The sequence below is a fragment of the Saccostrea echinata genome, unplaced genomic scaffold, assembly GCF_033153115.1.
Source record: "Saccostrea echinata isolate AGI-Se365-2 ecotype Australia unplaced genomic scaffold, CSIRO_AGI_Sech_v1 ptg000009l, whole genome shotgun sequence".
Lineage (NCBI taxonomy): Eukaryota > Metazoa > Mollusca > Bivalvia > Ostreida > Ostreidae > Saccostrea > Saccostrea echinata.
In genome coordinates, this window is record NW_026889758.1 from 27,266,069 (window position 1) to 27,327,016 (window position 60,948).

Below are 60,948 nucleotides of genomic sequence, written 5' to 3' on the forward strand. Positions count from 1 at the left end.
AGGAAAAGAGACAAACTCGATGTCTTTTACCTTCTGCTATTTGGCATTTACTCCTGGATACGTTTTAACAAATGTTGTGCATGAAGTGGATATCAAAGGGTTACAGAGTAGTTAAATTGTATATAGATGACGGTAGCTGCAATAATGTAGCCCTCTCCGATTTTTTTTTTTTTTGGGGGGGGGGGGGGGGGGAGGGCTACTACTCCTTAGGATCTCCGTAATGGTGCAAGTGCGGGAGTGATTCACTACCGCACAGATTTCGGCTCAAATTATCAGTAAGTGGGTATCTTATTAACAAATCTTACCTGAACTCATAAAATGTAGTTACGTAAGACGTGAATTGATCCAAAAATATACAGAACAATCCGTATATCGGTTATTTTTCGTGTATGTCAACATCACAACTTGAATTTATCCGCCATGTTTACTGACCTTGATCGATTTTATTTTGGGACAACCAATGAGAATTCGGGATCAAGGGGAGCGGATCTTACAGGATTTCCCTTATTTTATGCATAAATATTAATGTTTATGGAAAAAAAGTCACATGGAATGCTTTTATTTATCGAAGTTTAGTGATACCATACTACACAATCATTTATCAACACCGACATTCGCGTTATCAAGTGATTCTAAAATTCAAGCTCAAGTCTCAGTACATCACGCGAGAACTGTCATGGCTGCTGAGGTGAACGACTGGTATACACGCAGATTCATCTTACTTGGTTTTCGCGTATAAAGGGCTATGATGTTGATAGTGAATAAAAATTCCGTCTTATTGGAAGTAAGTTGAATGTAAAAACAATTTATTTTGCCTGCAGTCGTCCGTATCTAAAAAATAAATTTGCACCATTACGGAGATGCAGTGGAATTGTAGCCCTCTCCTGAAAATATCAGATTTAAAAAAAATCGGAGAGGGCTACATTATTGCAGCTAAGATGACGGCATCGGTGGCACGGAAACAGGCTAGAATATTAATTATACTTAGTGCAGAAATTCAAGCTCATGTAAATGCAATCAGTTTTCTAGTGGCTGACGAGAAATGCCAGTGAGAACCATTCAAGAAATAATACTGTTAGGGTTTGATAAACTTTGTATGGAATACAAATTTTCTTAATATCGTATCAGTTTCAAATTCAGAATAAAACACTTGAGGGAAGTATTTAAAAAAATTTGGAAGGCATCAAAGCCCAAAGCCGGTTTTAAATGGTTTAAAATTCGATTCATTACATCAATGGTTGGTCAGTTCATTTCAACACAGCCATGTTTGTAGACGATGTAAGGTTGATCTTGGAAAATGCTCTAAAAGCTTAATAGAGGTTTCCGTTAAGTACAGTTCGCAAGTATTTTTAAAAACTACGACCTTTCACTGATTTTTTTCGATTGATACCTAGACTGTGAACTGTTACACTCGAGAAAAATTAAAACGAGACAAAAAAAATGTGAGATAGCGAAATTTCTGTGTATTGATTCCTCCCTTGTGTATTTTATAGTGTAGGGGTGGTCAAATAGGAAGTAGACAGATTAATCGTGACGAGCCCATGTGAGCGAACTGAAAAGCCTCGCGAGATATTTGTGAAAGGGGGAGTTTCGATAAGGCTGTTTTTCGGCCCCTCAAGAAATGTAATGAAATTGTGATATGTTGTAGATAAAAGTGTTATCTTCTTAAAAATATGAAAAAAATTTATACTGCACATTTTCTGGTCACGTGATAATTAAAAATTTAAGTATACCCTCTTCCCAATTTCAATATTTTTCTTTACAGAAAATTAATGATATTTATTTTATTTGAATGCGTTTTAAGGTGCAAGATTTTTCTCGTGTTTTAATTGTATCTCTTCTTTCAAAGAGGATGAATGTAACATTTAAAACGTATATGAATAATAAAGACAGGAATTTTCAAAAAATGAATTAATCGACAGTTTATACTTAGACTTAATAATCAATATATAACATTTTCCCGTACGTAGAAAAGCAAGTGTAAAGATATATAGACAAGAGATAGATAATCTTAAACTGTCATTGAAAGGTGTTTGACACTGTTTGCAACACATTTTTGTCAACTGAAGTTATCGTGCTAAATATGATATTAAAAATGTACCGTAATATCATTAAATTGAATTTTTAAAAAAATTCTTGAAATTAGTAGATTTCGGAATTCGGTACGATTAAAAAATGCAGCTATTTATATTTTTAAAGTATATTTAAAAGAATCATACTGCAATGTACATTGTATTTAATAATACCAAGCGTATTACTACCAGTCAAAATATTTTATCAAGACAGTAATTATTAGTCCCATACCGGTGAAGCCGGAGGATTCTATAGGTTTCCTCATCGTGTGTCCGTCTGTTTGTCCGTCCGTCCCTCTGTCTATCTGTCAGTCTGTTCCACTTGGTTTTTCGCACTTTTCTCTAAACGCTTGCAGATATTGAGCTGGCTTTGGTATTTATAGTGTATCCTGATGAGAAACAGAGTTTGGAATTCGAGTTTGAAATTCTGCTTCATTGATTTTTGACGGAATATTACAAATTTAAAAAAAAAAGGGGGGGGGTTCGGCGTTTTGTTTTTTTTTTTTGGTTTTGTTTTTTCTAAAAAAAAAATCACATATATTGAGCTGATTTTTGTTTTGGTATATGTGCTAAACTTGAGTTATAGATCAAGTTCGCATTTTCTTCCGCTTCAATGATTTTTCAAATAGGGCATTTTCAATTTTTAATGGAAACCAGGTTATAATTGGTGTGCCGATAGTGGACTATTATTGCTAATGCTTACAGAATGTGTGAATAAATAGCCAAATGATAAAAAAAACTAAAATACATTGAGTGCATGTCTTCTATTCATTCTTAAACTTAAAAGTATTTACGCACATAAAGAGGTGCATTATGTTTTCAGCAAAAATGAGACAATTCAGGCAAGCGAGGACCTACATGTAATTCCTCGCGCTTCCCAACTTCCTTTTGATGCTTATGTTGTTTCACCAACTCTAGTCACTATTTGATTTGTTAGACCATAGCCGCAATTTAAAATACATTTGTAAATACCAAATGTATGTGTTAAATCATATCCTGCAGAAACGTACAAATCAACATCCAGTCTTAAAAGTAATCTACGTTCCCTACATGTAGACCACATGGAATTATATGTGAACCTTCTCTAACAGATTGAAGCGAGGAGAGTTTCTATTCAAAGGAATGGCTATAAACATATCCTTGATAAAGAAGGTTAATGAATGGACTAATCCTCAAACTTCTCTTTAGTTCAGTCAGTCATTCGGAAAATGTAAGATCTGGCATCTGTAGCATCATCGGTGCATATTTCTTCAAGATAGGGATTATAGTTACATGAAAATAAGACATGCTCCAGAATATATACCCTGAGTATTCATCAAGAAAATGTAAGTCAGATCTAGCGTCTGAAGCAAGTCTGACAGTGTGCATCCGAAGATGCATCAAAAAGCACGTCTTCTCAACAAGTGCTTATAGCTGCACTGCTCCATAAACATTAATCTGCATGCTTTAAAAACATTAACCTGAACATTCTTTAACTGAAAATGCAGCATCTGAAACCCGACAGATGACAAGAAAACACACTAGATCAGGCGACTCTGATGATATGAAGAAAATGATTAAAAACTTTTAATAACCTGGAACGCCTATAACGATGGTATTACAAAAGCTCCCCAACTTCGTGTAGGTGAGCTAAATATGTGACGTTATAGTTATACGCGGGCGACGAAATAATTATGGAAATAACGATAGGATACGATTATGTTTTCTTATGTTAATATTTTCGAGAGTTCTCTTTGGTTTAGAAAATATATGCTACTTTTGGCTTTGTATATTTACACGGCGTCAGATCAAGTAACCAGGAGCTTCTAATTTTAGATATGCAAATTTTAGACAATTTTCAATTTTTGGATATGAAGTGCACACTCGACACTCATCATATTTTAAGATATTAGTGTGCAGAGTATAAATTATCTAATTACTGAAGAAAACTAGGTGAGTGTCCCTCATGCACTTCATATTCTAACCATCGATTTATAAATGCCACCCTCTTATATTTTCCCATTACCCTAATGTTAAATCATTTGAGGGTACATCTAAGAATGTGCCAACTACGGTGTGAATTCATCTCATATAAACTCTTGGAATATAAATAACAAAAATTAACATATATATCTTGAATTCTAAACCAATTTTGAAAAAATAAAACGAAATTTATTTTTATGAAAATAAGTGGGCCGATAAGCGGCCTAATCGAAACTCCCCCTTTGTCTTGATAATGTCAAATTGTACATCTTGTAAGTTAAAAATTTGCTATTTTGTGAAATTTTAATACTGTGTGTATGTATTTGTGGCATTACGCCTTTATTAGACGAGGAGCAGGGGGTACGCACTACGTTCCTTGCATACGAACACTTGTTTGTAACTGTCTATAGTTTATTTTTATCATTATCCTAAAACTGGAACTCCCCGTCTTAAATATAGAATTTATTTTTAACTACACTTCATCTGTTCATACACAACGTTAACAACGTATACGCTTACTTTCTATATAAATTAGACGAAAAATAACTTTCTATTTGTTTTCTGGTTATTCTACTTTTCTTTTTGGCTCTTTCATAAAAAGAAGTAACATGTTTTTTCTGAGTTCATTGCTTGCTTAAGGAGGGATTCTTGTCTGGTTTCTGACTAGATGAAATATTTCAAGTATATTTGCTTGTATGTCTTATAAACTTAGCTGTAATGTATTTAAAAGATCATATTTTTCTTTACTCATCATAATTGTACAATTCTAAATAGAAATGGTAAACTGAGTTTGAAATCCATAAGGGACTATATTTTTGGCGCAACTGCGGCGTATGTAAATATCTCCTTTTCTGCCTTTCAAAATCACTTACAGAACATTACATGTGGTTATTTTTTTTAAACAATCAAAGACTTGAAGAAATTTTGATATGTAACTAAAATTATAAATAATGCCCAAAAGCTTTAAAACATAGCAAATAAAAATGATTTTCTAAACAAACTACAATCTTGTTAGCTTTTGAAAGCCTCCAACCTTAAAACAGATTTGAGCAAAAAATCAGTAAGAAGTGTTTTTTCTCTCTTACTAAACGGTCAAAGCTTTTTGTTTTTGTATCATTTTGTATATTTATATGACTACTTTACCATATGTAAAAATAAGAAATATTTAAATATATGAAGTATATAAAATTAACTAATATATCCTAAAAAATTAAGAAAAACATAGGAAATCCGGATTAGCCAATATCTATTTAAGTTAAATAATGTCAATTAATTTGGTAGAATCATCTGATAGACCCGATATGGTAACATCTTTTTGTGCAAAAAGAAAAAAAATTTATCTTTTAAAATAGAAGTAGGCATCACATGATTAGCAACAGTAATTTTTTACTCTAAATGTCAAGGAAAAAGATAATGACATTGACCTGACCTTGTTTCTAAAATAAAACGGTCAAATTTAATCTAATTGATACCATCACTTAGTGATATTGTCTTCTTGAAGCTATGAAAATTTCATTAATTTTTAAATACAAGAAATATGAGTAGAATAAGAGAAGAATCCCTCCTTAAGATTCGAATGGAAGACATCATTTAGGTTGACATAAGCAATGTAAGTATATCTACTTATGAAAATTCTTTTATTCTATCCCTGTTAATTTTTGTATTCAAGGAAAATTGCCGAACAATTTTATTTGTAATGATGTAAAATAAATTAAAATATTTTGTCATAAAAATGTTTTGATTGTTAATTGTAAATTTAATTTTTGAATAACGTTCAGCATACATTTACTAATATTTCTCGAATTTACTGTTAGATATTAGTATTATTTAAATGAACCTGAATTTACATTTAAAAGTTATAGATGAGAATGTAGCTCAAAACCCTTTAATTGCTAGAAACATATTCTTCTGGCATATTTTGATTAAAATTAATATTGTATTATCTATTTTTCTTATTAAACTGGATATAAGGTTTATTGGCATCCTATTTCTAGTAAATTTGTATTTTTTCAAACAGTAAGCAATTGTATGTTATAGTGACATTGTGCACATGACATTTAAGATAATAATAATACATATATATACAAGCGTATTTTGCATATAAAATGTGTGGAAATCTATGGCATTCAAAACACCATAACACGGACAGGGGGTCAAAGGATTAAATTATGCGTTTTATTTTGACGTCACAAACGTCGAACGCCGTGGAAGTGTAACGTCATAAGCGAAAATCAAAAATCACGCTGACATTGAACAGACGCTGTTGAATTGGCTCTTCCATCAACTTAATTACTTGAAGGATAATAAAGGGATTTTTAAATATAAATCACATTTGCAGTCAATGCAAGGAGTTTAAAAATGTAAAGATAAGCATTGAATGATTATTTTTGAAAGATATAGTCTCATAACTGCAACGGTGTGTGCAAACAAATTTTCATAACGTGCTAACGCGCGTTACTCAATTTGTTTGTACACACCGTTGCAGTTATGAGACTTTATTATACCTCTGTGAATTTTTTCTATATAAAAATATGACGAATAAACATGCTATTTTCTCCAAACAGCCCCTACCGTGGAATAGTTTTTGTGCTATTTGCCCATGGTGAAATAGTCATTAAACTATTCACCGGCAGCATTCTGTTTCCCTCGCTTTTTATCTCGGAACTCTTCTGGTTTTATCCAGATTGTGACGTAACACAAGTAAAGACTGCTTCGGTATAATAAAACACCTATTTACTGACTATTCGGACAATGGCAAGTTTATCGTCCCCCTCAACAGCAACTATTTCCCTCGGCTGCGCCTCGGGAAATAGTTGCTGTCTTGGGGAACGATAAACTTGCTATTGTCCTCATAGCCAGTAAATAGGTGTATAATATCTTTCAAAAATATAATGATTCATTGCTTATATATATATATATATATATATATATATATATATATATATATATATATATATATGATGGATCTAGCGGTGAAGACCAGTAAAGTTGCTTGCACTTTTTCTTTTAACAATGTTTAACATTAAAAAAATGAGTGGGTGTACATAAACCGGTATGACAAAGCAAAAGTTATACGCCAGTATGAATGTACTATTGTATTAGTATTTGTTTTTGTTATCACTTTTACTTACCGTATTCGATGATGGGCCACATCGATAGAAATATGATTTAGCGCGATAGCAGCAAATTACTTGAGTTGTTTGCATATTCATGCTCCAAGGATCGTAATCAATCTGATCAAAGTCTGGGCATGAAAATAATTACTCAGCAGTCGAACGTGTTCCTTAAGTAGTTAAAATATCATGTTAAAGGTTAAAAAAAAAATAACTTTTAAGACTTACAAGATCGACATTAAATTCTGAAAATGTGTATGTAAGTAGAACTGTGACAATTTTTGAAAAAGGGCATACTTATTCACCAGAGTTCTATTAACTAACTTAGCTTAGCGCTTTTCAGTACTGTAAGTACTTTGATTTTATATATATATATATATATATATATATATATATATATATATATATATGGTTGTGCCATTTAGGAGACCGCTCATATTTATATATTGGCATTAAGTAGCCTCGTAGAATAAGTAGACCAAAACCGGTCGTCTTAACATTTTGACCCTCTCTGAACAGAAAATTAATGACTTTTTAATATTAAATTGACAATAGTTAATTTTAGTTTAGTATATTTTTGTCCCTTAAATACCAAAAATATGCCAAAAATTTATGATTATAGAAATTTTTAAATTTAAATTTCAAGCAACGTATATATTGGTATTATTATATATCGTCATTATGTAGACCAGCTAAAACTTGCAAAATTAAGTAAGATCTGCTATATATGTCTTATTTCTCCTAGTATTTAGTTCTAGATATTGTTCTCCCACTAATTTTGGGTATGTACAATTTGCTAAATAGAATAAAACTTTTTACGAGAAAATGAGCTTTAGAGTTTCGTGTTCATCAACTTCAAGGTTTTCGTGCGCAATGCCTTCCGAAAATTTTCGGAAATCCTCGGTATCCTTTACGACCTTCGGAGAAATAGGAGTCAGACAAAATTTTGGTAAGTAATAACAAATTATGATTTTTTAAAAATACTTATTCATGATACATTGACTATATATTATGCACCCAATATCTTGCGGTTAACATCTGGTATTTATTCATTGATAAAGACTTGCGTATACGTATTAGCATGGAGGAAATTCGAAATGCAGTTTACCAACAGCGTGGTTTCAACAGATCGTTTGTTTGTTTTGAACATATTTTATTGACATAAGCAAATGGATCGGAAACAAGTTCTTACAACTTACTGGTTCCTAACAATTGATTACTTGAACAAAATAATTGTAATCTGTGCTTATTCATAAATATATACTTAATATTAGGCTGGTGGTATCGTTCTTGCGGAGATAAATTAAATATTCGATAATTTACCTGAAATACTAACTCTAATTTCCTATTATACGTGGGGTAGGTTGGGTTGGAAATGGGAGAAAGGTGTTTCTAGGTTCAAACTTTTTTCACAGCCTAATCCAACCAGCCTTTCCTGAACAATTTTAATAGTACTTAAAAGATTAATTGGGGGAGGGGAGGAGCCCCCCACCCCACCCCCTCCAACCACGATACCACATCTCTGATGTTTATGGCAGCGGATACATGCATGCATATATGTACGTACAAATTTATGTATCTGACAGCATCCCTCTTAGATTTCTTGTACATAAAACATAAAGTTGATTTGGACAAGCCCAATATAGCAACAATTTTGAAATATCTTTAAAAATAAAGAGGAATTAAGGGCTACAAACTGCTAAAAAATTCAAAGGGACCAGATTAATATTTTTAATCGGGTTAGAAGTGGGGTTTGGGTGCAGGATGTGTGGAAATATTTTGTGGTGTATATTCCATATATGTAAAAAGGCTGTAGGCTACACATAATTTTTTTTAAGGATAGAAATTTGGTTGAAAAGGGGGGGGGGGGGGGGGGGGGTTGATGATAAATGTTATCTATTAATTTCATTTTGTTGCAAATGCCACAAAAAAAAAAAAGAAGCATTTTTGACAATGCGCATTTTTGTACCCATACTTAGAGTCTAACTTTCTGTTTAATGACAAAAGTAATCCTATAACTGGAAATAAAAATTAAGCCAAAATTCAAGTGTTATATGAGGTCTGCATCAGCCTCCTTGCTTACCCATTATTTGCGCCTCAAGTTAAATCTGTGACATCACACTAGCCGACACATTACATGTAGTAGAAAGTAATAATATTATTATACGCCAATGATATTCTAATCAATCTATTACACTGTACCTTTTGGCATGAATGGAGGATTAATTAACAGGTTATATCAGAGATGAGCATATCAGTTAATAGTTATATGTATTACACTTTCCATGATTGAGTAACAAAAGATATACTGTATAATTCTTGCAATATTTTTTCTATAATAGTAGACTCAGTTAACATCACCACCGTTAAAGAGTTTCGATCTACAGCACTGCTGATTTAATTTCCCAGATTTTATTAGAGATCTACAAGTACCTTTACAGGTCACTTAATTAGTACATGTACATGTATCTCAAATTTAATTGGGCAAATGAGAATTTTGTCTTCAACAACTTAAATGACTCAAAAATGTATTGCATGTTCAACATGATCAAGGCAAATTATTTCCTTTATCATGAATTTATTCTAATTTTATGGGAGAATATATTTATAATTATGAAAGTACTAGTAAATCAGTCTACACATAAGTAAAAATTACCTCAACTATTTGAATTACTTTGCAGAGTTTATTGCATTGCCTTTATTACTTAACAAACTTTATTTCATGGCCGTAGGAACGGGGGCGGGGGGGGGGGGGGTTGGTGCCCCCAATAATTTTGCCGAAATATAGAATACTAAAGAAAACATAGCTACTATATGCTTGTGCCTCCTCAATAAAAACGCCTGATGACCTTTTTTTTTCTTTTTTTTTAAAGCTTGTCAAGGAATTTTTGGTTGTTAGTGCCCCCCAAAGAAAATGCATGGCTGTCCCCCCTCCCCCAAACTGAAATTGCTTCTTACCAGCTGATATAACAAGCAATATATTTTTTTTATTTTAATAAAATTGTTATGCAGAGTCTACATGTATTACTTGTATATCTACATATGTAGATTAGAAACTTTTGGTCGGGTTCAGTTTAATTTTGATCGGGTTAGTTAATACATTGTTGAGTCTTTTGATCAGCATGGACATGGTTTGATGGTATGATAATATTTTTACAGTTTCAATTTCTAAACTTTCCAGGAAAAAGGCAGGAAAACGTCAGACATTTCGGACTACTGCCTAGGGTGCATCTTCGCTAGCCAAGGGTTTCTGATACGCTACTCTCCTCATAAGTTTATAAGGAGAGTAGCGTATCAGAAACCCTTGGCTAGTGAAGATGCCTAGGGTGAGATTTATGACAGTCTGAGACATATAAAACCAAGTCTCTGAATAAATTTGATTTTGTTGACTTGTTTGCATTTATGCATTTATTTTTATTATAGTGTGTTCGGTACCACATAACATGCGAGAATACCTTCTCCAGTATGTTGGAGAGAAGATTAGCAAGAAAAAGGCGGGTGAGAAAATGAGAAGTTGACAGAAAAAGATGTTTTTCATTATCGAAAGGGACATGTACAACATCCATAATGGTAAGAAAAGAGAATTATTTATAGTCATATTTTTTTGTTTCTATGACGTTTCTTTCGATAACTTTTCACTCATATTGAAAAGCCAGCACTTGAGAACCAATACTCTGTACTCAGGACCCTTGAACAGTGAGTAATTTTGTTCATGCCAGCACCTACTACAACATGGGACCTCAGTTTCATTTGAACATCGGTCTCCACATCCTGCAGTGGGATTCGAACCCGTGATGTTAGGATCAACTCCTTTATCTGTGACTCTAAAGCAAACACTTAAACCACTGCTAGTCATATATGTATTCCTTATGATGTGAGCTAGCATTATGAAAATTACATGTGCTGTAGATCATAGGTTGCTACATAGTTCTTTGTATGTTGCGCTAAAAAATATGGTGTTCATCAATGATTCATTTTGGTGTGCGTCCTGCGTAAATTGTGTGCAAATTTTGCTCAGGACGCATTATTTTAATAAATGTGCATCCCAATGGACGCAATAAATTTATAGAAGAACGTGTATTATTTGGTATAATCCGATTCTAAACTTGACTGATTGCATCATATCCATGTGCAAAGCGATATGCATGAACAATTTTAACAGGTATATATAAGGTTGCCAACAACAGGTCAGATTTCACAATTGCAGCCAATTAACCAGCAATTATCAGAAAATATTTGAAAGTTAGATAGCATAGTTCGATTATCACTGATTATGTCTATACTGTGGAACATTTCTGAAGCGAATACTATACCTATGTAAAAGCTATATATGTAACCTGTATCATTTTTTTTTCCTTACAAGCTAAGAAGTTTAAAATTTAATCATTTTTATTTCTGACTGTTTTTTCATTTCTTCTTAAAATTTCTTTGCTTCATTCTGCTTCTGTGCATTTTATGACTGATACATTACAATGTGTGAGATCGTATGTACGATCTAAAAATAGAACCAAAGTGCACAGTTGACAATATATTATATTTATGACACAAAATCATGTAGTCTTACTTGGACAATTGATAGTAAAATTATAAAACTACTCACAGCAACAATAAAGCATTTGTTCTTTCATGCAATAACTTTTTATATTTCACCAGAATTTCCTCTGTAATATCTAATGTATGTTATAGTCCGACATTGTTATGGTCCGTCTTATCTGTCATCGAATATATGACCCTTGGATTTGGATGCACTGATTTTGTCATGGGACTCATTGTTGTCATTAAGGGGGGTCCTTTGGACCCATGATAACCATTTTCAAAATTAATCACTGGTTCATAGGTCTGGGATTAAAAGTTTTTGAGGGCATACTATCTTAATATCACCCACCCATTATCGTCTGATCAGCATGATCAGTACTATTAAGCAGGAAAACAAATATTTGAAGAGACATACTGTAAAAATAATTTTGTAAGATCTTGGAAAACATGTAATTTTGGAAGTAGATTGACATATAAGTATATAATTTTTTTTTTGTGGATAACAGTTGATTAGGGTAGGTGGTCACTGGTGTGATTTTGATCCATTATCTGATTATTTTTCATACTTAAGTTTTGTTCGAGTATATGTCAGTGTTTGTTATGCTACAACGTATTCTGGGTAATTTTCTCTATGGAATACCTTTTTACAAGATTTCTTCTTTTTTTAGAATTATTTACTGAATTTGTGAAATACATGTTTTCGACTTACAAGATACATGTGTTGGGTTATTGCTAGTTAGAACAATCTAACTGTGTCTCGGAACAATCCCTCGATCACCACAGTTTATATGTCCCATATACTAACAATGTAGCATATTGGAAAGGATCCGCTCAGAAATGAATTTGAAGAATACAAAAAAATTGCACTGAAAATAACTATCAAATTAATCAAAACAAACCTTTTTGAGATTTTATATGCCTTTTAACCTAAAAAATAATCCATATAAATAAGAAAATTCAACTCATTTTCTCAACCTTTTTCCTCACTTCAGATTTACACGCCATGTTGAATTTGGAACTCTCTGGATTGTTCATAGAAAATGCAGTCAATTCGAGTTATCGAATTTGCTTATTTTGCTACATTGCCAATACACGGAACGAATTCTATCGTTAAACCAGGTCCGTAGGACAATATCATTTTAATGATTAGAACGTTCTATAAAGGTTATTGAGATCACAGCAACAATATATAAACAAAATTAAAATTGAAATTATAATTCGCATCATCTCTTTTAAAAAAAAGAAAATTCATATTATTTTGTAAAACCAAAAAATATTGGTTTAAATATACTGACAATAAAAAAAAGAGACAATAATTCTCAAATTATGAATAACTTTAAAACATTGAGTGCACCTACAAGCACAGATCCTATGATTTGTAATATAATGCACACACAGGCATGTAAACTGAAGTAAATCAAACATATAGATTTTCACTGATTAGCTAATATACATGTAGAACTAGTTTGAAACTAAATACTCGTACAAATACAAAAGAAAAAAAATAATTATTTTCCAAGCAAATAAAATGAAGAAATTAAAAGTTTTTGATTTTATTTTGATTTAAAAATTATCAAAGAATATTTAAGTCGAACTTCATGAAAAAGAAAAGCTGAAATCAAAATATTTGTATCAATTTAAATGCCATGCTTGATAAATTTTGGAAATACTGACAGATACACCCTTGCATAACACATATACATGACTAAAATTGTAAATTTTTAGAGACTTTGGATATGCATGGTGTCAAACTTTGTCTCAATTTTATATAAAATGAAAAAATTATAACCGATTAAAAATATTGTGATCTGTATTGTAGCATAAACATTGTGATACCTAATATAGTATATTTATTTAGATATAGAATAGTAGACAAAAATGTATTATCCCAGCCCTTTATATTTGCAGTGCAGTATAAAACAGTTCAATTATATAATAATGAAGTCAAGAGAATATGAACATGATATATGTAAATTAATAGATTTTGTTTTCATTTTTGCAGGTGTGTCTGATGGAATTTGTCATTTCATTAATAAATAATGCTGATAAAGATGCAAACTTAGCAATTGTGCCTAAAAAGTGACAGCTTTGACAAGGAAATATATCCATATATAACAGTTACTGGTACTGTCTGAATGCAGTGAAAGGATCCAGATGAACAGATGAAGAGATTATTATATAATAAGTACAATGTACATCAATTACTTGGATGAAGAGAATCTGCAACATGGGGTAAGGTATATTTGCTGCTTTATTAGTTATAAACTGTAAATAAATTGTTAGCAGAAAATAGACACAAAAGCTTTAATTAAAGGAAATCAGGAGTAAATACTAACTTTTAAAGCATGCAGATACTCAGTGATAGACTGATAGTTTGATAGTATCATAAAAACCAAAAGAACTTCAGTGACTTTGAATTCCTGATAGCCCTAGCTGTTAATGAACTAGCTGCCCATTACAGCTTTTGGCTGCTTATGGAGTCATGACTTGATTGTTGGGGGAGGGGGGGGGGGGGAGGAAATGAATTCCCAGTGGAGATGGGTATGAAGGTTAAAAATAGGGCCACAAAGAACCGGGCTATGGTGAAACAGACTTGCCTCCTTACATTTTATTGTAATTATTTAACCCTTCACTCTTTATGAGTGAAATAATTCTCGAATGGGACATAAAACAACACTCAATCAATCAGTCACACTTCACTCGCTGTTCACAGCACTTGTTGCTCTGTACTGGGCACTACTGGCTCACTTAAGCAGGTTAAGTTCAGTTTGGTGTTTACTAGTCATTCCAATGATAAATAAGTCACAGGGATCGACATTAACGGTTGTCCGATTGCCCGGGACAAGTAAATTCTCAGTTCGGGCAAGTGAATCTTGCGACGTACTTGTCTGATTGGGCAAGTGATTTTTTTTTCATAGAAATGTACATATTAATTTAGTTTACATTAATTTATATAAAAAAAAATAAATTGAAGACTTGATTTCCGCCAGGTACCTGACTGACAATGTTTTTGCATTCGGAATTCCTTGTCAGCATTTTTGTATTATACCTTTCATTTGAAAATCGGGTTCATTATTCCGTTTTTCCCTGGTAAATATGCTGTTCGTCTATTCACTGTCTAACATCTTTCTTAACTTCTTAATTGGATATTAGATTATTTATTCACTCAAAGAATATAAGTACAGTGTAACACGACGTATCCTGATCAAGGTGTGTTACGTAGCAACTATCTTCCTTCAGCGTTGTTTCACAGTTATCTCAGAAAATCACAATTCACAAAAGAATCCTACCAAAAAAAATTTTTAAAAATATGAATTCTATTTATTAAACGGAGGGTTATTGCTACATGTATATGGCAGTGTGTGTTAACAGGTTAAATTTACAAGGACAGTGGTATACATTTATGTACAAAGGCAGCATTTAAATTTTTTCAGGTACCTCACCTTGCCAAATTGACGGTAGTGTATTTGGTCGCATTTTATCTTGTCATAACATTTACAGTAATAAAAAATTTCTTCTGAAGTTCTTTCTTTATTTTGGGCAACCAAGTTTTGAGTTCGGACAAGTCAAAGTTTGAGATCACTTGCCTGAAGGGCAAGAAAATCTGAAAGTTAATGTCTATCCCTGTAAGAACATTTTTTGTGAGCCGACTGCACAGCAGTGCAATACCTAGGGATCAATTTACCTGACATCTGTCTGTCTGTCCATCTGTCACACCTTATATCTCGAGAATTGTAAGAGGTTTAATTGTTTTTGATATTTGGTTAATATTTTGCTTGGCACTGTGACTTTTTTTAAATACCATGGTTGCCAATCTTGTGACCCTTGAACTTACCTTTGACCTACTTATAAAAAAGTTAGTGCTAATATTCAGCATATTTTTGATAATTTAAAAGAGGTAAGTCTATGCTATTTAGCATGTGCACAATTTGTCATAAATTATAATGAAAAATACCAGCATTACAGTTCACTTGACCTTGACCTTTGTTTTACTTTTCAAAAAATACTTTGAATGGTTAATTTAACTAAAATGTTTTGATTTTCTAGAAGTAGTGTTTTGATAATTAGCATTGATGATCTCATGACACTCTACTTTCAAACTTTTTGATATCCAGTTATCACACAAACTAAAACTTAAATCCTATGAAAACAAATCAGGACCAGTATACCACAATGGGTGGTAATGTAGACTGATGACAATTGCAGTAAAGACAGCCTGAAATCTCTTTAGAAAAAAACTGTTGAAAAGATTGTTGACCATTATATGGTGACGTCTCTATTTTAGTGAAAAATTCTTAAACAGGATGTAAAACGACATACAATCAATCCAACTACTGAGTGAGCTTTCTAGTTTGTGAATTACCAATTATGTCCAATTGGAAGTAATATTTGAATGTTCTAAAATGTGATTGTACATTTTAGGAAATAATGTTCCTGTAGAAAAGTCAAAGAATGTATACATGTGAGATTCTGAAGTAGCCGTACATGATGAGTAGGAATTTGAAGTGAATTATGGGAAAAGGTATGTAATCCATTAGTTTGCTTTAAAGTTAGTGATTTTAAATCTGAACACACTGTGTAAAAGGAATTTTTCCGCCATATTCCTTTATTCAGGCTATATTGTAGGGTTCCTATATAAGCCACTCACTTAGTCACTGTTCAGTATAATCTGTTGTCACCTGTCTGTATAGACAGACTGACGTATGCTACATAGCTCTCGGTAGCGACAAAAAATTACTGTGTACTTCTTTCACGTACGGCAGGAGAGAAAGATGCCAATGAAACTTACAGCAGTTGCACAGGTCAGTGCAGTATACAAACATACACAAGTACAAGCAACTGCAATAAAATAAATAAACAAAGGCAATGCAAGATAACCAGCATGAGCATGTGTCACCATTCCACTCCGATACCTGTGACAATAAAGCAGTCAGATGTAACAAATGCGAAGAGTATACCCCGGTGCTGATATATTAGATGATATGTAATCGAATATGGTGTATGCCTATTTATGAGATGTGTTCAGCTTTAATTGATTGTTTTTCTCTAACAATATGTACCATAGGTCATAGTCATTTATGGTATATACAGTGGCGCCATGTTTATCCGAACACTTCACCTTCCAGATGCTATTTTTCGGGAATAGATTTTTTCCATGTCATTCTGTCTCATTAATCCAGAAAAATGTGTTCCGCATCCGGACGTTCGATTTCTACTACAAAACGTAATAGTTCATTGAAAAATGACTCGTTTATCCGGACGGTAATTTTTCAAGAAATGACTTTTTCACACTTATCTTCAGGGGTTGAAATTTTCCTGGAAATCCCACTAGCCCAGGGGCTACTGATCAGGAAAAAATTACTAGCCCAAACTAACTAGCCCAACAATTTTTTTTATGCAAAATGAAAACAAAAAGTTAAAGTTTTGAATGTTTTGGTGACAGAAACAAATTAAACTAGTTCTCAGTCAAAAGAAACCAGTCTTCATAGAAAAATGAAAGTAAACTGACGAGAATTTTTTTTCTGTTCTGCTAGTCCGACAGACTATCATTACATTTAAATAAGCTAGCCCCAGTCTTAAAATAACTAGCCCAGGGGCGTCGGGCTACCGTATATTTCAACCCCTGATCTTGCAGTAGTGTTAATTGTAGTAAAAACATTGGCCATGCAGTCAGTTTGAAGGCCATACCTGTGACCTACAAACAATAGCATCTAAAATTAGCGTGTATTTACCCCAATTAAATTACACGTCTAATATGAAGCTCGAAGAATTTAGCTTACACCAGTACACTGTGCATTAATTAAATAAGAAACAGTTAAAAATTAATCAATATTATTTTTAACAAACTTAAGCCAAAGAGGCGTCCGAATCAACAAGGCGCCACTGTATATTTTATATAATACATGCATATAAATGTACTTGCTATTAACAGTGAGTACAATAAAATTTTCCCATTAAGTATATTAATTTTTTTCTATGTGGTTTACTTTATGCCCAATTATCATGATTATCAGCAGTTTCCTTAATGGCCATATTTAAGTATAAGAACTAGGTTGCTATAGCAGACAAAAGGTAAATATAAAAATCTTAAGTGCAAGGTACTTTATCACTCATTGAATGTTAATTAGGGCCTGCATGAAATGTTAAAGCTATATAGGATTCACATTGTCCATCTTTATGTCTTTCAGCCAGCAATTAACACTTCAGTTGTGACACAATAAACAAGTTTTAATTTATGCAGTGTAATACTATACAGGGTATTGATGCATACAGTAAATGAGATCATTAGAATGGTGTATTTATATACTGTATATACTTGATATCAACAATTTTTCTCAGTGGTCTACTTTATGCCCGATTATAAGTGGTCTCCTCAATGGCCATATTTAAGTATAACATATGTATAAGTACAGGTTGCTATAGCAGACAAAGGTAAATATAAAAATCTAAGTGCAAGGTACTTTATCACTGATGGAATGTTAATTAGGGCCTGCATGAAATGATAAAGCTCTATAGGATTCACATATTGTCCATCTTTATGTCTTTCAGTCCAGCAACACTTCAGTTGTGACACAATAAATAAGTTTTAATTTGATATGCAGTATAATATAATACAGGGTATTGATGCATTTATATAGTGAATAAGATCATTAGAATGGTATATTTATACTTGATATCAAGGGTTAATTCAATTTACTCAATTTTTCTCACTGGTCTACTTTATGCCTAATTATAAGTGGTCTCCTCAATGGCCATATTTAAGTACATGTATAAGTACAGGTTACCATTGAAGACAAAAGGCATATACAAAACTCTAAAGACCATGATACTTTGATACTGATTAAATGCTGATCTGGACCCTTGAAAAGCACTTACTCTTAGTCTTATTTATATGACAATGTGTGGTTTTGATATAAGTTAACTGAATTACCTAGGAAACCATGGTAACATATTTCTATCTGTTTTTGTATGTTTTTGCATGAGCTTGGGTCATGCATAAACTTTTCACATTTTTCAACTTCTTCTCAAGAACTACTGGACCAGTTTAAATCAAACTTGTCACAAAGTATCTTTAAAATAAGGATGGCAATGATTAACTGGTTTATTAACTATTGAGAAAGATCATAACCAGTTGAAATTTTCATAACCAGTTTTGTAACCAGTTACAATTTACATACTAACCACTTAGTAGAGAGTAGGGATGGCAATCGAATACAGAATTGCAAATCAGTTAACCGCAAAACGTTCCGACCGATTAACCGGTTAATCGTATCAAACTACACAATGTCATTTTCTTGACTTTTTTCAAGTAGCTCTATTCCTATGCACAAGAAGTCTTAAAAAAAGATGTTAGAGGTCAAAATCATTCTATTTGTCTTTAGTCTTGATCATAAAACTACGGGCATATTTTTTAGCTCACCTCGACGAAGTCGAGATGAGCTTATGCTATACCCCCGGCGTCGGCGTTAGCGTCGGCGTCCCAGGTTAAAGTTTTAGGAGCAAGTCCCATTCCCGAGTAACTATAAGCCCTACCTGGACAAAACTTGCATGGATGATGCATCTAGGGATGGACACTACCAAACTTGCTTCGGATGCTGGATCTGACCTAGATTTTCCAGATGAGTGACCAGGTTAAAGTTTTAGGAGCAGGTCCATTCCTAAGTAACTATAAGCCCTACCTGGATCAAACTTGCATTGATGATGCATCTAGGGATGGACACTACCACACTTGCTTCGGATGCTGGATCTGACCTAGATTTTCCGGATGAGTGACCAGGTTAAAGTTTTAGGAGCAGGTCCATTCCTAAGTAACTATAAGCCCTACCTGGATCAAACTTGCATTGATGATGCATCTAGGGATGGACACTACCACACTTGCTTCGGATGCTGGATCTGACCTAGATTTTCCGGATGAGTGACAAGGTTAAAGTTTTAGGAGCAGGTCCATTCCCAAGTAACTATAAGCCCTACCTTGACCAAACTTGCATGGATGATGCATCTAGGGATGGACACTACCAAACTTGCTTCGGATGCTGGATCTGACCTAGATTTTCCAGATGAGTGACCAGGTTAAAGTTTTAGGAGCAGGTCCATTCCCAAGTAACTATAAGCCCTACCTTGACCAAACTTGCATGGATGATGCATCTAGGGATGGACACTACCAAACTTGCTTCGGATGCTGGATCTGACCTAGATTTTCCAGATGAGTGACCAGGTTAAAGTTTTAGGAGCAGGTCCATTCCCAAGTAACTATAAACCCTACCCGGACCAAACTTGCATGGATGATGCATCCAGGGATGGACACTACCACACTTGCTTCGGATGCTGGATCTGACCTAGATTTTCCACATGTGAGACCAGGTTTAGATTTAGGAGTAGTCTCATTCCCAAGTAACTATAAGCCCTACCTGGACCAAACTTGCATGGATGATGCATCTAGGGATGGACACTACCAAACTTGCTTCGGATGCTGGATCTGACCTAGATTTTCCGGATGAGTGACAAGGTTAAAGTTTTAGGAGCAGGTCCATTCCCAAGTAACTATAAGCCCTACCTTGACCAAACTTGCATGGATGATGCATCTAGGGATGGACACTACCAAACTTGCTTCGGATGCTGGATCTGACCTAGATTTTCCAGATGAGTGACCAGGTTAAAGTTTTAGGAGCAGGTCCATTCCCAAGTAACTATAAGCCCTACCTTGACCAAACTTGCATGGATGATGCATCTAGGGATGGACACTACCACACTTGCTTCGGATGCTGGATCTGACCTAGATTTTCCAGATGAGTGACCAGGTTAAAGTTTTAGGAGCAGGTCCATTCCCAAGTAACAATAAGCCCTACCTTGACCAAACTTGCATGGATGATGCGTCTAGGGATGGACATGGCCACACTTACTTCGGCTGCTGGATCTGACCTAGATTTTCCAGATGAGTGACCAGGTTAAAGTTTTAGGAGCAGGTCCATTCCCAAGTAACTATAAGCCCTACCTTGACCAAACTTGCATGGATGATGCATCTAGGGATGGACACTACCAAACTTGCTTCGGATGCTGGATCTGACCTAGATTTTCCAGATGAGTGACCAGGTTAAAGTTTTAGGAGCAGGTCCATTCCCAAGTAACTATAAACCCTACCCGGACCAAACTTGCATGGATGATGCATCCAGGGATGGACACTACCACACTTGCTTCGGATGCTGGATCTGACCTAGATTTTCCACATGTGAGACCAGGTTTAGATTTAGGAGTAGTCTCATTCCCAAGTAACTATAAGCCCTACCTGGACCAAACTTTCATGGATGATGCATCTAGGGATGGACACTACCAAACTTGCTTCGGATGCTGGATCTGACCTAGAGTTTCCAGATGAGCGACCAGGTTAAAGTTTTAGGAGCAGGTTCATTCCCAAGTAACTATAAACCCTACCCGGACCAAACTTGCATGGATGATGCATCCAGGGATGGACACTACCAAACTTGCTTCGGATGCTGGATCTGACCTAGATTTTCCACATGAGTGAATTTTAGCCATATTTTAACCAAATTAGCATGGATGATGTATCTAGGAATGGACACTTCCAGACTTGCCTTGGATTCTGAATCTGATGTACATTTTCCAGATGAGTGACCAGGGTAATTTTTTTGGAGTAGCTATATAATATTATGGCCTGTTATGATTAAACTTGCATAGATGGTGCATCTAAGGATGAAAACTTCCAGACTTGCTTTGGATGTTGGAACTGACCAAAATTTTCTTGATTACTAAACAGGTCAAAAGTTTTTTGAGCAGGTCTATAATTAAATCAAACTTGCATGGATATTGATCTTGGGATGTACCCTAACTAGAAAAAAAATAATATGTGAAATTTGCCTTACATGTAGATAACATTCATTGAGGTGAGCTTCGTAATCTTTGATTACCTATGTTTTTCAATAGACAAGAAAAAATTCAGAAAACCATGAACCATGCCTGAGATATCGTGGATAATTTTCCAGAGCGGATGTCACACAAGTTCATTCTTCATTATCACCATAATCAAAACTAAGTCTAAAATGTATCACTTAATTTACAATGTTTGTATTATAATTTAATGTGATAGATAACTGCAAAAGATACACACACACCAATTCACGGTGCTCAATGGTGATTATTATCATTAAAGAGTTAGAGGACAGTCGGGGTAACGACATGATACAGTAATTAACATATCTCAGACTGACCAATTACCCCGCAATTGTAATCTGGAGAGCCATAATGACCTCCCAGTCAGCCTAAATAAATAAATGAAAACGCTAAATTAAATGTTTAGGTAGGAATTTCTATTTTGAAAATGAATTTTAGTACATTGCCTTCAGTTTTACATATTATAATATTTTTTCGACTAATCGATTGCAGATTTTCTAACCGATTGCCATCGTTCCGACCAAGTAATCGGTTAACCAGTTAGAAATTGCCATCCCTAGTAGATAGTTTTTGTCAGTGAGTATTTGTATTTACTTTTTCAATAATATTTTCATTTTTTGAAATAAAACTTGTAACATGTTTCAAACTGAAATGTGACAATCAAGCAGTTACCATATCTTGCTGAATGTAATATGCATTGGTTTAAATATGCACCCCCTTTTTCAGCCTCTAACTTGGGGAAAATTGCAGCTCGGTTGTAAAGATTATTTGCTACAAAATCTTATTTCCTACAGGGCACAAGTTATTTAAACATTAAGATTTTAACAGACTTGAAATTTCTTTGACAATAACTTAAAGGGGGAGGAAATAAGCACCTCCTTCAAATTTACCTGGTCTTAGAACCCCTGTCAATCATCTGAAATTAAGCCTGGGATTGGATACTTGGATTTGATTGACATTTAGTTTTCTGCTGTTGTGTATATCTTGTGTACCTTGTCTGGAGCTTGTACCGACCATCGAATTTACATTCAGGCTTTTGATGCCTACCGCAAATTCCAAGAAGCAATCAAGGCATTTTTTTTTAATTCATAAGAATATGCCATAAATATAATCATTTTGTCAAATAATTAAATGAATGATAAGAAAAATCATGCTTATATATTAAAATTGTAATTTAAAAAGGGGGATTTCATTTCACGATTACAATCGATAATTATAATTTGTCAAAACATAATTTAACTAACGTACATTTATTCTACCTTGACAAAATATACCGACCTGCGTTTGAAATATCATGGAATTAAATAAAATTATTTTTTTTTTAAAACAAGTATGACAACATTGTAATATTGCTTAAGTGAAACTTTATAAGACAAATACGTGTCGCTTTTCTTCAAGACATGGTGACGAAGTTACAGTATAATAACCAGTTTTAGAAAAGCAATTATTCGGATTATAACATCTTGCTTTGCATGTAATATTTGAAATTATGAATCCCAAAGGAAAAAAGTACAATGCAGGTGATTCAATTCCCGTTTCGCTTATAGCTGCCGAGGGAATCACCCCCGGTCCAAAGCCCTGGCCATTTTTACAGACAATGCGTCATTGAAAAATCACGTAGGAATTATCTTCTATTAGTATTTATTTAATTTATTATCTTTCTACACAATTTAGCCTCCAAACAGCGTTTCTGAGTTTTATTATTATGGAGAGAGTTATTTATGACCCACTTTCTTCTTTTGTATTGCGTACACGACGTGCAATTTGAATTACTTCCCTTTGTGTCGCCAGCTTACAACGACAAATTTTGGTCCTATAATATTTTTTATAACATGTGAAATTAATTACCAAACACACAGTATAATTGAAATTGACAAATTATTACAAAAGATTAATTTTAAAAGAAAGAATTTGAGTAGGATTCTGTCCGCAACAAAAACATTTCGCATGCTTTATTTCAGAATGTTACGGTCAACATTTCAATTGACCTACACAAGAAAAACAATGAATTTGTTTTACTGTGTCGTAGGAAAACGTATACAGGTAATACATGCAGGTAACATCCTGTGTATAAAGGTAGGTATACACAAGCCAGCATCGTTCCCTCGGGGCTTCTCATCCGCTTCGATTAAGCTCCACCCCACACCAAACTTACCTGAGGAAAACCGACCGGTTGAAAACCTCGGCCTTTAAAGATAAGTCACTTGACATATGATAAGCGTTTGATATGTTGTAATCAACACACACCCAAAGCTTAAAAAAATGAAGAACGAAGGTTATAAATTGACCTCTCAAATACGAAACAGCCTGGCTCTCAATTGTCTATAATTGGGGCCGTTCAAGGGCCCCACTCCCAATTCAAAAAAGGTACCTTTTTTCCCAATTAATGTGTTAATTTTCCCAATAGTCATTTCTCCCAAAAATTAAAGAAAATAAAGCTGGATATATACCGGTAATAACTTAACTTGCTATTCAGATCTGTTTTATAAAACAAATTTAGTTGATAGCGAAGACCGGAAACCCAATATATATGATTTTAAAGTACGTATAATGGTTATTCCAAAATTTCCTAAAAGGTCTTTATTTTCCCAATCTTTACAGCCCGGCCCCATTCCCAAAAAGCAGTGTTAGAGCCCTGTGAAAATGAAAACAATTATATGTACAGCAAATAAGAAGTGCCCTATCTTGTAAAAAATGTGATTGGAATAGATAGACCATTTCTTTATCCAGGTGAATATCATTACCGCTACATTTTCAAAATGGTAATTATTTACCGCTACATACTCATTACCGCAGCAAAAAATGTAAACATTACCACTACATTTAAAAGTTTACATTACGAATACATTGCCTCTTTCATTAGCCAATGGATTATGCATGTACAGATTGATACAAAGTACATGTACAACATATCCAAGCATAAGACCTTTTTCCACTGCTCACCATGGGAGACAAAAGTACGGCTTAACAGGGTGGCTTTTTCCCACTTTTTTATTAGACTTAGTCCCCTACCGGTGAAACTAGAGGGAATTATAGGTTTACTCTGAGTCTGTCCATCTGTCTCTCTGTCCCTCCTTCAGTCTGTCAGTCTGTCCCATTTGTTTTCCGCACTTTTTTCGAAACGCTTGCAGATATTGAGCTGAGTTTTGGTATGTAAGTGTATCTTGATGATTTACAGTTCAAGTTTGCATTTTGTTATGCTTCTGAATCAATGAAATGGAATTGTGGCAATTCAAGTTTTAGTGGGAACCAGATTACACTTGCCGGTAGGGGACTAGTATTGCTAATGCAATACTCTCAGAATGCTTGTTTAATCTTTATTATAGTAGGTATTTAAGTATGCAAGTACAATACTGTACATATAAATGCTTGTTCAAAATAAAGTTTTTCTCGTAATTTCGGCCCAATGCAACAGAAACTAAAAATTCAAGAACCTATTGGTAATTAATCTGATGTTTTTTAAATAGATTGATCGAAAGTACATGCAATATAACTTGTACTATATAAAGGTACAGTGTTTAATTGATTTGTTACAAAAAAGAGCAATGACCGTATCACCAATGCTTATGTAGTGGTAAATATTTTTAATATATAATAAGTTCAACATTTTTTTTTCACAGTGAAATGGTAAAAAAGAAACTGCTAGCGCTACTGTGCAGACTACCATCAATCAACATGATCAACAAAATCAAGTAATCCTTCTGAGTAAGTGACCTGTAGTATTATCTGTTTTCACCTAGGCCAATATGAAAAGGATGAAAGTTATTATACTCAATACACAAGTTTGGAGATTATAGCTCTCTAACAAGAGAAATACAAAAAGTAGCCATATCAGCGTGAAAGTGGCAGAGATTGTTGATAAAGTATACACAATCATGCATAAATAATTGTCAGAATGATGGCTTAATTAGGGCCTTTTAAAATGTTTTTAATATTAAAGAAATATTATACATGCATATTATGTCAAGCAATGATGATTTTGGTGATCATATTGAGCTATACTTTAGTAATACAGGTTTTTGGATGCTTGAGTCTCTGATTGACAATATATATGTAGTTTTTGGAGACCAGGTCTTCCAATAATCTGTCAGAATTCCCATGGGTACCAATTGCAACCTGTTATTAGGCTAGCAGACCTCTTTTTATATTCATATGAAGCAGAATTTATTCAAAATCTTACACATGAGAAGAAGAAAACACTTGCTGTGGTCTTGAACTCGACATTGAGATATATCGATGATGTATTATCAATTAACAATAGTTATTTCCGTTCATATATCAACTCTGTATATACCCCAGTGAGCTTGAAATAAAAGATACCACAGAGTCTGACACATCTGTTTCATGTTTGGATATTATTTATTTCCATCCCTAATTAAAATTTTACAAATTGATTATGTACATGTAATATTAAATGCATGTTTCTTGGAAAGTAATGTTCTAAGTGTTACCTTACTGCTCTTAAGGATTTTCATGGTATATCAGATTCTTGTTTATTATCCTTTTCTAAGTGTTACTTTTCTCTAAGCAGTAACAGTTTTGCCCTGACGTAATAATCTCTCTCGGGTGTTTTCATAATAGGTAATATATTCTCTATGCACTTCCGTTGCGTTTACCTAAGGATTTTTTCAACGCACTGACTGCAATGCTGTTTAAGGATTAATTGTGGGATTCTTACGAGATGCAGAGCCAATCCGATAGCATGAACTAAGACAGAAATATATGTAGAGACAGTGTGAACCGACATTTTAGGTTAAAATAAAATAAAAACATGTTTTTAAACCCAGAAAGACCAGTGGGGGTACAACGTAAACAAACCGGAGTGGCATACCTTTCTCTCTTATAATGTATAGTGGGGTATTTTTTGTGTGGAACGATTATTTTGGGGTTTTCACGATTTTTTCCTATTATATACATGATGAATAAGTGCAATAAATATAATTTGTGAAGAAAATGTCCAACAAGTCCCGGGGTTGAATATCGGGGGGGGGGGGGTCCTGTCCACAAGTACCTGTGGATTTGTTTACGTAAACACAGACACCTGCTTGGAATGCATTTTCAGCACAATATCGTAAAATGCTTAGGGTTATAGGGAAAAAAAAAAGGGACTTAATTTTTAATTTATACCAATCAAATAACAATTAAAATACAGACTATACTTAAATACTTATAAATAAAGCTTATATGTAAACTGAATTTTGCAAGAAAATTAAAAGTTGTATCCTACTTTTGTTTTTGAAATAATACGAATATTTTAACTTTTTAAACTTTTTCTTTGGAATAGTTGTGCTGTGAAAATAAGAGATACATCCGCATTTTTGGGGTAGCATTTTATCCATAGGAGCTGCATTTTTCTCGGGATTTTCCCCCCAAAGGATCACTTCTAGGTAAATATATGCATTGACCTATAGGGCCGATATTGGTTTCATTCTTTAGAAAAACCTTATCGATATCCGTTCCGGTCGCTGACTTTAGGCCACATGTGTGTAGTTTCTTGTCTCTCATGTATCGTTTTAGTTCTAGTCAACTGTGTGTTCATATGACCCTACATCAGTATTTACATATACATCCTTTGTATGAGGGTCCTTACTTGATGCCTGGGTAATGGCAACGGGAGATAAAACCTTAACTGACCTTACCACCTTCTTTTCTAATCTGTAAACCTACTCCTGCATTTTTGACATAACATGTCGCCAATGCACTCAATTTTCCCGAGGAATGAACTGCATCTACTCTGCATAGCGCAGTATCTCCCCCACTGGCACAACACTTCTACTAACCAGAGACGTTCTTGAAAGACAAACACAGCAATTTTTGCTCGTCATGATTTTTTTTTCGTGACACCTGCAGTATCGAGTAACACAAAGTGAATGATTCGTGTCCTCGAACAAAGTGTGCTTACACTGAGGTATACAGTTCCGGTTGACTGCTTTTAGTTAAAGAGAATTTATAAACTGCATTTCCATAAATGTCTTTTATATCAACAGCAAACACACATTTAAAGAAGAAAGTGGAAGTAAAATGCAAAAGCCTGTATAAAAAATTAAAGTTCGTGCTTATACAGGTGTAAAATTTGAAAAAAAAATAAAAGTGTGCCAACAGGTGGATTCGAACCAGGACATAAAAAAAGGTCCATTCTAAGAATCTGCGGTCTATTTCTCTGCGCTATAATGACTATGAAAATGCACTCCATAAATGTAATCCAGTATGATAGAACTAGGTTTTTCGAATTTTTGTAGGTTTTTCATGAATTTCGACCCTAAGGCAGGGGTGCCCCTAAAAAAATCTTGTTTTAAATCATTCTTTAGATCAAATCTATCAAAATTTCATAATTTAATTTAGGGGCAGGCCTGCCCTGAAGGACTTCTATGCCAAAATTCACATAAAAATTAGTGCTTTAATGGACAAAATACTGTTTTGACCAACTTTGGAGGTTAATTTCAAAGTTGCAAATAAAAAAATTATGTTTAAAATGCAAATTTGAAAAATTGAGATAAATATACAATAGAAAACAACTAAAGAACATTGATTTTTAAATGTGACTTTTTCTGGAAAATAGTTCTTTCCTATAGGTCAAATCTTTTGTTATAACGAATACATCCTTTGGGGGTGTGTCTATTACAAGACTATGGCCTTTACACGTGACAATATGGTACTTCGTCAATATATCTAAATGTTAAAGGCGATAGCATGTATTTTCTTCTTCTCATGTATAAGATTTTAAATAAATTCTGCTTTGTATGAATACAAAAATAGGTTTGATAATAACGGAGCACAATTGGTACCTATGGAAATTCCAAGAGATTTTTGGAAGACCTTGTTTCTAAAAACCACATAGATATTGTCAATCAGAAACTCAAGAATCTTTTTAATGTCAACTTCAGAGTACTTGTGTGTACAATCAGTGTTTTTTACAAATAATTTTGCAAATGACCAATGACAAGATAAGTTAATTTTTGAGTTCCACTTTTAATGAAAAAGCAGCTGTCAATAAACAAATCTCTCATATATACAAAAAACAAAAAAGCATACCTAGGGTGATAATCTCAAAATTTAAGCATTGATCTGTTCGAAATAATTTTTTTATTGACATACATTTAAGGATAAACAACAATACTTGATATCGCGATTACTGAAATTAGCGGAACTCTTTCACAGAGGTAGGAAACGTCTGTTGGATGGGGACAGTGTACTATTGAAAGTAATGCATGATCGATCATTGTGAAATTTATAAGGACTGATAAGAAAGAAATCCTAGAGAAATGTCTTGCTAAACATGCGCTGAACCAGCCTAATAAATTTTTGAGAGGAGCTAGTCCTATATGTTACATTTTTTACGATACTTTTTACTAAGCGGACTTTTCTTATTAAATTCTAAATGAAAATCGTTACTTTTGAAAGTTGATAAAATACTCTTAACTTTCCTTATTTGACAATCTACTATTTGGAGTTCAACTCTTGGCAATACATTGTAGTTTGGGCATAATGATTGTTTGAATCATTCCATTGTCACCACTGTAATGTTATGCCCCAGAAATCTTGTGAGATTTAGAGCTTCCTCGACTCCCATGCTAAAGAGCGGTTGTAAGTTAGATAACTGCGAGATACTCGCAATACTGGTACTTTTAATTCAATTCACATGTGCTCACCTTTGAAATGCATTCACAATTCTTTATAAAGTTGGTGACATTATGTATGAAAATATCATAAAGTCTAGTTACATGTTTAAACTATGCTTGTGGTATGCATTTTTTTTTCTTGAACAGTAAAGGAAGGGATGAGAGAGTTCATTGAGTGCCATAAACTTTCCTTTATGGAGTACTACACAAGCACAATTTTTTAAAGAAAGAAAAGTCAATGGAATGAAAGCCAAAGAAAAGGTGAAGTGAATTGTCACTCATTATATTTTAAATTTAATGTGGACATAGTCATTATTTTAGTTATGTCATAACCTTCTTATCAATTTTAAGCAGTGCAGACAGATGCATTTCTTATTGCTTTGAATAGAATAAATTATCAAAAAAGTTTGTATATGTTTTTTGATATTGAATTAAAATTTTAAAAAAAAACAAAAAACAAATTATCAATTACTGCAGTTTTGAATTTCAGTACACTAGAAATTTTTCTGCCCTGCCATGAATATGGCTGGGGCATATAGAGTTTGTCATGTCCGTCTTCCGTCCTTCCAACCTTCTGTCTGTCCTTCCATTCCGCTTTGCTTTTAGCTCAGTTCAAAACTAAGTTTCAAAGAAACTATTCAAGATATTTTTATCAATCTTCATATGCTGATACATATTGATGAGAGGTATTCAATTTCATCAACATTTTTTTTACCTTGACCTTTCCTTTAACTTTGACCTCACTTTTCTTAAATTAGTGTTTAGCACAGTTTTAAAGAAACAATTCAAGATAGTGTAATCAAACTTCATATGCTGATACATACTGAATCAACATTTTTTACCTTGACCTTTCCTTTGACCTTGACCGTACTTATCTTAAATAAGTGTTTAGCTCAGTTTTAAAGAAACCATTCAGGATAGCGTAATCAAACTTCATTTGCTGATACATACTGATGAGAGCTATTCAACTGCATCAACATTTTTTGATCTTGATCTTTCCTTTGACCTTCACCTCACTTTTCCTAAAATTAGTGTCAAACTTCATATGCTGATACAGACTGATGTAAGGTATTCGACTGTATCAACATTTATGACCTTGACATTTCATTTGACCTTGACTTCATTTTTCTTGAAATAGTGATTAGCTCAGTGTTAAATAAACGGTTTCCATTCAAAATATTTTTATCAAACTTATTTTGCTTATGCGTATTAGTGAGAACTATTCAACTGCATCAAAAATGTATGACCTTGAACTTTCCTGTGACCTGGACCTCACTTTTCTTAGATTTGCATTTTGCTTAGTTTTACAGAAACCATTAAAGATAATTTTATGTGAGCTTATGCACTTAACAGAATTTGGTGAGAATTTATCATCTATATCCAACTTTTTCGATTTCGATGTTAAAGAAACTATTTTAAGATATTTTCATCAAATTTCATACACTAAAAATATTTCTGTGTTGCATTACTAATATGCCCACATGGTGCAGAGGTTAAAGCTCTAGAGTTGCAGAGTAAGGAGTTGATCCTTATGTCGCTGGTTCGAATCCCACTGTGGGACGTGGAGACCGTATAAACCGAGGTCCCATGTCACAGTAGGTGCTGGCTTGAAAAAGATCCCTCACTGCTTAATGGCCCTTAGTGCCGAGTATAGGTCAAAATTTGCAGCTCTCCACTGGCAAGTGGTGGCATCTCCATATGAGTGAAAAATTCTCGAGAGGGATGTTAAACAATAAACAAGCAAATAAAAATTAATATACCCTCAGCGGGGCATTCATGTCCTATGGACATATTTCTAGTTTTGCCCTCTTGTACATTTGTACATGGATATACTTTTTATTTTTGCTCTGTAAACAACAACAAAAACATTATACCATATAATATGCACAAAATTATATGCTAGGAATGTATTGTGAAAGATGCATTTCAGCTGACAAATGTAGCATCTTTAAGCCAGCTTTTTAAAATTTTTTCCAAATGACTTTCAGGTACTTCTTTTATATTTGCAACTCATTTATAGGGATGTATTAGTATGGTAGCCTGTCTGCCAACACCTTGTAGATGAGATTCTAGCACAAATTGTGTGAAATGGTTCTCTTAATTGACATGAGAAGGTCACCATTTTTTATCAAGATAAAAATTACTTGTATGTCTTGTAATAACATTATTTAATATATCCTTTTCATAGCACACATGTTCCTTTCAAAGAGAAGAAAACATTTATAATTTTTCAAGGTCAATAATCTCATGGATGAAATGCAAATTGTACTATTTGAAATAGGTGGTATAGGTATTTCAGAGTCTGTATTACAGCTTGCCGGTTTATTGTTCGAGGGAATATTCTCATCAAATAAACTATGTAAAGATTTGCTTTTTAATGCAAAGTATTTTTATAAGTAATAACTTCATTTCAACTTACAATGAACAGTTAATCAATGCATCTCACTTTGTATATAATGCATTTTAGAACACACATTTGTGGTTTAAAACATGTTGTAATAGTTTAATAATGCTATTCATTTTTTTTTAATTAACAAGAAATGAAAATGTAATGATTATTTCAAAATAGTGTTTTATTCCTCTTATGTATATTTATAGATATGTAAAAGATTGTTATTTTTATTGATGTTATGTTTGTGTACAAAATACTAGTTATTTATTACTTTATACAAAACTAATGTTGTGAAGATTGATAATAATAGAAGTCCTTATGCATATATTGAACAGTATACAAATGTCACCAATGTAATACACATTTACAAATAAAATGAAATTTTACATGACTTGCACATATTTGCATTATTTGTTACAGTTATAACAAATCTAATTCATTGTATTTATGGTTTCCAATTTTTATTGTCTATTCAAACATGGAAAAATTACAGTCTTCGCCAAATCTTTTTTTCAGTACATGCCCTTCGGGCAGGTTTAACCACTTATTACGCTAGCCCGAACAAGTATTTACATGCCCAGAATTTTATCAAGTAATTTTATTCTTATTTGCCTTTTCATGCCAAGGAAATGATCCGAAATCCATTTCTATAGATCTATTGTCTAGCCATTAATATTGTTTTCAACCTGTACACTTTTTGTGTCTCCTTTGCAAAAGAGTTCCTTGGAAGTCGCGTATTGTTTTCAATGTGTATACTTTTTGTGTCTCCTTTGCAAAAGAGTTCTTTGGAAATCGCGGTAGAATAAACTATCGTTAATATTTTATTTGGTGCTCCACTTTAGATGAAAAATCAGACTTTTAAGTACATTTAATGTTATTGGTATTATTTAAGTTGATAATACGGAGGCTTAGGCCTCAGAATTTACATGCCCTTCGGGCATGTAAGTATGCAATTTCCACATGCCCGCTTCCAATTTTACCAGGTCCCGGGCTTCGGACTCCCGGGATTTGTCGAAGACTGAAATTATATGTGTAATGATGTTAAAGATACAAGAATATGAATTAAAATAAGACTGTATGAACTACATTTAGATTTATGAATTCAGTAGACAGTGACTGTGACAAATGTGTATTTAGGATAGAGATCTTAGACATGAGAAGAAAAGGGTTGTTTTACAAACTTTTTTTTTGCATGGGGAAATATTGACATTTTTATACAACAACAAATGAAGTTACAGGAATTGTGAAGTCTACGTGTCTTCTGTGAGTAGACATCTTTTGAAACAAAGGTAGCTTGTGGCCAGAAATATTCTAGACCCAGTAGTAACGGTCTTTTGCACAAGGTCATAGTCACTGTATATCAAAGTATTAAATACTTACCAATAATTGTTTGTAACTTCAGAGTATGGTCCTAGCACAGGTTAATACAGGTCAAGGCCATAGGGTTTAGAAATGTAATAAATATTCAGATAAACACATAATTCTGTTTGTTTGAACATTTGTTATACATCCTTTAAGAATTTTTCACTAGTATTGAGACACCACAACTTGCTGGTTGAGGGCTGCAAATTTAGACCTGTACTTTTGAGCAGTGAGAGGTCTTTTCTTGTCCCAGCATATACTGCAACAAGGGAATTTGGTTTCATTGGAAGAACCGGTCTCCACGTCCTTCAGTGGGATTTGTACCTATGACTTAAGGAACAAGTCCTTACTCCACTACTCTAGAGCAAATGCTCTGACCACTGCGCCAAGCGGGCAATCACATTATTGATAATACTAGATGTAAATCAAGGCAAAGGGATAATTGTGACTTGGGGATGTATAACAACCCTGCATCAAGTTCAATTTTTGTCCACTATAAAATAACTTTCAAAGATTATATTATCTTAGGGTTCATTATGCTCAGAGTATATGACATAAACTGGATATATAAAATTCTAAAATACAATTTTTTTTTTAGAAAAGTACAAGGTTATAGTTTCAAGAGGTCATATCTAGCATGTACAGGTGATTGTGGCTTAGATGATGATTCTATACCATAAGTCATCATGTGAGTACGAAGTTTTAAATCAATGTGTTTCTTTGGTGGTGGATGAAATATTTTCTTAACGTTACAATTACTATCGGTCATTTACTATATTTCCATAAGATTCAGGACATGAAAATTTGTCTACGAATAGACATCACCCAATTAGTTCCTTTTAGTTAAAATAAAGAATCGTCATACTGGGTTTTAAAGTGCGTAATATTTTACTTAAGATAAATGCAAATTGACCAATAAATACTGGTATGAGAAGTACATTTATGCATGAGTATTTTTTTATTTAAATAATTAGAAAAAATAAAATGGTCTACATAATCATGTATATATATATATATTCTGGTCTCCTTTATGCATTATATATACTTGGTCTACTTTAACCCTTTGGGATCCTTATAAAATATATACATGTCCACCTAAAACCTCCAATGTATTTACAAAATATTAAGGAGACCAGAAATGTCGTATATTTTTCAGGAAGCAACATTTAGGGCTGAGGGGGTAAAATTTTCATTTTTGAAGCCTATTAGAATAAATTTGGGTGAAAGTGTGAATCAGAATGTCTCAAATAAAAGAAATGAAAAATGTCTACTTAATGCCTCAAAATAAGTGCGGTCTACTTTATGCCAAAGTCCACCTTATATATATATATATATATATATATATATATATATATATATATATATATATATATATATATATATATATATATATATACTGGCTACTATTTACTGACTATGAGGACAATAGCAAGTTTATCGTCCCCCAAGACAGCGACTATTTCCCGAGGCGCAGCCGAGGGAAATAGTGGATGTCAAGAGGGACAATAAACTTGCTACTGTCCGAATAGGTGTTTTATTATACCGAAGCCGACTTTACTTTTGTTACGTCACAAACCAGATACGTCACAATACAACAACCCATATAGTTTTGAGATGAAAAAAACGAGGGAAATGGAATGCTTCCGGTGAATAGTTTGATGACTATTTCACCATGGGCGAATACCCCTCCAAAAACAAATCCCACTTTTTTGAATGATTGAAGGATATCCCTGGAAGTCCTGAGATTTCCTTCTCAAGTCCCACTTCTCCCATGTCTTAATGCAAAGGGATAATAGAGGACTTAATGTTCCTGCATTTGTCCTGGAATATCCCACTTACATCAAGTGTGACTGTACAGGAACTTGTAGGACATGTTCATTACCCAAATGTCCTGTAAAATCCCACTGCCATAGCAGCAGGTTTTTGCAGGACTTTCTTCTGCTTTTCAGGACTTAATAACGAAATTTAGAGAAAAAATTGTCCTACAAATTCCCTTAAAGTCTCACACATGATAAACTCAGGATAATGCAGGACTTTACATTGCTTTCCAGGACTTATTGATGAGAGTATGTCCAGAGTAAAGTCTTGCAATTGCCCTCAAAATCTTAAAAGTAATGAAGTTGGATTATACAGGACTTTGAAGAGGGTAACAGGACTTTTTGATATTTATATGTACAGAGTCAAAGCCTTGCATTTAAATATAAACAAATGGTTCTACACTTCTGGATTATCTTGATAAGATTGCTTCATAGTTCAGATAAAACAAACTATGAGAAAAAAGAATGTTTCAGGCTCAAAACATTTCTTACAAAACAACAATTATGAAAATGGTATATTTGATTCCAAAAGCTGTCATGAAAAAAAATTTTGGATGTCGAAACAATTAATTCTTATAAATTAAGAATGACAAAATTCCATGTATACTTGAATAAAGAATATTTATGTCTTAGAAAGTTTAAAACAAGCAACTAACAACACAAAAGACAGTTTTGCTTGATAGTATACAGTGCAAGTTGATTTGAATAAATCTAAATATTCTATTATTAAATAACACTTAAGAGTTTAAAAACAGTAATTTGTTTAGGAGCATAACCCATATAAATTTGGCAATCGAGCAATGCAAGCACAATCTTTGTTTCCGTTAAGAAACAACACTTTTTCACAAATGTTTTCAACAAGAATCACTTTCTCTTGTGTGTCTCTCTTCTCAACTCGGATAAGATGGTGTACTTCATCATGAACATATGGACTGTCTTCGTGGATATGAAGAGGGTGAACAACTGCAAAACATTTCTTAGTTGCATGGTGAAGAATGAAAAACTGAACTGCTGCAAGATTTATTCCAGAGGCTCCTTCAGGGTCTGTTGTTACAACAAATGCAATCCTCTTTTTCATACGGCTGTAATGTTCACTGTAAAACACCACATCTCCACGTACAATCCTGAGTGCTTTTGATAAACTTCCCAAATCACCTTCAATATCCAACAATGCACGGATATCATTTTCTAAACGAAGATTTTCAACAGAAATGTCTGTAATCCCCCCCGCTATTAGACAATTCCCAGCTCTTTGTTTGATGGTAACTGTCTTCCTACTAGAATTCATCATTTCCTCCACAAAAGTTTTGAAACTTGGATTAGAAATGTGTGAGGCATCCACAGAAAGTCGTTTTTGGGCTTGAACCATCCACATTATTTGCAAGCAAACATCCCCTGTACCATGAACGGAATCCAGGATGAAGCCATTCATGTCTTCAAATTGAAAACAGGACCATGCCCATAATGGTCCAAACTTCCGAACATACATTGTTAAATGGCAGCCAACATTATGTACGTTAAGGGTACAATTGTTTGTACCATATAAATTTGCAAATTCTCTGTAAAACTCGGCAAGGACATAGTCAGCTCTGTGCAAATCTCGGTCTGTTATCTTGTCTGATAGAAGAAGATAGCTGCCTTCTACAAGGAGTCCTAAGTGTTGCAAGTATTCCTGAGGTAGAAAGTTGATTAGAGATGGTATTGAGTAATATAGCAGCCACATTTGTAGTTCAGAAGCCTTAAAATGATGAAGATTTTTTTCAACTTTCCTGGGTAAGCGAGAAATTTGATCCGTTGGTTTCATATTTTTTAAAATTTTGTCTGTACTTTTGATGTTTTTGCCAACAAAGTATGGTTTGCTAGAATTTGACGGTGAAAACAAAAGAGAAAGTAATTTTTTGGTCACTCCAAGTAGCAAACCGTGCATGTAATCAGGCACCATTCCATGTACCATTTCAAACCAATCCAATCCAAGTAGAGGAGATACACCCTTAATACCCATTTCCACATTTCCGCTCTCCATAGATAATAGTCCTTTTTGTAGGAGACCTATTCAGTAAAGAAAATTTTGATATTTAAGCAAAAAGACCATCAATAAAATAAATGACTTCAAAATTACTCATTGATTTGTTTTGTTTCTCAAAAGTGTAAAATAAAAATTGAACTCTATTAATGTACTTTACCTGTAGTTGTTCGAATGGTCCGTTCATGCACATTTTTGAATGGATAGACTCTTGTGTGGCCTTTCCCCTGTTTCACAACCTCTCCTTTGTAAAAGAATAGTAAAACCATTGTCAATTGCAAGTTATGCAAACTTAAAAATTAAAGGGTAAATGTGCCTAATAAACATGATAAATTTCATAAGAAATTCCTTTTCCATTGTATATTTATTATTTCATCACACTTTGTAGTGAATGTATTAAAAACTCTTCAATCAAGTTTAGACTTAAATTACCTTCATCCTCACATGTAATGCAACCATGTCTACCATTGTACATGGTCATTTCTGCCAAGTAGGCCTTTGCCTGAAGATCTACTGTTCCTAGCAAAAGTATTGCTTTGGAGCAGATTTCTTGCCCATGATAATTCCAAACAACTCCTCTTTCTTTCAGCTGCACCATGTGTTTTATGAAAGGCTGGAAGAAGTTTGGAAAACTGGCTTTCCACGAGCCTGCCATACACCCCACAATATCATGTTTTTGCGCGAAAAACGCATAGATGGAGGAAGCTCATTAATTGCCAAGTACACTGGCCATAAACTTATTCCTGATGACTAATAGAGTGGAATTCCATCAGTATTGAAAATTAATGACAAATTATTTTCACTATCCAAGAAATTTCCTTTGCTCTGCAAATCTTTACATACTTCTGCATTTAAAATGTCTGAGATAAAGTTTTCTTCGGAACATTTTCTTTTGTAATTCACTACTGCTTCCCACACACCTTCTCTCTCAAGTAGGTCCTTTATCTGCCTTGTTACCGATAGACTTGTAAAGAAACTTTTTTTCTGTTTCTTAACTTGGCACAAAAACTTCCACGGTAGGGACTGTTTAGAAAAATAGAAGATTTATTTGTCATACTTTTATGTAGAAAAAATTCACAGATGTATAATATATTAAGATATGATAGCATGGCGCTAGATCACTACAGCGGTGCTATTTTTAGAAAATGCGCCTATCGGAATATTTGAGATGCTATGTTTAGATGAACATCATGCCGATAGGGGTCGTTGACTGGATGGCTTCCTGTTTATGAACGCTTGCGCATGCGCTTAGCGTTTAAAAATTAACAATCTGCACCCGGCCCGTTGGACCTATAAGTCACCTTATATAATTTGTAAATTTCTGCATGCGTTTAAATATTTAAATAAAAGTTTACTTATGAACAATAATATATAACATTTCTGAAATATAATTTTTAAACATATTTGCTGTTGGAGATTTTTTTTCCCTAAGTTGATAGGCAGAGTTTATAAATCTAGCAGTTTGTAAGGGGTAGTAATTAATCAATGAAACAAATAAATATTATCAAAATGCTGGGAATTATAAACATATAAAAATATTTCTGTCTTAGATTTTTATGCAAAGCGCAATGTAAAAGAAAATCTTCAGTGTACATTATATAGCACACTTTCTCGAGGACAAGAATTATTAGACCCCACGCAACAAGTTGCGGGGGGTATAATGTTTTTGACCCGTCCGTCAGTCAGTCAGTGTGTCAGTCCGTCAGTCCTGTTTTTTTTTGTCAGCACAACTCGTCATAAACCGCTGCACAGAATTTGGTCAAACTTTGCAGATATTTAGGACACAATGTGTGTATGTGCATATTGCCAGGAAATTCCGATTCCATCATTTTTCTGGGAATTTCAGTACTTTTCAACTTAGATTTTTGGCCATATATATTGAATATAGAGATGAACAGTTTGTCAGTGCAACTCCTCTTAAACCGCTGCTCAGAATTAGGTCAAACTTTGCAGATATTTAGGACACAGTGTGTAGATATGCATATTACCAGGAAATTTCCGATTCCATTATTTTTGTATTAAGAGTTTTGCCTATTATTGAAGAAACTTTCCAGTTAGGTAATAAGAAAATCCACTGGAATCAGCTTTTGTAATGAAATTTTATGACCTTAAAAGACCCCTATTAATTTTGAGATCAAAATATTAATGATTTAACACACACACACACACACACACACACACCCTCACACACACACACACACAAAATCTTGGATAGCCCCCCCCCCCCCCCCCCCCCAATTGGTGCTTTGCCTTAATTAATTTCATAAGTTTAGTATATAAAAAAAATTCATATGACTACATCATAATTTTGTTTCCATCAATTATTTAAAATATGTAAATTGTCATGTGTAGGACATGGACTTACACTCATTAACAAATCGAAATCACAGAGGAATTTAAATAACAGGTTGTAAGCATAACTCCAGCACTGAATTTCCTGAAACTCTGTAGGTATTTCAGACATAATGTATAGATTTGTATATTACCAAGAAATTTTGATTCCATTATTATCTAGAAACTTCAGCCCCATTAAATTCGTAACGTACAAAGATTTGAATGTCCTTATATGCAAGAAGTTTTGATGTGATGTTTTTTGCGAGTAATGCCCCTTTTTGAATTATACTGTTTATTTAAAATGCACTGTGCCATTCATTACGTGTTGCATTGTCGAGTTTTGGGGGAGCGTGGGGTATGTGAGCTTGCTCACTTTTTCTTTCATTCACTCTGTGATACTCGATACAGGTACTCCCATCTGCAATGAGCTGCGATGGATTTCTATCGTCTTTTAATTTGATCAGTTTGACAACTAGGGATATAATCAAATCAATGTGTACGCTTTTGCTCCATTTCCTGTCTGGGTTTTTTGATTTGGGGCCATCTTTAAAAAATATTTGTTTACCTCTCCCGACCTACTGGCTAAAAAGGCCCGATTCAAAACTTTTTTTAATCTCTAGGAAACGATATTTTTTTTTCTTTTTATTCATGAATTTTCTCATCCCGTCAACAAGTATGTTGAAATTTCTGGGGAAAATTCTCCCACCTACCTACCTACCGACCCATTTTTTTTACCTTAAGTCGGGAGAGGGCAAACATTTCAAACGTCATTTTAAAGATGGCCTGGAATATGCCTATATTATGTGTGCTTAATATATTTGCAATAATATGTACATGTTATTTCAGGGACCTATATACGAGCAACCCATCACAATAAATATTCAGAGACATAAGTCATTGGCAATAATCAATACATCAAGAAGGTGAACAAGATCAAGCCTAATATTTAATATTGATCACCGACACACATCTTTGGCAAAAAAAACCATAATGCACCTGAAATACAGCTAATGACCCAAGCACAAGAAAATAATTACATGAGAAATAATGTCTTAAAATAGGTGATCAGTCTTAATTTGATGTGTTTGTACTGTTCTGCTTCAACACCTGCCGGAGACTGTCCCTCTGTTTAGCTGGCTGGCTGGCTTGCTTATCATAGTTTGTTACGAAGCACAAGTGCTACTGCAAATCCCCTTACAGTAAAAAAAAATGTCGTCCAAGAGTGAAGAGAGGTCCTTATTTGTACAATCGCAGAACAGTTCCCTCATGTAATAATTCGTTAAGTAGAGCGCTCGCTCCGTGATCGGAAAGTCGTGTGTTCGAATCAAGGCCGCGACTGACCTAAGTCGATAAACAAGCTAATTCAGAGAATTTGTGTCCCCCACTTAGGGAAAAAAAGAGCATGCGCAGTCCGGGGGGGGGGGGGGGGTTCAACCTGCCCCCTGTATTTGTAGAATTATTAAATGTATACATGTATATTGAAGCAAATTAAAAAAAAAATGCCAATATGGATATAAAGATTTGATTGCTTATTCTTTAATATGTGTATAGAAGATAATTTTTAATATACAGAATATTTATCACACTGTAATAATGATTTTATGAGTTTGCACACGCCAGACGTCATAACTTTTTCATTTTACATGTTGAATAGTATCATTTAGTAAATCAAAAAAGAGAGAGAGAGAGAGAGAATCGTCCGGGGATTGAACCCGGGCCTCTCGCTTGCTAAGCGATCAACAAACCCCTAGACCACGAAGGCACTTGATTATACAGCAAATTAAATGCAAACATTAAGTCACATATAATGTTTATATTCACGTTTGATATTGTCAAAATTTTACACAATAAATGTTGTCTAATTTAGCCTTTACTAAACAGTTCTAATAGATGTAATTATAATATAAAGTCCGCCGACAACCTGTATTATACGTAATAACTCGATCTCCACATGCCCCTGTGCTAAGAATAGTGCCAAGCGACTTTTAATACAATAAATAAATTTTTAAAACAAACGGGGTGGGACACTTTGAGAGGGGCAAGAGAGGCCCTAGGGAGTTATGGTATCAAATTTCATTGCAAAAGCTCAAAATCTTCTTGAGATATCGCCCGGAAACGAAAGTGTTACACACAGATGGAATTTATGAATTTACGACCTTGAACTTTGACCTTTTGACCTCAAAATCAATAGGGGTCTTCCTTAGGCCACAGGGAGTTGCTATGTAAAATTTCATTGCAAAAGCTCAAAGAATTCGCGAGATATCGTGCGGAAACGAAAGTGTTAAAACAGACAGAATTTATGAATTTATGACCTTGACCTTTGACCTTTTGACCTCAAAATCAATAGGGTTCTTCTTTAGGCCATAGGGAGTTGCTATGCAAAATGTTATTGCGAAAGCTCAAAGGGTTCTCGAGATATCGAGCGGAACCGAAAGTGTTACAGACAGACAGAAATACAAACGGACGGACGGACGGACAGACAGACCCAAATTAATATCCCCCATTTTCACTGAAAGCGGGGGACAAAAATATGTAGCAGCTGTTCCTTCGCCAAGCGCTCGGCACTTTGAAGTGAAAGTTGCGGGTCCTTTGGATGAGACCTTAAAAACCGAGGTCCTGTTTCACGGTAAGCGTTGGCATGATAAAGAACCCTCACTCCTCAACGGCCCTGAGTGCCGAGAAAAGGTCTAAATTTAAAACCCTTCACCGATATATAGTTGATGTCTCTATATGAGTGAAAAATTTTTGATCGGGACGTAAAACAACGTACAATCAATCAATCATGTAATAATTCACCAGAAAAGAATCCATCAAGTGCTTCTTCATTTTGCAACTGTTCAATATCTCCGTCTATGTCACTGAATTCAACGATCTTACGGATGGAAATCTCTAGTTCAAATTCTTCTCTTTACAACCCTTTTCCCTATATAGCGTTACGCATTCACTCTGTACACAGGGAGACAGTCTCAGTTTGAAAAAGTATAGCTCTCTTGCACTAGCATCACTCAAGTTGAGGCTGAATATATCCTGCAGAGCTGATTAAGGAAAAATCTATCCAGGAAGTTTGCCTCTTTGCAAAAGCTGGCCAAAATCTCCATGCGACTGCCTTCAAATAACTTGTACATTAGATTGTCTCCCACCTTCTCCAGCGTTTGGTGGCTCGCATCATGGAAAATTTTCTCAAAGTCCACCGACGAAGCAGGACTTAATGAGCGTCTTTGGTTCTACGAGTTACTCTGTGGTAACTTGCTGAAAGAAAAAAATATGTAAAACAATAATTATTCATTTGACATGAAATAGTTTTAATTATTTAAATCCTATCATATTCTTATCATATTTTGAAAATAAAGTATAACTTGCATTGACACATATACTGAATTAGCTAGGTTTCATTCACTTGCCAGCAGTAAACTGTGTGCTATTTTGTCATGTGTCCACGAAAACCAGAAATGGATTTCAACATCTGTTTGCATGAACTGGTTCTCTGCTGCATATTTGTCCTCATGCTCTGTATACGCTTCTAAAAGATCACCCAAATCAATGTCGTTATTCCAAGACAGAAAATCTTCTTTACTGCACATAATTTTGAAATTGTGTTCATCAAAGTAATAGAGGCATGTAAAATGACTAGTGTAGTTTTTAAAGCTGCGTTAACTTATTTTTACTGCTTAAATGTGATACATATATTTAGATCATTTGTATTTGAATATATAGAAATTTGAGAAAATGAGCATTGCCATATTATGCTCTACCTTGGGACTGTTCGATTTTCTGACTTCGTAGTTCCTCACTTTTTTAAAAGTATTTCTAGCTTTCAAACAGCCGCGATAAATGATAAGGAATAAAACCATGTATGTTTAGTACTTGAATGGATTTTTTTTTTAAAAAGTCTTTGGATAACCACAATCAGAGAATGGATAACATTGACAAACCTTTGATCTAGTTTTTATTAAGGAGGCTGGGGGGTCAACAAATTAACCATCAGATATAAATTAATTTTTTAGATATGATATCTTAAGCTGTCAACTATCATTTGGCAAACAAAAATTTCATACATTTTAGTTTTAAAATTTGATCATTTTTGTATATCTTTATATGGAGCTCTTCTTCTAAAGGAGATCAATAGAGTCTGAAAATGGCCACAACCACCCAGCCCTCTTAAGGTTTTGAAACACCTTACGACAGGTTATTAATTTTGTTTGATTAACTTAGCAATCATTTGATTGAATTTCTTATTAATTTATACATAAACGTCTTCTGTTTTGACAAACACAGGTTCATTTTTGAACATTTATCATACATCTTTATATTACTTTTAAGGATTATTAATTTAGGAGGGATCGTATCTTATATTTTCAGCTATTTATGTTGCTTCTGATGTAATCACTCATCAAAGATGGCGGACGGTGTAGACTCGGATTCTAATGATGAAATTGAATACTCGGGGATGATACAACCCCCTCTCATTAAGCAGCTAAGGACCATTCTGAGTGAATATCCAGATGATGGACAAATACTTAAGGTAAACTCTCAATTAGTAAAAGTAGTTGCTTTAAAACTGTAAATACGCTTGATTTTACTATGATGCGCAAAGTATTGTGCAGTGAAAACCCCAGTCGGCCTTCTTAAAAGTCCCTTTAAAGGAATAAATCTAGCATGAATAATGTTGATTCCTTTATTAAATGATTAATTGTATAAACAGGAAATCATTCAAAATGCAGAGGATGCCGGAGCATCAGAAATGAAGATATTGTACGATGGCAGGCGAACAGTTCAGCATGAATCAACAAAGAGAGCACCATTCAGAAAATATTTCAGGGTAATTCATGATGAAATTATCAAGCCTATCAAAGTGGAAATTTGGCAATTTAAAAGAAACCACAGAGCAACGGAGTGCAAATGTTCAATAATCAAACCTAATTAAAGCATTAGACATTGTTACCTGATTTTTATATGATACATACTTTTCAAATTTTACTTATTTGTCTTCTATATGCTTTATGAAGGGCCCAGCACTTCTGGTGTACAACAATGCTGTGTTTTCAGAAGAGGATTGGAGAGGAATAAAGATGCTGTATAGCAGCATAAAGGAATTTGATAGGACAAAAGTAGGAAGATTTGGTCTTGGGTTCAAGTCAGTTTTTCATATAACAGGTAAACTTTCAATTGACCATTTTTCAGGACTTATATTCAAATATGCAAAAAAGATAATGATTGCATAAGTATGGTTCATTTTCACATTTCTGAAATACCATTTTTTGAAATTAATGTGCAGTTGTGTAAACTAATTGATCTGTGTTTCAATGAGCAAATTCAAAAGTATATAAACATACTTTTTGTAGTATACAGAACTAATCAATATTAAAGCACAATGTAAAATACATAAAATGTTTATATGCAAAATAAACTTTAATTTTTTTTTTTTTTTTTGGTTCAAACCAGTATCATGAATAAAATGTCTCACATGTATCTAGATCATCCACTTATTATCAGTGGGAAGCAACTTCTAGTGATAGATCCCCATCAAGATTCTTCAAAGGTGTGCCAGACAATGCAGCTCAGGAAACTTTACAAGTACAAGAAAATGAAAGTGGAGGACTGCTTAGAAGCATTCAGTGGGGTTTTGGGGTTTGAAGAAACAACACTCGACAGAGGTCATTTTCAGGGAACAATATTCAGATTTCCTTTAAGGGAAGAGGAGACTGAGCTGTCAGACAATAAATATAACAAATCAAAAGTGAAAGATCTTTTTGAGTCTTTTAAAGACGAAGCTCCAGTTTCACTACTTTTTCTGAAATGTTTGGAAAGTATCACATTAATGAGGGAAGAAGAAGAATCTTTAAAGACTACAAGCATAGGAACGTTCCATTTCTCAGTGAAAATAAATGAATTGTCGGCGGAAAATGTACGAGCTGCAAGAGCAAATATGAGGTCAAAAATTCAGGACCTGCAAAATACCTTGCCCTCAACATCTATCCTGAACAGCTATGAAATGACAGTCTGTGTGACAGATGAAGCACTTTGCACTACATCAAAAACATGGAAAGTAATGAATCTATTCAAAGGAAAGAGTCATATGTCATCAAACCTTCAAAAACTTTCCCTTGATGAATCACTTTCCTACAGTCCATATGTTGGGGTTGCTATGGACATGGATTTCCCTTTGAATTTTCAAGGTCACATTTTCTGCTTTTTGCCACTTCCGTTGACAGAGAAAAGCCTGAGTGGTTTGCCAATTCATGTAAATGGGTTTTTTGCTCTCAGCCAAAATAGAAGGGTTGTAAAATGGCCTACGGCAGATCAGATTCGTCACAACGCACACACAGATAAAACAATCCAGTGGAACCAAGCTCTCGTTACAGAAGTCTTGTCCGAGCTCTATTGTCAGTTTATTCTTGAGCTAGCTGAAGAAAGTCAAAGGCAAGAAAACCAGAAAAAGTTAGTGGCAGCTGTGTCCCAATGCATTCCAGATGTAGACAACGTTGACGAACACTGGAAAATTTTGATTTCGCCCATGATCACAAAACTGAAAGACATGTCACTTTTTTTTACTTCAAATGACGGTGGAAAGTGGATCCATAAGAATGAAGCTGCTTTTCTTAGAGCTATCAAGTTCAATTATGCAGGTACTTACAGAAACTTTATAGAGTAAAAATAAAAAGAAATGTTGGTAAGATCACACTAAATATAAATAAAAAAGCCTTTGGCCATTTTTAAAATGTTTGTTTGCCCTCTCCCGGCTCGGGGTAAGAAAATTGGGTCGGTAGGTAGGCGGGACGTTGTTTTTCCTAGAAAATTTTAACATACACATTGACCGGATTAGAAAATTCAGGAATAAAAAGAAATAAATTATCGTTTCGTGGAGGTTAAAAAAGTTTTCAGTCGAGCCATTTTTAGCCAGTCGGTCGGAGAGGGCAAACAAACAGTTTTTTTAAATTGTTTTGGTCAGCTTTTGTTCAAAGCTTCAGTATACCGTATATATTTTCCTCTTATTAATTTCTGAAATTTTCTATTAAAAAGACAAGGAAGTAGAAACAACAGTTCGAAAAATTCTTGAAATGTATCATCAAAATACCGTGGATGTGGAGGACCATGTGTGGAAGACAATGAAATTGGAGGGAAACTGTGAGGTCACACCTGACTTTATAAACATGTAAGAGTTCTAACATATTCTAACTTTAATTATCAGTTATTTGATCTCATAGGCAAACCCATCTTTTGTTGTCGGATTCAAACATCGTATTTTATTTTACGTCGGACTTAAATGTCGCTCTTTCATTGGATATGGGAGGTCATGTGCCCGCCATCTCTATTTCTGTGGACATTATGAGTTTGTACATTTTAGTTGTACTTTTAGGATCTTGAGAAAGTCGGGGGAATACACCAGTTGCAGTGATCATGACAAGTTCAATCTGCTTCGATTTTTGAGTTCTTGTAACGTGAACAAACTGGAAGGCCTTTATCTTGTTCCACTGCAAAGTGGAGAATACACTAAATTCAGTCGAGACAAGATCAACAATAACTTCATACACATGGTGCCCCCTGAGGTTATAGACATATTGGTTGGAATGGATGATGTAGTATTGCGTACTTTACCACCAGATCTCCAAGAAATATTCTCAGATCTGATTAAGAAAGGTAATGTAAAAAGTAAAATAATTTTTATCATCATATATCATGCTTAATACATGTATACTTCTTGGTATTTTTAACTAGACATAGCAATTTGTAACCGGTTTACCGGCCGTTACTCGGTAGGAGCAAACTTGCGTGACATCTGGTCTGAAAATTTTTAATGTATCTGATATTTTAGGAATGTTTCATTGTTTTCCTAATTTTGTTTTTGCTTATTGAAATTGAAATAAAATTTATAATAGTATTCTGATAAAATATAAAAATAATATTATTAGCGCCTATTTATCTTGTATATTTTAATAGAGCTTACACGATAAAATATGCATGTTGATTCGATTAACCGATCAATCGGTCGGAACATCTTGAGGTTAATCGATTGACTATTCTGTATTCGATTGCAATCCATATTTAAAAAAAAAATGAAAATTTATGTAAGAATTAAATTAGCAGGATTTCATCATTGAGATAATGATATGATGTGTAGTATCTCTTTATCAACTTTTTTAGGCGTATACCAGATCCAGTGCATGCACGAAAGAAATTTCATTGATCTCCTTAAACAAACCATACAAAAAAATATAAGTGACAGTCCATGTCCAATCAAATGGACGATTTCAAAGTCGAATATAAATTACGAATGGCTCGAAAAGGTATGGAACGTTATTGTCAAAGCATTTCCTAACAATCTTGGAAAAGTGTCACATCTCCCACTAATTCCAGAAAGAGTAGATGGCAATGATTATAGAATGCACTCACTGAAAGAAAATTTGGTTCAAGGTCAGCTGTCTAAAAACATTGTAATTTGTTTAGAATTGCTTTCTATCAAAGTTTTGGAATCATTGCCCGAGTTTGTTCTCCAACATCCTCAATTATACAAATTCATACCTAGTACATCTAAAGCAGTTCTTATCAATGCTATTGATACCGTTGGCCAAATGTATAATTGGACAGAAAACGTTGGGAAGTTCAACGAAAACGCTACAGCAGATCAGAGAAAAGAATTCCTACAATATTTCAGCAGAGGATACCCACCCCTTAACGAATGTTCACAACGGGTATTGCAGAACTTAAACCTTTTTGAAACTGTGAAGGGCTATGTAAGCATTATTCAAAATCAAAGAATTCTTTCACAAAATTTACCTGTGCGTTATCCTTCAGATGTCATTCTAACAAGAAATGCAGAAATCATTTCCTTTGCAAAGGAACTTGGGGCCAGAGAGCTGAGGGAATTAGATGTTTTTAAAGAAATCCTGCATAATGTTTTGGACACAAACTTTTATAGTCATGAAGAACTGCTCCAAGTAATGAAATTTGTCATAGAAAAAAAGGTTTACAATAAAAGTGATGAGCTCCTGCACCTTATTAGAAGAGTGCCGTTTGTTCAGACCAGAACATACATGTACAAAAAAGCCTCTGAGTTATATGATCCTGATGATGAGATAGCTTGTAAAATAATTGTGGACGAGTCAATGTTTCCAGCCAAAAGTGTGCAGGCTAAAGGACTGAAAGTTCTCCGAAAACTTGGACTTAAGTCTAGGGAAATGTTAACAGCAACAGATATATATCATGCTGCTATTGAAATACACAGGAGCAGCTTTGAAAACCGTGTAACTTCTACTGATAAAGAAAGACAATCAGCACTTATGAAAATATTAATCACCAGACGACAATTGTTTCACAAGAGTGTGCAAGACCAAAGAAAAACTCTGAGAGCGCACCTGATGCACTTAGAAATAATACGACCACAGCAAAGCACAAGTTCTCAGATACCAAATTTGACATTGTACAAGTCAAATCATTTTTACAGCAAACCATCCGATGTATATCACAGTGAGTACCAAGCACTTGTCGGATCTGTAGCCCCAATTATTTCCTCTGATACATCTTCGGTACTTGTTGAGGAATTTGGATGGCAAAGAACACCAGATCTAGAACTTGTTTTGGAACAACATTCAAAATATGTAGAAAATTACGAAGAGGACTACAAATCAGAATATCTCCTTCCAATTAAGCTTCTCTATAAGCACTTAGCTGACCTTCATTCATTAAGAAGGCACATCAACATTCCACTTGAAAATATGTGGATGGGTGACGGATTTACTCCACCAAATCAAATATGCATCAACAAAAGTTCAAGTGATATTGATCTTCACCCATATCTTGTACCTTTACCAAAGGAGTTTCAAACACCAGAAATGAAACAGTTAGCAGAGCACCTTGGCTGCACGCCTCAGCAATCACCGGAAACACTTATCAGCATTTTGAATGCATTGAAAAACAACCATGAAAAGGGGCAACTTGGGGTGGACTGTGTTCTCCGTGATCTTGATATCATTGTTCGAATACTGAATAAGTTGAAATCTGTTTCTGAAATCAGTAGTATGAATGTTCCAGTCCCAATTCACTCCAGCTCAAAAACAAAATTAGAATTTCGACTTCCAAGAGACTGTAATTATTGCAATGCAGAATGGTTGAAAGATTTAGCTGAAGAGGAAGGCGAATCGATGTTTTTTGTTCACGAGGATGTGACATCTGACACAGCAGCAAAATTAGGTGTACCTTCTCTCACAGAAAATTTGCTTTCAGAGACTGAGGGTATCGAAGAGTGGGGTCAATCAGAACCGTTAACAAGGCGGATAAAGAATCTTCTGAAAGATTACAAGGATGGTTTTGCAGTTCCGAAAGAAATAGTACAAAATGCAGATGATGCTAAAGCCAAAAAGGTGTGTTTTCTGTACGATGAAAGAGAAAACATGAATTGTAGATCAAGGCTAATCGATGAACATATGGAATCCTGCCAAGGACCAGCCTTATGGGCTTTTAATGACGCTCTGTTTTCTCAAAAGGATTTAGAGAATATCACAAAGCTAAGTGGGGCAACCAAAGCGGATGATTTAACAAAAGTTGGTAAATTTGGATTGGGATTTTGCTCAGTATACAACCTAACAGATGTTCCTTCCTTCATTACCGGATCAAATATGGTTATTTTTGATCCACATGCAAAATATCTTGGTAAAGCTGTGAAAAAAAGTAACCCAGGACTTAAAATAGACCTAAGAGCAACAAAAAACAAGATTCTGCTGAGAAGAATGAAAAACCAATTTATGCCTTTTAATAAAATCTTTGGATGCAATTTAGATACTGAGAATCCATGGTGTGAAGGAACTCTCTTCCGATTTCCATTACGAACAAAAGAACAAGCTTTTCAAAGTGAAATAAGTGAAAAAGCATATGATCAACTTGAAATGAAAAGTATGATAAGATTGTTCACGGAAAATGCAGGAAACTTGCTTCTTTTCACGCAACATGTGAAAGAAATTGAATTCTATCATCTTTCAAGGAAAGGCAGTGTAAATGAAATGGTTCTTCTACATCGAGTGTGTCGAGAGGATACTATGTACAATTCTGATATATTAACATCGTTTGGAATAAGTATGAAAGAATGTCAAAATTATTTTCGAAAAGAACCTCAGCAAGTTCTTCAAACAGCATTAATTAAAGTAACAACTGAAGTTACTCATCATTGCCAACAGATTTTCAAGTCAAACATAGGGAGATCTGAAACAAAATGGTTCACATCATGGGCATCTGGTACGTCTGCAAGCTTAAAAATGGGAAAGGATGCTTCTCTTCAAGGTGTTCTGCCACTGGCAAGCATAGCAGTTTACGTTGAGGGGGAAGATGGTTTTTTAGAGTATAAACCCTTGAAAGCAGCACCTCATGGATTTTACAGAGAAAGTCATATTTTTTGTTACTTACCTTTACCGGTTACTTCACCACTTCCAGTGCATGTCAATGGGTCGTTTGCCGTGTCCTCAAATCGAAGACAACTCTCCTCGAAAACAACCGATGACAAAATCGATTTTGGGCATGAGTGGAATCAAGCATTGCTGTCTGACGCAGTAATTCGTGCATATATCCATTTGATTGAATCAATGGAGATAAATAACATAATTTGTGAAAAGTACCAAGATTTGTGGCCAGTAGTCTCAAAAAATACTGAAAACAGTTTGTTTGATGCTTTTTTCAGAATATTTTATGAAAGAGTTGTTCAGCAAGACAACAAAGTTTTTTGTAAAGATGACATGTGGTTACCTTTGAGTAAAGCCATATTCTTGGACCCAATGCTGCAAACGTCAAAAATAGGGGAAATAGCCACAAATGCAACAATCAAATACAGGGAAAACGATGAAGTTTTCTTGATTCCACTGGAAAAACAGATTTCAGAAAGTTTTGAGATATTATTTGGAAGACTACCTGAAAAGATGCAGTCGAAAATTATCTCTTTAGAAAGTTTTTATGTAGAGATATTTTTGAAAAATATCAACGATAAATACTGGTCGTCTGAAATGATATCAAATCTGGTCTTATTTGCATTAGATGAGGCAAATAAATCAGTTACATCTAAAATTGAAGCAATCAGATGTATACCTACAACTCCCAACGGAACACTGAAGAGACCTTGTGAGTTGGTGAAGCGAGGCGGACGAGGAGCATCTCTGTTTTGCGAGGAGGACGAACGTTTTGTTGCAAGAGAGTTTGAATCATATGCTAGACAAGTAGTACTGAAGTCAATGGGAATGATGATAGATGAGATAAAAGAAGACATCTTGATTGAACGAATTTCTTCGGTTCAAAGTATTGCTGAGAAATGTGCTAAATGTAGTATCGAAAGATGTAATAACATTTTGAAATATCTTCAAGATACCAAGTCCTTGACGAAAAATTTAATCACCAGGGTTAAAAACATTGCATTTCTACCAACTTTACCAAAACCAACGAATTGGTCATTGTCATGGTTCTTAGATGACAGTAATTGCAAAAGATTTACCTCAAAGTGCTCTCTACACTCAGAAGAAAATTTTTCATGCACACTGGCTAAACCATCTGATCTTTACTCGGACTCTTGTAAAAATTTGGTCGGATGCCGAGAACTAATTCTAAACATGTCAGTGTTGCAGGTATCAATGTACCCCAAAAATGTGCTACTTGAAATTGGTGTAAATTTCAAAAAGGAAATACAAACAGCCATAGTGGTCAAGCAGCTAATCGATATATGTCAAAATACTGAACCTGCTTCATTTTCGGACGTCTCCAAAAGACTGTTAAGAACTATTTGTGCTGATATATATGAATATCTAGACAGTGTTTGCCGAAGTGAATCATCGTCAGAAATTGAAATGCTAAGAGACAAACCCTGTCTACTTATTGATGATACATTCGTTAAGCCAAATCAAACTGCATTTTCTATTCAAGTAAATTGCTTTCCAGAATTATTTGGCTTAGATCGCATCACATGGAAAAGCAACACATTTTTTTTGCAAAAAATTGGTGTTAAACAGGAATTTCAAGAAGAGGATGTAATTCCGATTCTAAAAGAGATGACAAAGAAACACAGAGGTAAACTAGATGAACAGTCTTTAGACCTTGCGTGTAATCTTGTTGAATTACTTGCAAAAGTGTACAAAAGAACCAAATATCCTGAAGAATTTCTTGATATTTGTATTCCCGATGAATATGGAATCTTTTCTCCGATTCGTCGTTTGTGTTTAGATGACAGTACAATGTTAAAGAAGGGTGAATCGTTAAAATACCCACATCCAAAGATAAGAGAGGCTGATGCTCGAATTCTAGGTGTGCAGTCGAAGGTAAGTGGATCACTAATGCAAAATTATGTAAAACAGTTGAAACCGTTTGGACAAAAAGAAGAACTTTCTGATCGAATAAAAAGAATACTTCAGGAGTATCCATTCAGTGAAGGAGTTTTAAAAGAAATGTTGCAAAATGCTGATGATGCCAAGGCCACAGAAGTAATGTTCATCACAGATTTTAACACCTATGAGACGGAACAAACATTTGATTCGTCTTGGCATCCTCTTCAAGGACCTGCACTTTTAGCCTACAACAATAGCCACTTTACCGAAAATGACATTGTTGGAATTCAACACTTAGGAAGAGGATCGAAAGGGGATGATCCTACAAAAACTGGACAATATGGAGTTGGTTTCAATGCTGTATATCACATAACAGATGTTCCATCATTCCTTTCGAAATCACCAGAAGAAGACAAAGATACATTGTGTGTTATGGATCCGCATTGCAAGTATGCACCGGGTGCAAATGAATGTTCTCCTGGGGCACAATTTACTCAGCTAAGTGATTTAAGAATTCCATTCGCAGATGTATTTAAATGTTATCATGAGGATATTTTGCTTCAATCACCAGGAACAGTGTTTCGGTTGCCTCTTCGCACTCCCCAGTTTGCAAGAGAGTCTGAACTTTCAAATAAAGAAGTTTCAAAACAAACTATCTTGAATATGTTAGAGACATTTGAATTGGAGATGGCAAAATCCTTATTATTTTTGCGAAATGTGACAAAAATATCAATAGCAAGCATCGAAAATGGAGAATTAGTTGTGAAAAATACTACTGAATTATTGCTTTCAGATGAAGACAAATCCAAAAAATCAGAGTTTGACAAATATGTCGTGAAAATGTCATCAATGTTCCAGCAAAAAAGAGAAATGTTCATAACGGAGAAAATTGATGTTACTTATTTTGTGACTATCAAAAGTACATTTCAAAAAGATAAAAAATGGTGTCTCATTCAAACGTTTGGGTTCCATGAAGGAATTTGTATTCCAAATTCAGTCCAAGATGCTTTTGATGATCAGAACTTAGGTCTTCTGCCTCAGGGAGGAATTGCAATGCCTTTGGAGAGCTCTGCTCTTCAAAATGCAACTGCATTTTGCTTTTTGCCTCTACCTTGTCAAACAGGCTTGACTTTGCACATCAATGGTCATTTTTCCCTTGACAACGAATCGAGAAGAGATTTGTGGAAAGATGATAAAAGAGAATACAGAACACAGTGGAACTACATGTTATTATCTCATGTTATCGCTCCAATCTATGCAAAAGCATTGGACTTATTACAAAGTATTATGGGGTTGTCCTCCATGGAAGAATATGAAACCCTTAATCTTCAGAGAAAACTTGATAACTTTCATAGTTTCTTTCCAAATGTTGCATTAGCCAGTAACCATTATTGGAAACATCTTGGGAGAGCGGTTTATGACTGTATTGCAGAGAGAAACATGAACTTGTTTTTTTCTTGCCGTTTGATCAAACAAGATGTTTGCAAAGTTTTTGGCTATTCCCTGTACGAAGAAAAAGGAAAAGTTCTTTTCAACAAAGATTACAGAAACGATGAAAAAATAATTGAGATTGCAAAAGACTTAAATATGAAACTTGTAGATACACCAATATGGATCTGCACATGCATGGAAAATGCCGATATATCAATCGATAAATTAAGTCCAGAAAATGTGATTGAATTTCTGAAATCAGAAAACTGTGAAGTTAAAAACATTATCAGAATTAATGGATTCTTAGAATTAGTAAAATCACCTTTCAAAAGAGTTGAACGTTTAATTGCATGTTTAGAGTTTTGCATGAAAAGTGAAAATTTCAACGGAGAAATAGAAGGACTCCCAATCTGTTTGTTGGAAACGGGAAATCTTGTAGAATATCGAAGTGAAAATCCTGTCATACTTACACCCTTTTCAGACTTGATTCCAAGTTCAGCAGAAAAGAAACTTCACAAAAAATTGCATGAACTACTCTCAAAAGTGGAAATAAATTGCATTGAAAAAATGACTGTTCAAAAGTTTGAAGAACGTCTGAATTTTGAATTGGATTATGACAGTTATCGTCATCGAAATTGTCAATGGAACCCTCATCAGTCAAACATTCCTAATAAAGAGTGGATGAAGAAACTTTGGAAATTCCTCAAGAAAGAGTTGGGCGAGACCCGAGATCAACTGGAAATAAAACGCCTAATTCACCCAATTCTTCCATGGTGCCTTATTCCTGCCACACAAGTATGTGGGAAACGGTTCCTGGGATCTTTAAGTGATGTTCAACACTTACTTATTCCAGTAGAATTCGCCTGCCATGTCATCAATTTGTCATCTTTTCAGCCTGCCATGGAAATATCTCTTAGAAAACTAAATTTACCTATTTTAAACGATGACTGTCTGCCGCCAAATCATCCACTGCGCCATCTTGTTGCTTCGCAAGATCGTATATCGGATGTTTTAGAATGTTTGTATGTTCATAGGCAATTAATTTCTGAGAATGATCAAATAATGTTTGACGACTGTGACAAAATTTTAGAATACTTTGCAGGAGGACTAACAGAATTACTGAGCTTTCCAAATGCAGGAGATTGTCTTGACAAGTTAAGAAAGCTCCCATTATTCACGACAGTACATGGACAAAAAATTAGTCTTGAAGAAAATCGTGATATATTAGTTCTTCCTGGTGGACTTCCAGCAGATGGAATGAACAAGTGGGCTGAACGGACGTGCAAAATTTTGCTACGCAGAAATGAACGACTGAGATGCATATTTGAGCGTTTCAACGTGACAGAGCATAGCATATGTGAAGTGTACAGAGTACATATTCTTCCATTCTTTCAAAATATACCCGAAGAGCATAGATTGGTCCACCTTGAATATATTAAAGATCAATTGTTGAAACATTCTACTACCTATAGTGAGGAACAAAACAAACTTGTGAAGGCATTGACAGGAATACCATTTATACCCCAAGTTGATGGAACTTTCAAGTTAGCTTCTGAGTTCCTCAGCCCCTTCAATGAACTGATGAAGGTCATGTGCGAAGATCCAAAATGCTACCCGCCTCATCCTTTTTCAACTCTTGCATGGAAAAATTTCATGACTTTAGTTGGCATGAAAACTGAAGTGACAAAAGATTTGTTTTTAGAGTTTGTGTTGCAGTTAGAATTACAAGGACGCAGTGGAATGTCTGAAATTATTGAAAACAAATCAAGATGCCTTGTCAATCATCTATTATATGCAACTCAGCTTCACTCCGCTGATTTTCTTAAACGAGTGAGTCGAATAAAATTTGTCGTTCCACACCAAATAAATGCAGTGTATTGTCGAATATATCCTTATCCACAAGATAAATCAAATCATCTTATACGTTTCCAAGGATCTGTGATGAACAAATTTGAACGCATCATCTGGACACAATGTCGTATTCTGCCTTCTTGGATTAGCAGTGAAATTGTGTTTGGTGGACTTGAACTGTGTAACCTTGGAGTTCAGAAACCAACAGCCGAGACAGTTCTTACTCATATTCAAACAGTATGCAACAAGATCGGAAATCTATCAGAAAAGGATCTGAGTTCCTTAAGTGTCTCGAGTATTTCAAATCTAATGAAAACATTTTATCAATATGCAAATGATTCAAAAGTCTTACAAAAGATGGACATTAACATTTTTAAGAGAATTCCTTTTGTATTCATGACAGAGTTTCCATGCTTATTTCCTTGCGAAAGATTCATTCTTCAGCTGGAAGAAAAATACAAGATGATACCATATTTAATGGCTTTACCAGACGAATATTTTGGTTTCTTTCAACTGTTTGAAAAACTTGGAGCTTCCAGAAAAATATCATCAAAAACATTTGCAAAGGTTTTAGAAGAAATTCATTCCAGTGATGATACATTGAATGTAAATGAACTGAAAACTGCACAAAAAGCAATGGAATTTCTGTTTGAATTTCTCTCATCCGATGATGATGTTTCACAGATGTTTGAGAACCAGGCACTTTACCTATTATCTAAAGAAGGCAAACTATTAACAGCTGAATCATTAATGCACATCAATGTTCGATTCATGGGTGAAGTTATCAAAGCAGAAAAACACTTTAGTATATTGTCATCTATAGAGGGAATGGATGAAGAAAACTTTCAAGCAAAGATAAAATGTCTGCCAAAGAGAATTAGACCCATGTTTATATCTGATGTTATCACATCTAAAATTGATGTTTCAAAGGCTAATGTCACAGACAACCAAGTATCAAGAGAAATAAATGATTTTCTTACAAGCAGTGAATTCATCAATGGAATCTTGAGACTTGTTTACCAAGAAAGGCTTGACAAGAGAGAAAATCTACCATCAGATGATGAAATTTCTCGTATAAAGGAAAATTTGCGTGCAATATGTTTGAAGTGTGCCAGCAATATACAGGAAGAGTTTATTTACCAAAACAGACATATTCAAAGCAGATCTCGTAGGTGTTGTTTAGACTGCAGTGAAGAAAATGGTCATTTAAAATGTTCTATTTATTCGGATTTTTCTGATGAATATGATCCAGAAAAGGTTGTGAAAAAATATCTAGATTACATTTCTACAGCTATAAGAAAATGCACTGGTTGTAATTTCCATAAAACACTATCAGATTACCTTCATATGATATGCAACAAAGTAAGAAGTCGTGATGAAATTGAATCCTTCTTGGATGAACGTTTTGTTCAATCTCTAAACAGAAAGCATAAAGATTTTTCCCATCAGCTTCCCAATCCTGGTGATGTTGTAGAGATCCGATGGCATGGTATTCTAGACAACGCCTTTATTTCGTTTGAGCCTAATGAATATGTTGCACACCTTACTGGAACGAACAGTAAGGGTGATATGGAATACAAATATGCAATAGTGAAAGAAAAGCTTTCGTCAGCTACCAATACAAGTGATATGATATTTCTGCAAGCATATCTTGTCCAAACTGAGCCACAAAAAGTAATGGAGATGAAAGCCTATGAACTATACAAATTCAATAGATCTAAGGTACCTGACGATTTTAATAATTTCGAAGCTTTTCAGGTTCAAGTGTTATATCAAAGAGAACCATCAGAAGAAGCAAGTTCCACAAACAATTTACCATCTCGAGATAATAGAACACTGGAAGATATATTCAAAGAAATCAGAGAATGTTTGAAACATGCATTCACATTGCCAAAAGAACAAAGAGGAAATATCTGTCGCAGAGTAATGTTCCAGTGGCATCCAGATAAAAATCCACACGATGTTGAAAGAGCAACAAAAGTATTTCAGTATATAAGAAATATAATTCAGAAACTTGAAAATGGAGAAAATGTTGACATAACAGATAGAACAGAACAAACAAATGAAAATCACCCTTGGAGTGATCAATTTTTCAGAGAATTTGAAACCTTTTTCCGACGAGAACAAGAATACCAACATTATTTTCATCGGACTTCGTCATCATCAAGAAGACCAAATCAACAGACTGAGGAAACCTACTGCCCCAACCCACAGCCATTTGAAGCATCTAAATGGTTGGAGGAATCCAAGTATGACCTGCGCTTTGCAAGAAAAACCGAATGTTTAGAGGATGATTTCTTCAACTGGATTTGTCTCTCCAGTCATCAAGTAAGTAATCAATATATACACTATAAGGCACTCTTTAAGACTGTTTTACTTACATTTTGGATTAATACTTGTACTTTACAACTTGAATCTAAAACTTTGCAACTTCAGAATATCTTAAAGTTTAGTTGAAGTATAGTATTCCTATTTAAGGTGACTCTGCACTTTTCTCCTCTGGTCTTTGCAACTCTAAAGCTTCTTCAAAAATGGGACCCAAAATTCTGATGCTGTAAGTCAGTCATGGTGTTTTTAAAATAGATGTTGGGCACTTGCTTCTTATTACTGGCACCATGTCAAACCCAAAACGTTAACAAAGGTTAAGTGACTGTACCTTTGCCAAGCACCTGGCATGAGAAGTGAATTAAATTCCAAGGTCTCGTGCCATGGTAGACTGCGACACAATAAAGAACCTTCACTGCTACGACTATATGTGGAAAGTGTTGGTGAAAACTTGAGGCATTTCACCTAAAGCAGGTGATGTCTCCGCATGAGTGAAGAATTCTTGATCGGGATATTAGACAACATCCAATCAAGCTGAGGCCCAAATATCTCAGTGGCATTCAAACATCTGATGTCGCCCGCATAGCGCAGTGGTTAGAGCATTTGCTCTAGAGTGGCTGAGTAAGGAGCTGATCCTTACGTCGCGGGTTCGAATCCCACTGCGGGATGTCCTTCGGATGAGACTGTATAAACCCAGATTCCGTGTTGCAGTAGGTGTTGGCACGAAAAAGATCCCTCACTGCTCAATGGCCCTGAATGCCGAGTATAGGTATAAATTTGCAGCCCACCACTGGCAAGTGGTGGCGTCTCTTTATGAGTGAAAAATTCTCGAGAGGGACGTTAAACAACAAACAAACATCTGATTGAAAAACACGTGCTTTGACATGTCAAAGGCATATATGATTTGTTTGTTGTTTGTTTTCTTTACGTCTCTTTGGGAATGTAGTTTTCATTCATATGGAGATGCCACTAATGCAAATGGAAGGCTTCAAATGTAAACCTGCACTCAGCACGTGTGGCCATCATGTATTGTGACACGGGACCTGGGTCTATTTGGTCTCATGAAATACGAAGAAAACAAACAGCAATCTTGAATACGAAGATAACAAACAGTAATCAAAATCAAAAGTCCACTGAAACAGAACAGACTTAGAGAAAGGCAAACACCGACCTTTAAAAAACATCAATGGTTCGATCAGGTGCCATGGGGGAGTAAGCATTTTCTGTTGAACACACCCGCCGTGCGCTTAACAATTCGGAATGGAGATAGCGAACAGTAATCAAGCTCAAAAGTATATTAAAACAATACTAATTGGAAGCAGAACATATACAGACCTCTAAAAACAGATCAAATCAGACAAATGACAACTAAGTGTTTAAATAATGGCCTAACAACTAGCATGAAAACATCAGTCAGCATTCGACTTAATGATGAATTATATTTCCTGACAAGGTCATTGTATCGACCATAGAACTTCCGAAATGATGATTTTTAAACGAGACTGTTGATAGCCTTGTTTCATCAACTTGTTTGTCAATAGCTTGCCTCGTTTTAGAAATTGTTCGTACGTGGAACATGCTCTTGCATATCGAATCAATTGGAAGATATAAACCCCATATACAGGTGATAAGGGTATATTGCTTCACAAATAAACGAAGTTGATGATAGAAAAGTTAAAGTCGTCACATTTATCATAAAGTTTTGTTGTTAGATTATCATTAAAATCCTTGCAAATTAATGATCTTATATTTGTTTAAATCATAAATAAAATATCAATAATCGATATCATACATCAAAATATACGTTGAAATATGGGCAAATACATACTTTGAAATACAGGTAAATCCATTAGAGTATCAATCAGAAATTGGCACCAGATTCTGGAAGCAATCAGTACCAACTTATAGGCAGGTCAATGAGAAAATCCTAGTTTAATCCCTCGGGTTGAGTATAATTGCTCACATGTTGAAAAACCATTACTTCTTTGAAAATCTTTCTCTGTACCCATGGTCATTTAGGCTAGCAATCTGTTTACATGATTAAAATCAATGCAGCTTGGTTTAAAAACTTGTACCCAATCCATTATTAAACAGTTTTGTCAATGATGGTGTATCTTAACTTAAAAAGCAAAAAATTATATATATATATATATATATATATATATATATATATATATATATATATATATATATATATATATATATATATATATATATATATATATCAAGAGGTCTGCCGCATCATTCATAATGTATGGTCATATCTTTTTATTTTTCATTCCTGTATTTGAAGGCTGCAGAAAAAGCATTGATAGCATGGCAGTACAATGAAGATGCCAAGCGTGTTGTGCGCTCTGAAAACCTGTCAGATCTTGCTCGAGCATGTCCTGAAGACATTCAACGTTCAGCACAAGAACTACAAAATTTAACACATGAAACTAAAAGAATGAGGTATCCAGATGGGAATCATAGGCCATCCTTGGCATACAATAGCATCCAAGCAAATCAGGCATTGAGCCTAGCTAAATTTATAGTAGAAAAGGTTGATGACCTTTTACTTTGAAATGTGGATTGAAAAAAAAATTGAACAAGTTTTTTCAACCTGTATTACATAATAGTACAATAGATTTTTCTCTCAGCTTAAGTTACAATTTTGTTTAGTGTTTTTTTTTTTTATTTCAAGTTTTTAAATTTTACAATTCTCAATTTCACCACTTTACCCAAATGGACAAAGCCTTATTGTACATATAATTTCTGATGTATTTGCTGTGAATTGTATTTTTACATTTTGTAACCAATGTTAATAGTTCATGCTTCTGAAAAATTTTCTTTGATTGTGAATTGTCTTAAATTTATAACTCTTTTTGTTTGCACAATGCATATATTATATGAAGTGTACCAAATTACATATTGCAT

At 34.3% G+C, this 60,948-nt stretch overlaps 1 protein-coding gene and 2 long non-coding RNA genes across 3 annotated transcripts; all 3 read left to right on the forward strand.

Annotated features, from left to right (window-relative positions):
• The first annotated feature begins 10,260 nt into the window (after window positions 1–10,260).
• Window positions 10,261–13,849, forward strand: LOC133183536 (uncharacterized). Its single transcript, XR_009720667.1, has 3 exons — window positions 10,261–10,286; window positions 10,571–10,717; window positions 13,686–13,849. It is a non-coding gene; the product is annotated as an uncharacterized LOC133183536 (long non-coding RNA).
• Window positions 13,850–13,865: 16 nt separating this feature from the next.
• LOC133183537 (uncharacterized) lies at window positions 13,866–26,912 on the forward strand. Its single transcript, XR_009720668.1, has 4 exons — window positions 13,866–13,915; window positions 16,106–16,205; window positions 25,210–25,294; window positions 26,874–26,912. It is a non-coding gene; the product is annotated as an uncharacterized LOC133183537 (long non-coding RNA).
• A 16,587-nt stretch (window positions 26,913–43,499) lies between these two features.
• On the forward strand, window positions 43,500–60,740 carry LOC133182132 (sacsin-like). The gene is made up of 8 exons (XM_061316858.1): window positions 43,500–43,658; window positions 43,839–43,955; window positions 44,143–44,290; window positions 44,611–45,762; window positions 46,157–46,289; window positions 46,494–46,774; window positions 47,279–58,035; window positions 60,326–60,740. The coding sequence occupies exons 1-8, from the start codon at window positions 43,533–43,535 to the stop codon at window positions 60,593–60,595; spliced, it is 12,984 nt and encodes a 4,327-aa protein (XP_061172842.1). The 5' UTR covers window positions 43,500–43,532; the 3' UTR covers window positions 60,596–60,740.
• Window positions 60,741–60,948: the final 208 nt, after the last annotated feature.

Bases quoted from the DNA above. Each gene is read 5' to 3' on its own strand.
- LOC133182132 (XM_061316858.1), top strand. From the start codon at position 43,533: ATGGCGGACGGTGTAGACTCGGATTCTAATGATGAAATTGAATACTCG. The intron at 43,659-43,838 runs GTAAACTCTCAA...TTGTATAAACAG, and splicing joins ATGATGGACAAATACTTAAG to GAAATCATTCAAAATGCAGA. The intron at 46,290-46,493 runs GTAAGAGTTCTA...TTGTACTTTTAG, and splicing joins ACACCTGACTTTATAAACAT to GATCTTGAGAAAGTCGGGGG.